At 45.9% G+C, this 72089-nt stretch overlaps 3 protein-coding genes across 4 annotated transcripts in view; 2 read left to right on the top strand and 1 right to left on the bottom strand.

Annotated features, from left to right (window-relative positions):
• Window positions 1-12171, top strand: part of LOC110502529 (potassium/sodium hyperpolarization-activated cyclic nucleotide-gated channel 3-like) — a 46147-nt gene extending 33976 nt beyond the window's left edge. Inside the window, exons 5-8 of the mRNA XM_021580609.2 lie at window positions 3652-3798; window positions 4684-4924; window positions 8478-8642; window positions 10448-12171. Coding sequence (XP_021436284.2) covers window positions 3652-3798; window positions 4684-4924; window positions 8478-8642; window positions 10448-12171 — 2277 coding nt within the window. The remainder of the gene's footprint in view (window positions 1-3651; window positions 3799-4683; window positions 4925-8477; window positions 8643-10447) is intronic.
• Window positions 12172-22052: 9881 nt separating this feature from the next.
• On the bottom strand, window positions 22053-41411 carry LOC110500756 (pyruvate kinase PKM). Of its 2 annotated transcripts, none has more exons than XM_036960431.1 (11): window positions 41296-41411; window positions 39064-39238; window positions 38410-38501; window positions 34383-34514; window positions 33721-33907; window positions 33063-33333; window positions 32444-32594; window positions 30599-30751; window positions 28276-28442; window positions 23072-23253; window positions 22053-22831 (listed from the first exon to the last, which is right to left on the bottom strand). In XM_036960431.1, exons 2-11 carry the CDS (start codon window positions 39212-39214, stop codon window positions 22725-22727), a joined length of 1593 nt encoding a protein of 530 aa, XP_036816326.1. In that variant the 5' UTR covers window positions 39215-39238; window positions 41296-41411; the 3' UTR covers window positions 22053-22724. The 2 variants fall into 2 exon arrangements, with proteins under 2 accessions (XP_036816326.1, XP_036816329.1); XM_036960434.1 differs by having other exon boundaries at window positions 41300-41354.
• Window positions 41412-53910: 12499 nt separating this feature from the next.
• Window positions 53911-67245, top strand: LOC110500748. Its single transcript, XM_036960425.1, has 3 exons — window positions 53911-55495; window positions 64029-64146; window positions 67120-67245. Exon 1 carries the CDS (start codon window positions 53930-53932, stop codon window positions 54836-54838), a length of 909 nt encoding a protein of 302 aa, XP_036816320.1. The 5' UTR covers window positions 53911-53929; the 3' UTR covers window positions 54839-55495; window positions 64029-64146; window positions 67120-67245.
• The last annotated feature ends 4844 nt before the right edge of the window (window positions 67246-72089 follow it).

Here is a 72089-nt window from a genome sequence, read left to right as displayed (position 1 = left end):
ACTGGTACCCTGCACATTGACTCAGTACTGGTACCCTGCACATTGACTCAGTACTGGTACCCTGCACATTGACTCAGTACTGGTACCCTGCACATTGACTCAGTACTGGTACCCTGCACATTGACTCAGTACTGGTACCCTGCACATTGACTCAGTACTGGTACCCTGCACATTGACTCAGTACAGATACCCTGCACATTGACTCAGTACTGGTACCCTTCACATTGACTCAGTACTGATACCCTGCACATTGATTCAATACAGGTACCCTGCACATTGACTCAGTACTGGTACCCCTGCACATTGACTCAGTACTGGTACCCTGCACATTGACTCAATAATGGTACCCTGCACATTGACTCAGTACTGGTACCCTGCACATTGACTCAGTACTGGTACCCTGCACATTGACTCAGTACTGGTACCCTGCACATTGACTCAGTACTGGTACCCTGCACATTGACTCAGTACTGGTACCCTGCACATTGACTCAGTACTGGTACCCTGCACATTGACTCAGTACAGATACCCTGCACATTGACTCAGTACTGGTACCCTTCACATTGACTCAGTACTGATACCCTGCACATTGACTCAATACAGGTACCCTGCACATTGACTCAGTACTGGTACCCTGCACATTGACTCAATGCAGGTACCCTGCACATTGACTCAATACAGGTACCCTGCACATTGACTCAATACAGGTACCCTGCACATTGATTCAATACAGGTACCCTGCACATTGACTCAGTACTGGTACCCCTGCACATTGACTCAGTACTGGTACCCTGCACATTGACTCAATAATGGTACCCTGCACATTGACTCAGTACTGGTACCCTGCACATTGACTCAGTACTGGTACCCTGCACATTGACTCAGTACTGGTACCCTGCACATTGACTCAGTACTGGTACCCTGCACATTGACTCAGTACTGGTACCCTGCACATTGACTCAGTACTGGTACCCTGCACATTGACTCAGTACAGATACCCTGCACATTGACTCAGTACTGGTACCCTTCACATTGACTCAGTACTGATACCCTGCACATTGATTCAATACAGGTACCCTGCACATTGACTCAGTACTGGTACCCCTGCACATTGACTCAGTACTGGTACCCTGCACATTGACTCAATAATGGTACCCTGCACATTGACTCAGTACTGGTACCCTGCACATTGACTCAGTACTGGTACCCTGCACATTGACTCAGTACTGGTACCCTGCACATTGACTCAGTACTGGTACCCTGCACATTGACTCAGTACTGGTACCCTGCACATTGACTCAGTACTGGTACCCTGCACATTGACTCAGTACAGATACCCTGCACATTGACTCAGTACTGGTACCCTTCACATTGACTCAGTACTGATACCCTGCACATTGACTCAATACAGGTACCCTGCACATTGACTCAGTACTGGTACCCTGCACATTGACTCAATGCAGGTACCCTGCACATTGACTCAATACAGGTACCCTGCACATTGACTCAATACAGGTACCCTGCACATTGACTCAGTACTGGTACCCTGCACATTGACTCAGTACTGGTACCCTGCACATTGACTCAGTACTGGTACCCTGCACATTGACTCAGTACTGGTACCCCGTGTATAAAGCCGAGTTATCGTTTCTCATTGTGTATTTATTCCCTGTGCTATTATTTTTCTATATTTTTCTCTCTGCATTGTTTGGAAGGGCCCGTCAGTCAGCATTTCACTGTTAGTCTACCTGTTAGTCTACACCTGTTTACGAATCATGTGACGAATACCATTTGATTTGATTCATTTGATTTGAGTATTGTCGTGTCTTTGTCTATGCCGGATTAAGTGATATGACATGCTATTCTATAAAATCCTTTCTCCGTAATTAATATTACCTGATTGAGCTAATCATGTCATTGTAATTAACTAGAAAGTTGGGGCACCACGAAATAATATTTATAGAACTGTTATCTTCCGAATAAACTCTTAAAGATCTAGTTATATTTTACATCAATAGCAGTCAATATTAATCGTCACCTTATTTCAGTCTCATCTGAAAGTTGTAAATTCTTGGTTATCTTCACGAACCCTGGCTAACAAGTTGAATCAGCAATACAAAATTGGGATTAATTATTTATTCACTAAATACCTAACTAATCACACAGAATTACATATGCACAGAATAAATCATACATTGATTACAAACGATGTCATAAAGGGAAATGTCCCTAGTGGACGGAACAGATATGACAGCTGGTTACACAAAAGAAAAGGGTCTGGGTTTGAGTGAAAGAGGGGGAAGACTGAGGAACAAAGGGAAGAAGCTGTGCTATCGTAAATACAGTATCTTATGCATTCTAAATTACCGCCCATTTGGAAAAGGAAAATGCAATAAATATTTACTCTGAGCTGCGCATCGGTAGGTTGGTGGTAGATGGAAGGCCGTGTTGCCCAACCGAGTCCTTTGAAGAATGTCTCTGGCGGTAAATTGGATACGTTGTAGTAATGTCATTGTGTGGTAGAAGGGATACTCTGTCTGTTCTTTCCTAGCCCACGTTTGCAGCTGCTGTTGCTAACTCAACGGCTAGGAGGTATCACTTCTGTAGTAACTAAGAGTTCAAGGTTCATACCATTCGCAACAAAAGCTCACGCTGATGTTGGCTTCGTTCTGTAGTTATTATCTGAACCATTCTGACATCGGACCGTCGTCCTCACATCCTCGGAACAGCAAGTTATTTGCCCTTTTAACGCAGAGGCTGCAGCCCTCACGTACTTGGAACAGGAGGTTACATTTTCGTCAAGGCTTTATATAGTGGAGCGAGAAGGGTGTGTCTGAAAAGTTTTATAACCCATGTCTCTTTCACAGGGGCGGGCCACTGATTGAGCAGAGCCCTAAACTTATGAAAACCCAAATCTCTCATTTGGAAGCTAAAATTACATTTCATCTCTTCACCAATAATTTTATATTCAAACATTTACATTGAAAAAAAATTCCATGTGACTCCGATAACTACAATGTGCAGACTTTCCACTGTAGAGTTTATGTTATCTTATCATTGATGAGAATGTCTCAGATGACAACCGAACTGACATCATATTCATTAAGTACCACTGCATATGTTCAATTGTTCGGATTACCAGAATATAGTTCATTTCCCCCCACCTACTGATGTTCCCAGAATCTCTAGGGTAGAGAGAGGATAAAGGGGGGGAGAGGTATTTATGACTGTCATAAACCTACCCCCAGGCCAACGTCATGACAGTATAAACAGGTGGAGCAGTACATGCCTTTTTAATTAATCAATCAATTAATCAACTAATCAATTATCTTTGTCTACAGTATAAACAGGTGGAGCAGTACATGCCTTTTTAATTAATCAATCAATGAATCAACTAATCAATTATCTTTGTGTCTACAGTATAAACAGGTGGAGCAGTACATGCCTTTTTAATGAATAAATCAATGAATCAACTAATCAATTATCTTTGTGTCTACAGTATAAACAGGTGGAGCAGTACATGCCTTTTTAATGAATCACTGAATCAACTAATCAATTATCTTTGTCTTGTACAGTATAAAAAGGTGGAGCAGTACATGCCTTTTTAATGAATCACTGAATCAACTAATCAATTATCTTTGTCTTGTACAGTATAAACAGGTGGAGCAGTACATGTCCTTCCACAAGCTTCCTGCCGGCATGCGGCAGCGGGTCCATGACTACTACGAACATCGCTTCCAGGGCAAGATGTTTGACGAGGAGAGCATTCTGGGGGAGCTGAACGAACCGCTCAGAGAGGTCAGTGTTTGTGTGTGTGTGTGTGTGTGTGGGTGTGTGTGTGTGTGCGCGTGTGCGTGACGTCAGACACAATATCATGATAATAATAACCTTCGCTGAGTCCCAAATGTCACACTATTCCCTTTCTAGCCCACAGGGCTCTGGCATGTAGTGCACTACAGTATGTAGAGGATAGGGTTCCATTTGGAACTCAACCCCTATGACTGCAGTTATTTATCACCCTAATGATGGCAGGGCGTGATGCCTTCATCTCATTGGCTAGTAGATAGGACACATTCGGACTTTGTTGAGGCACGTATCCGTTCAATATTCTGTGTAGCACCCTATTCCCTATTTAGTGCCCTACTTTTGATCAGGGACCATTAGGCTCTGGTCAAAAAGTAGTGCACTACGTAGGGAGTCATTTTGGACAGGGTTTATGTTTGCTGCAAATAAGGGACATAGTGTATTTTACCTTTATTTAACTAGGCAAGTCAGTTAAGAACACATTCTTATTTACAATGACGGCCTAGGAACGGTGGGTTAACTGCCTTGTTCAGGGGGCAGAACGACAGATTTGTACTTTGTCAGCTCGGGGGATTCGATCTAGCAACCTTTACGGTTACTGGCCCAACGCTCTAATCACTAGGCTACCTGCCTACAAAATGTTTATCATGATACCACTTGTGTAAACAACGATCGAATTGTATAATGTAGATCTGACAACCTATACATATGATATATACCAATAGATCTCTTGTTCATACGTCTCTTAGAAGTGTCCAAATGTTTATCACGATACCACCTTGCTAGTGTCCTGAATCTTATTCTCTTTACGGAACACTTTTTTTTTTTTGTGTACTTAAAATATAGTTTTCTTCTATTTCATGATTTCTGTCTTTGCAGGAGATCGTCAACTTCAACTGTCGTAAGCTGGTGGCTTCGATGCCTCTGTTCGCCAACGCCGACCCCAACTTTGTGACGTCAATGTTGACCAAGCTGCGTTTCGAGGTGTTCCAGCCCATGGATAGCGTTGTTATGGAAGGGACCGTCGGCAGAAAGATGTACTTCATCCAACACGGGGTGGTCTGCGTCATCGCCAAGGGCAACAAAGAGACCAAGCTGTCTGACGGGTCCTACTTTGGAGGTAGGAAAGATGTCACAGAGCCTCTGTTACAATATCCACACACACCGGCCAAACCCGGACGACGCTAGGCCAATTGTGCGCCGCCCTATGGGACTCCCAATCACGGCCGGGTTGTGATACAGCCTGGAATCGAACCAGGGTCTGAAAACACAATAAAACATGATAAAAACACAAGAAAACACAAGAAAAACACAAGAAAACGCAATAAAACACAATTAAAACACAATAAAACAGCAAAAAATATATTAAAGTTTGAATGTGGACGGTGTCAATACCTGCCCCTGGGGGACCCCACATCGTGTCAATACCTGCCCCTGGGGGACCCCACATCGTGTTAATACCTGCCCCTGGGGGACCCCACATCGTGTCAATACCTGCCCCTGGGGGACCCCACATCGTGTCAATACCTGCCCCTGGGGGACCCCACATCGTGTCAATACCTGCCCTTGGGGGACCCCACATCGTGTCAATACCTGCCCCTGGGGGACCCCACATCGTGTCAATACCTGCCCCTGGGGGACCCCACATCGTGTCAATACCCGCCCCTGGGGGACCCCACATCGTGTCAATACCCGCCCCTGGGGGACCCCACATCGTGTCAATACCTGCCCCTGGGGGACCCCACATCGTGTCAATACCCGCCCCTGGGGGACCCCACATCGTGTCAATACCCGCCCCTGGGGGACCCCACATCGTGTCAATACCCGCCCCTGGGGGACCCCACATCGTGTCAATACCTGCCCCTGGGGGACCCCACATCGTGTCAATACCTGCCCCTGGGGGACCCCACATCGTGTCAATACCTGCCCCTGGGGGACCCCACATCGTGTCAATACCCGCCCCTGGGGGACCCCACATCGTGTCAATACCCGTCCCTGGGGGACCCCACATCGTGTCAATACCCGCCCCTGGGGGACCCCGCATCGTGTCAATACCTGCCCTTGGGGGACCCCACATCGTGTCAATACCTGCCCCTGGGGGACCCCACATCGTGTCAATACCTGCCCCTGGGGGACCCCACATCGTGTCAATACCTGCCCCTGGGGGACCCCACATCGTGTCAAAACCCGCCCCTGGGGGACCCCACATCGTGTCAATACCCGCCCCTGGGGGGCCCCACATCGTGTCAATACCTGCCCCTGGGGGACCCCGCATCGTGTCAATACCTGCCCTTGGGGGACCCCACATCGTGTCAATACCCGCCCCTGGGGGACCCCACATCGTGTCAATACCTGCCCCTGGGGGACCCCACATCGTGTCAATACCTGCCCTTGGGGGACCCCACATCGTGTCAATACCTGCCCTTGGGGGACCCCACATCGTGTCAATACCCGCCCCTGGGGGACCCCACATCGTGTCAATACCCGCCCTTGGGGGACCCCACATCGTGTCAATACCTGCCCCTGGGGGACCCCACATCGTGTCAATACCCGCCCCTGGGGGACCCCACATCGTTCCGGGATATTCGTTTGATTTATTTATGGAATTTATTTGACAGAGACATTTGCCATTAATCAATATTTCAGTGTTCACCTAATATCAATGTTAATGTACCAGCGTTATCCAAGTAGGCAGATTTAGCTACATTTGGATCATAGTCCCTGGAGATAGAATGTTGTCGAAACGTAATCCCCGGGTGACCTCACATGGGTGCTGGAGGTTCCGGGGGAGATTCCCAGGGATGTTCTTCTCCGGACATAATCCATTGATTCATTAGATGAATTGATATGACTCTGTGTTACAGACAAGACAATCATTTATACCAATCATCTCACAAGGGCTTTTGGATTTAGTTAAGGTTGAGCTTTGTGACGGAGTTGTTTCCACTGTGTCTATTAAACTGTAACATGAGAATATGATCCATTCAACGTGAAGATTAAACCTGAAATGTGTGTTATGTGTCTGTGCACTGTGTTGAACAGGAATTCATGATAAGCAAAAGATTTGAGAAATCGAATAAATAAATAGATTAAAAAAACGAAATAGAACTAAAGGAGGCCAGAAAGAGAGAGAGAGACACAGACAGGCAGGAAGGCAGGCAGGCAGGCAGGCAGACAGACAGGGTCACGTACAGACAGACAGACAGACAGACAGACAGACAGACAGACAGGGTCACGTACAGACAGACAGACAGACAGACAGACAGACAGACAGACAGACAGGGTCACGTACAGACAGACAGACAGACAGACAGGCAGGAAGGCAGGCAGGCAGGCAGGCAGACAGACAGGGTCACGTACAGACAGACAGACAGACAGACAGACAGACAGACAGGGTCACGTACAGACAGACAGACAGACAGGGAGGGAGGGAGGGAGACAGGGAGGGAGGGAGACAGCTTCCCTTGATAATACTCCCACATTGTTTTTATTTTGCTGATCTGACGATAGAAGGACCAGACGAGGTCACGTGCAGACAGACAGGGAGGGAGACAGACAGACAGACAGACAGCTTCCCTTGATAATACTCCTACATTGATTTTTACTAGAACGGAGCTTGGGTTGTTTTTATTGTGCTGATCTGACGATAGAAGGACCAGACGAGGTCACGTACAGACAGACAGGGAGACAGACAGACAGGGAGACAGACAGACAGACAGACAGACGGAGCTTGGGTTGTTTTTATTGTGCTGATCTGACGATAGAAGGACCAGACGAGGTCACGTACAGACAGACAGGGAGACAGACAGACAGACAGACAGACGGAGCTTGGGTTGTTTTTATTGTGCTGATCTGACGATAGAAGGACCAGACGAGGTCACGTACAGACAGACAGGGAGACAGACAGACAGACAGACAGACGGAGCTTGGGTTGTTTTTATTGTGCTGATCTGACGATAGAAGGACCAGACGAGGTCACGTACAGACAGACAGGGAGACAGACAGACAGACAGACAGACGGAGCTTGGGTTGTTTTTATTGTGCTGATCTGACGATAGAAGGACCAGACGAGGTCACGTACAGACAGACAGGGAGACAGACAGACAGACAGACAGACAGCTTCCCTTGATAATACTCCTACATTGATTTTTACTAGAACGGAGCTTGGGTTGTTTTTATTGTGCTGATCTGACGATAGAAGGACCAGACGAGGTCACGTGCAGACAGACAGGGAGGGAGACAGACAGACAGACAGACAGACGGAGCTTGGGTTGTTTTTATTGTGCTGATCTGACGATAGAAGGACCAGACGAGGTCAGAACATTAAGTCCTCCATCGGCTGAATTAGTCCAGAAAACACTGCTCTTGTTTTGTGTGTTTGATCATCATATGATCATTTATTCTGACTCCCTGTCCTCTGGTGCGTAACAGTACAGTACATGGAGCCCAACACAAACAGCTCTGTTTCCTAATGAGAATATCAGACGTTTTGTAAACGTTTATTTTGGAAATCAAATACTCATATTGTATAATGTGTTTTACATAGAAATAGGACATGACAGTGCTCCTCTCCTCAATATCAAAAAATATATTTCATGCTACATGTGCGGACAAAACAAAAGCCAAGTGGTCGGTTGACGTCTAGGACTGAATCATTCTTCTTTTCCCTGCAGAGATCTGCCTGCTGACTCGAGGCAGAAGAACGGCCAGTGTTCGCGCTGAGACCTACTGCCGGCTGTACTCTCTGTCTGTGGACAACTTTAACCAGGTCCTGGAGGAGTACCCCATGATGAGACGGGCCTTCGAGACCGTGGCTCTGGACCGGCTGGACCGCATAGGTGACAACTTTACAGAGGGCCATCAACCTAGGATTGGTTTCCCAAAGCCTTCGTAGCTACAGTAGTATGATATTCCTCTCAAGAACCTCTCAAGAACCTCTCAACAACCTAACACAATTTGTAAAAATTAGGCATATTGCTGTTCTCCCAAAGTGTGACTGTTCCGGTCACTGTGCCACTCACTGTGCCCGTCACTGTGCCAGTCACTGTGCCTGTCACTGTGCCTGTCACTGTGCCCGTCACTGTGCCAGTCACTGTGCCTGTCACTGTGCCAGTCACTGTGCCAGTCACTGTGCCAGTCCCTGTGCCAGTCACTGTGCCAGTCACTGTGCCAGTCCCTGTGCCAGTCACTGTGCCAGTCCCTGTGCCAGTCACTGTGCCAGTCCCTGTGCCCGTCACTGTGCCCGTCACTGTGCCAGTCACTGTGCCAGTCCCTGTGCCACTCACTGTGCCAGTCACTGTGCCCGTCACTGTGCCAGTCACTGTGCCAGTCACTGTGCCAGTCACTGTGCCAGTCCCTGTGCCAGTCCCTGTGCCAGTCACTGTGCCCGTCACTGTGCCAGTCCCTGTGCCAGTCACTGTGCCAGTCCCTGTGCCAGTCACTGTGCCAGTCCCTGTGCCAGTCACTGTGCCCGTCACTGTGCCAGTCCCTGTGCCAGTCACTGTGCCAGTCACTGTGCCCGTCACTGTGCCAGTCCCTGTGCCAGTCACTGTGCCCGTCACTGTGCCAGTCCCTGTGCCAGTCACTGTGCCAGTCACTGTGCCAGTCACTGTGCCTGTCACTGTGCCACTCACTGTGCCAGTCACTGTGCCTGTCACTGTGCCAGTCACTGTGCCTGTCACTGTGCCACTCACTGTGCCAGTCCCTGTGCCAGTCACTGTGCCAGTCACTGTGCCAGTCACTGTGCCAGTCACTGTGCCACTCACTGTGCCACTCACTGTGCCAGTCACTGTGCCTGTCACTGTGCCACTCACTGTGCCAGTCACTGTGCCCGTCACTGTGCCAGTCCCTGTGCCAGTCACTGTGCCAGTCACTGTGCCAGTCCCTGTGCCAGTCCTAGAGCAGCTCTACTGCACTATAGGTTATCTCTGTACTGTTCTTAATGCATTTTAATTATAACCTGGAAGGATTTTAACTGGCTGAATATGTGAAAAGAAAGTGTGAGAATTAAATTCAGGCAAGCCGATGGGGATCTCTTATGTCAGCACATTTGACTGTTTTAATTTCAGAAGGGGAGAGATATCTCGTTGCCCTGAGGTGAAAGCATTGTGTAAAAAAGGCCCTCATTTAGCTGTGGTTTAATGGATGACAGGCAGGGTTTGATAAGCCCTACTATGGTGTGCAGAACCAAGGCCTCTCTCTAATTCTCGTTCTCTCTAATTCTCATTCTCTCTAATTCTGGTTCTCTCTAATTCTGTTTCTCTCTAATTCCCGTTCTCTCTAATTCTCGTTCTCTCTAATTCTCGTTCTCTCTCATTCTGTTTCTCTCCAATTCTGTTTCGCTACAATTCTGTTTCTCTCTATTTCTGGTTCTCTCTAATTCTGGTTCCCTCTAATTCTGTTTCTCTACAATTCTGTTTCTCTACAATAATTTTTCTCTCCAATTCTAGTTCTCTCTCATTCTGTTTCTCTCCAATTCTGTTTCTCTCCAATTCTGTTTCTCTCTAATTCTGGTTCTCTCTCATTCTGGTTCACTCTAATTCTGGTTCTCGCTAATGATGAATCAAATATGACAGCCACACCCAAAGATGACTGCAACAGATACACATACTAATCTTTCTCTCTTTGACTTTCTTCTCTACAGGAAAGAGGAACTCTGTGCTCCAACACAAAGTCACCCAGAACTCAGGAGCTGTGAACCTCCTAGAGAACGCGATCATCCAGAGGATTGTACAACAAGACCGGGACATGGCCATCCAGAGCAACATCTCTCTCCTGTCCCTGGATGCCGACGCCCCATCTCCCACCTCAACCCCGGGGGTCATCTGGGCTCCCTTGGTCCAGGGCCCCCTCCAGACCGCTGCAGCCACAACCTCTCTGGCTCTGGCCTTCTCCCACTCCCATCTCCACGCCCAGCTCCCTCCGATCCTCTTTCACCGTCCGCTCTCTGTCTCCGAGTCATTCAAGGATCCTAGAGGCCACCGTCTGCAGAGGGGCATGTTTGTGGGCGTGTCCAGTGGCTCCGGGGCTGCGCCTCCGGACAGTTCTGTGATGTTTCGTTCTGGAGTGGACACTCCAATATTAGCCTCGCTCCGGGCGCAGCATTTAGTCTCCACAGCCTCCTCCATGTATCCTCTGTCACCTCTGACCTCCATGTACCATCCCACCTCCTCCATCACCTCCACCGACATCCAGGCTCAGCCCAGCAGAGCCTCTCCCTTCCCCCTGGGCCAGGCCTCCATCCGGGAGTATCCACCCTCCTCCTCCACCTCCACCTGCATGGCGCAGCTCCAGCACCACCACCCATACGGCCCACCAGGGACCCACCAGCAGGAGGCATCAGGGAGGCCCACCATGGGCACGCCGAGATACCCAGCCCACTCAGCCCCCTCTGGTTCCACCCTAAGCCCTCTCATCTGTAGCCCTGTCAGCCCCATCCTGAGCCAGCTACAGAACTCTCACACTACCAGCGCTCAGCAGCAGCAGCAGCACGTCAAGATGGGACCTGGTCATCAGGAGAGAGCAGGCCACCTCCTCCTCCCCCACTGTCCCTACACGACCACAAGCCCTAGCAACCCCACCCAGCACCACAGCTCCAGTGGGTTTCTATCTATATCTATCCCAGAACAGGCCAGCGTTGGGGGTGTTGGAGGTGTTGGAGGCGTTGGAGGTGTTGGAGTCCCATCCTCCCTGGTGCATCACAGTCTGGCAGGCCTCCACCCCGGCCTCCACCCCGGCCTCCACCCCAGTCTCCTCCCACAGGTTCTCCCAGAGCACTCTGCTCATTCTTCCCACTTTGCCCTGGCCTCGCTGGCCCAGTACGGGTCAGGGGATGGCTCCCCGGCCTGTACCCCACCGGTAACACACAGCCCCACCATCCAGAGCCCGCTGACAGGCAGGACGGTGCTTCAGCTCCACAGCCAGCTCCACAGCCAACCCTCCAGCGCCAATGGCTCTCACAGCTCCCTCACCCCACAGACATCATGCCCTCCCCAGGTCGATGGGAGAGGGCAGAGAGCAGAGTCTCTGGTGGATCTCTTCACGCAGGATGTCAGGACTATTTCCACTGTTTCCACCTCGGGCTCACACACCTATCTACCCCAGGAAGGGGCTCTCTCCATACCGCCTCTCTCCATATCTTCAGGGGGGGGGCTTGGTTCCTCCCTCCCCATGGTGGATGGCAGCAGTAATAAATGGTACAGCCCCACCCCAGGGCACGCCACTCCTCTGAGTCACTACACTCCCATGGGATCGGAACCTCCAACTGCCGTGAGCCAAGAAGCACCGAACTCTTCGCATCCCAACCGCAGTCGTCCTGTTACATCCGGGGCAGATTACACAGTCTCCAATCTCCCTTCCAACTTGTGAGGTTTAAAAACACCCTCCTGCGATGCTTGAACTATGGGGAAATTGTCTTCCTTATTGGCATTGTGTTTTTTTTAATTGCTAGTGTAGGTTTTGTATTATTTAAGGATGGTGTGAGGGATATATATATATATATATATACGTATCTATATTGCAGGAAAAAGACTTAATATGAAATATGTATTTTTTATGCAGAGTGAAAGAACAGAGTGAGTTCCCAGCGGGCGAAACCAGTTCTGGTTGTAAACAATTGGTAATGATGTCATTTCAGCCATCTTTGCCCACTGGGTTAAGTATTTTTCTACAGTACAATGCTACTACTGCTACTGTACTATGTTGAATGTGGAGGTACTGTACCAATATGGATTGCTGGATAATATTAAACCGCAAGAAAATATATTGACCAATTTCCGATCACATAAAATATATATTCTAGCCTATATCCTCACGTTGTAATGTTTTTGTGTTAAAGTATTTGTTAAACATGCATATTTATCTAACCTTTGACCCTTATAGAGATTATAACAACAAAAAATATTGACCTTTTTGAATAATATGATATTTTCTCAGTGTACTGTGGTTCCCCTTTTCACTTCCTGTTGTGGAAGTGTGGAGAACGTGAGGCCACCCAAAGTAAAGGACTATGACTGAACTGCACTTTGGTAAATTTCAGAGATTAACTGAAAAAAATGTAGATGGTATGTCTATCAATATCTTGTTTCAGCCATATTGGATGGATCCTTGTGTATGTGTTCCAAGAATATATGTCTACATTCTGTATACATTTTTAACTAGATATCTAAACATAATAATATCTCATCAAAAGACATGAATATATGTTTTTGACAAGTGACTGTGGATTTTAAAGTAAACCGTTTGGAAATTAATCATTGGGGTTTGGATGAAAGAAATACAGTAAGCATTGTGAGAATACAGTAATCATTGTCAGAATACACTAAGCCTAGTGAGAATACAGTAATACTTGAGAATACAGTGAGGAAAAAAGTTGCATTTAGAAAATAAGTAATTCAGCTTTGGCCATTGTCTGTCTGTCATATTTCCTGCAAGGTAACTCCTCTGCCAACACTTCACTACACTACACTATACTACACACACACACACACACACACACACACACACACACACACACACACACACACACACACACACACACACACACACACACACGCACACACACACACACACACACACACACACACACACACACACACACACACACACACACACACACACACACACACGCACACACACGCACGCACACACACGCACACACACGCACACAATTGAACAACTTCTGCCATTGTAGTCTGAACATCAGCCACTGAATGGTGACCTTGTTTCCTACTGAATGATGACCTTGTTTCCTACTGAATGATGACCTTGTTTTCTACTGAATGGTGACCTTGTTTCCTACTGAATGATGACCTTGTTTCCTACTGAATGATGACCTTGTTTTCTACTGAATGGTGACCTTGTTTCCTACTGAATGATGACCTTGTTTTCTACTGAATGGTGACCTTGTTTCCTACTGAATGATGACCTTGTTTCCTACTGAATGGTGACCTTGTTTCCTACTGAATGATGACCTTGTTTCTTACTGAATGATGACCTTGTTTCCTACTGAATGCGGACCTTGTTTCCTACTGAATGGTGACCTTGTTTCCTACTGAATGATGACCTTGTTTCCCACTGAATGATGACCTTGTTTCCTACTGAATGATGACCTTGTTTCCTACTGAATGATGACCTTGTTTCCTACTGAATGATGACCTTGTTTTCTACTGAATGATGACCTTGTTTCCTACTGAATGAGGACCTTGTTTCCTACTGAATGGTGACCTTGTTTCCTACTGAATGATGACCTTGTTTCCCACTGAATGATGACCTTGTTTCCTACTGAATGGTGACCTTGTTTCCCACTGAATGATGACCTTGTTTCCTACTGAATGATGACCTTGTTTCCTACTGAATGGTGACCTTGTTTCCTACTGAATGATGACCTTGTTTACCCTATGGGACGATAAAGATACAGAGGTTTTACAGAGGTACATGTGAGGTCTGTGTGTGGACTGGTTGGAGTGACTCGACACAGTAATCTTTGTGTTTGTGTGGCTATACAGACAGTACAGTCAGAGGAACAGTCTCTTTGTCCATAACAACAGTGGACAGATGGGCAACAGAGACGTTCGCTCGACTTAAACACGAGATAAACAGGAGACAGAGGTGTGTTCATCAGGCACCAAACAGAAGAGAACAGACTGAAACGGGGAGGGACTATCTGGACTTGTCCAATAAGAAAGACTCATTTTTGTTTTCTGTTGCAAAAATGTTTTTTTTTATTTTTTAAATGTTCCATTGTGTGGCCTAATGAACAAGACTCAGGTTTGGATACACAAGGGGCTCTATTGAGTCTGTTTCGCTGGTAGAAATGCAATGTTCATTTTCAGATTGCGCCGATGTATGCAGCGTTTACCTTGAATGCGGTCTCAGCTAACGCGGGAACATGGCCTCTAAAATTCAATCACAGCTGTAACGCTGAATTTAAAATGAATTTAAAAAATAACGGATTGAATAGAGCCCAAGGTCTGTGAATGGTGTCACCACTGAACAGTTTAATGTCTGAGAGACAACGATGATGTTTATATTGCACCAAATCAAAAGGGTCAGAAGTTGTTACTTTGAGAACAAAGATAATAAATTCCTGGGTGTCATTTTTCTGTATATTTTCCTTTTGTTTTTCGTTGTTTTATGATTTAAGATTATCTAGTCATTATTATTATCTTATACAAGGTTTACTATCCCCTTGTCCAGTTATAGAAATGATTGTTCTGGTCGCCTTGACGACGTTCTCTAAATCACGTTGTCCACAGACATAGGAATTGAATTGATCATGATTGATCAATGACTAACTCTTATTTTGAAAAGGTTACTTTTATTCTGAAAAGGTCAACAAACCAAAGGCCTCTAGATTTCACCCAGTATCTCCATATCTATATATCCTGCTATTTGTGTATATAATAACGTGTTTATGTTTGACTATTTTATTTATCTGACCTCTGACCTGTTATCTGATCTCTGACTTGGGCGAATATTAAACTGATCGCAAGGTCATGCCCTTGAGAATCCAATCCAAACGCCTCAGTTGCCTGGTTACTGGGGGTCCCTGGGGGTCCCTGGGAGCCTGAGCTGGCAGGTGAGGGCAGGTGTACACTCACAGTCCTGTAGTGACTCTCTGACTGACCCTATAGGCAGGGATATAAATCACATCAGTCACTCCTCAGTCACTGGGCCTGCTACTGGTGGTGGATCAACCTTCCATTACTACCCCTCTCCACTCCTCTCCTCCGTCCTACCCCTCTCCACTCCTCTCCTCCGTCTTACCCCTCTCCACTCCTCTCTTCCTCCTACCCCTCTCCACTCCACTCCTCCGTCCTAACCCTCTCATTCCTCTCCTCTGTCCTACCCCTCTCCAGGCCTCTCCTCCGTCCTACCCCTCTCCACTCCTCTCCTCTGTCCTACCCCTCTCCTCTCCTCTCCTCCGTCCTACCCCTCTCCACTCCTCTCCTCTGTCCTACCCCTCTCCACTTACCCCTCTCCACTCCTCTCCTCCATCCTACCCCTCTCCACTCCTCTCCTCTGTCCTACCCCTCTCCACTTACCCCTCTCCACTCCTCTCCTCCATCCTACCCCTCTCAAATCAAATCAAATCAAATCAAATGTATTTGTCACATACACATGGTTAGCAGATGTTAGTGCAAGTGTAGCGAAATGCTTGTGCTTCTAGTTCCGACAATGCAGTAATAACAAGTAATCTCTCCCCCCGTCCTACCCCACTCCACTCCTCTCCTCTATCCTACCCCTCTCCACTCCTCTCCTCCGTCCTAACACTCTCCACTCCTCTCCCCCCGTCCTACCCCTCTCCACTCCTCTCCTCCATCCTACCCCTCTCCACTCCTCTCCTCTATCCTACCCCTCTCCACTCCTCTCCCCCTGTCCTACCCCTCTCCACTCCTCTCCTCTATCCTACCCCTCTCCACTCCTCTCCCCCTGTCCTACCCCTCTCCACTCCTCTCCTCTATCCTACCCCTCTCCACTCCTCTCCCCCCGTCCTACCCCTCTCCACTCCTCTCCTCTATCCTACCCCTCTCCACTCCTCTCCCCCTGTCCTACCCCTCTCCACTCCTCTCCTCTATCCTACCCGTCTCCACTCCTCTCCCTCCGTTCTACCCCTCTCCACTCCTCTCCTCTATCCTACCCCTCTCCACTCCTCTCCTCCATCCTAACACTCTCCACTCCTCTCCCCCTGTCCTACCCCTCTCCACTCCTCTCCTCTATCCTACCCCTCTCCACTCCTCTCCCCCCGTCCTACCCCTCTCCACTCCTCTCCTCTATCCTACCCCTCTCCACTCCTCTCCCCCCGTCCTACCCCTCTCCTCTCCAACAGAGGCGCCGCGTAGATTTGGAATGAATATCAGATCAGCTCTCAGCCTAGTTAGTAAAGCTACAATCTGGAATTCATTATATTATATTCCAACGTAGACGATTCCCTTCCTGATCCCAGATTGTACCTTTAAGATGGACGTGTTAATGTGTTACTGTGTGTTTTATTTCGTAAATATTTATTTTATTTTGTTCCTTTTGACTTCCCCGTCCCCGTATGTTTCCATGACGACCAATGATAAACAAAATAATATATATATATTTTTTTTGAATAATGTTGAATTGGATGCAATAATAAAATCCAATTTCTGGTGAACGACTGGCATCTGTCTATGATGTTGTGATTCCCGGTATAAATATGAGCAGTGGGTAGGTACGGCGTGAGATTTGAACATCTGTTGAAATTCCATTAGAAAAGTCACAGAGCTTTAATCCGGATTATAATTCTGTTTTTAACTGCCCCGCGACATCTAGTGTTGACATGTCAAATGGACAGGATTATATTCTTTCGTTTTTATTTCAGGACATTCTTTCTGTCATCGAATATACAGAAAAGGATCTGACATTGTGTATGATAAGAAATATTTTTTTTTTAAATTGATTTCATACTGTAGTTATTCACACCTGTCCAACGAAGCCACTGCTTTGGTAATTGTCTGATTACTGCTACCATTTTGCCTGTAATGCAGCTGTCAGACCAGTTTAGTACATACCATATGACTATCAAGGTCATGTATCCGTGTCACGCTAATATACACACTTGCTAATGGTATTTTTCTCTGTGGCTTTGATGGATAAACTAAATGCCTTCAGTTAGATGGTTTTTAACGCCGCTCTGGGATTTTTTTTTTTTTTACAAAGAACCACTAGATGGTGTGAGACTTCTCTGAAAGACGTTAGATTGTTGTTATTGCATATGAAAGACAGGAAGTGAAAGATTGGACATTTATTCAGGCAATATTGAGTAGAATATACAGTGCCTTGCGAAAGTATTCGGCCACCTTGAACTTTGCGACCTTTTGCCACATTTTAGGCTTCAAACATAAAGATATAAAACTGTATGTTTTTGTGAAGAATCAACAACAAGTGGGACACAATCATGAAGTGGAACGACATTTATTGGATATTTCAAACTTTTTTAACAAATCAAAAACTGAAAAATTGGGCTTGCAAAATTATTCAGCCCCCTTAAGTTAATACTTTGTAGCGCCACCTTTTTCTGCGATTACAGCTGTAAGTCACTTGGGGTATGTCTCTATCAGTTTTGCACATCGAGAGACTGACATTTTTTCCCATTCCTCCTTGCAAAACAGCTCGAGCTCAGTGAGGTTGGATGGAGAGCATTTGTGAACAGCAGTTTTCAGTTCTTTCCACAGATTCTCGATTGGATTCAGGTCTGGACTTTGACTTGGCCATTCTAACACCTGGATATGTTTATTTTTGAACCATTCCATTGTAGATTTTGCTTTATGTTTTGGATCATTGTCTTGTTGGAAGACAAATCTCCGTCCCAGTCTCAGGTCTTTTGCAGACTCCATCAGGAGCTGGCATTCTTCCAGAATGGTCCTGTATTTGGCTCCATCCATCTTCCCATCAATTTTAACCATCTTCCCTGTCCCTGCTGAAGAAAAGCAGGCCCAAACCATGATGCTGCCACCACCATGTTTGACAGTGGGGATGGGGTGTTCAGGGTGATGAGCTGTGTTGCTTTTACGCCAAACATAACGTTTTGCATTGTTGCCAAATGTGCAAAACTGATAGAGACATACCCCAAGCGACTTACAGCTGTAATCGCAGCAAAAGGTGGCGCTACAAAGTATTAACTTAACAGGGGGCTGAATAATTTTGCACGCCCAATTTTTCAGTTTTTGATTTGTTAAAAAAGTTTGAAATATTCAATAAATGTCGTTCCACTTCATGATTGTGTCCCACTTGTTGTTGATTCTTCACAAAAAAATATAGTTTTATATCTTTATGTTTGAAGCCTGAAATGTGGCAAAAGGTCGCAAAGTTCAAGGGGGCCGAATACTTTCGCAAGGCACTGTATACTTATGCTTGCGCTACATTTTGTACCACGTGACTTCGCTCTGGTCCAGGGCGTGACCATGACTACACATGGCTGAAATTACCTGGTATACTTGTCCCAGTGGGTATATGCAGTTATATGCCATATATTCCTGTTATTTTAGTGGCCTATACTCACTTCTTAATCCCCAGGATGCGTATCAAAGTAGTGGAGGTGTACGCTGTATCATTTCATAAGGCTTTCAAGCCTCTCAAGGAGGTCGACCATTTTCTCGAAGTTGGACCTTTAGGAACGCCTATCATCTGGTTCAGATACGGGAAGGAGACGAACGGTTGACAGCCTTTAACCCGACTAGCCGGCACTATGAGTACCTGGTTATGCCATTCGGACTGATCAACGCTCCCGCAGTGTTCCAGACCCTGGTCAACGATGTGGTCCGTACCTGCTGTTTTTAACTCTCTAGAGACAACAGGAGATGTAGAGATACTCTGAATGATTGGCTATGAAAAGACAACTGACATTTACTCCTGAGGTGCTGACCTGTTGCACCCTCGACAACCACTGTGATTATTATTATTTGACCCTGCTGGTCATCTATGAACATTTGAACATCTTGGCCATGTTCTGTTATAATCTCCACCCGGCACAGCCAGAAGAGGACTGGCGGAGAGCCTGGTTCCTTCCTAGGTTTTGGCCTTTCTAGTTTTTCCTAGCCACCGTGCTTCTACACCTGCATTGCTTGCTGTTTGGGGTTTTAGGCTGGGTTTCTGTACAGCACTTTGTGACATCAGCTGATGTAAGAAGGGCTTTATAACTAAAATTTTATTTTATTTTCCCGTTCGGTTCATGAACACGTCCGACTAGTCCTTCAGCGTCTCCCGGAGACGTAGTTGTTTGTTAAAGCTGTGAAATGTTAGTTCTATTGCTCCACTATCTATATTATGGGTTACGTCATTGCTGCAGGGCACATTCAGATGGATCCTAACAGGGTGAGAGCGGTGGAGGATTGTCCCGAACCCACATCCAGAGTGCAGCTTCAACGTTTCCTGGGATTTGCTCATTTCTATTGCCGCTTCCTCCGGGGCTACAGCACCCTGGCTTCCCCCTCTCTGCACTCACCTCACTCAAGGTTCTGGTCCCCAGCTGCTGACCGTGCATTTTCAAATCTCAAGCATTCGATTCACTACAGCCGCCACCTGAATCTATCCAGACCCGTCCCATCAGTTCGCGGTAGAGATCGGCGTCTCAGACACTGGACAGGGTTGCCGTCCTGTCCCAGCGTTCTGCCCGGGACTAAAAGCTGCATCCCTGCGCTTTCCTACCCATCGTCTTAATCCCGCTGAGAGGAACTACGACGTGAGAAATCGGGAACTTCTTGCTGTCAAGATGGCGTTGGAAGATTGGAGACACTAGCTAGAAGGGGCAGAACATCCATTCTTAGGGTGGACCGACCATAAGAACCTGTAATATCTCCGCACCGCCAAGCACCTTAACTCAAGGCAGGCTTTTTGGGCTCTTGTTATATTCTCATTTTTTTATTTGACCACTTCCCACCACCCTGGGTCCAATAATGTGAAGCCTGATGCCCTCTCTCGCTTGTATAGCTCCGCAGCTACACCGTCTGATCCAGAGACCATCCTCCCTATCTCCTGTCTGGCAGCTACACCGTCTGATCCAGAGACCATCCTCCCTACCTCCTGTCAGGCAGCTACACTCGTCTGGGGTACCGAGAGCCTGGTCCGCAAGGCGCAGCGTTCCCAGCCAGACCCAGCTAACCGTTTGTTTGTCCCAGATTCTGCCCGGTCCCTGGTCCTGGAATGGGCTCATTCCTCTAACCTTACCTGCCATCCCGGCTCCTGACGGACCCTGACTTTCCTCAGACAACGGTTTTGGTGTCCCAACATGGTTCCTGATGTCTCCACGTTCATCGCCGTTCTGCACTGTGTGTGTGCAGAATAAGACTCCGCGGCAAGCTGGGGCAGGCCTCCTCACCGGCCCTGGTCCCATATATCCCTGGACTTTGTCACTGGCTTCCCTCCATCAGGTGGTGGATAGGTTCTCCAAAGCCTCCCATTTCATTCCCCTTTCCAAGTTACCCTCAGCCAAGGAGACGGACCAGCTCATGGTGCAGCACGTCTTTCCGGATCCATGGACTTCCGGTCGACATGGTCTCCGATCGTGGTCCTCAGTTCTCGTCCCGATTCTGGAAGGCGTTCTGCACCCTCATTGGGTCATCGGCCAGCCTGTCCTCCGGGTTTCCGCCCCAATCTAAACGGCCAGTCGGAGCTAGCCAATCAGGACCTGGAGACAACTCATTGGCTCACCTTGTCTGTGTATGAATGGCACCACCCAGAAGTCCTTTGAAGAAGTGGCCTGGTGTTGCTGTTTGGTTCCGTTTGCCTTTTATCTTGTTGTCTTGGTTAAAGGTGGAATACGTCCGCAACACCCTGCCCTGCTTGGCAGAACACCCTTCCCTGCTTGGCAGAACACCCTTCCCTGCTTGGCAGAACACCCTTCCCTGCTCGGCCACTGGTCTCTCGCCCTTTGAGTGTTCCTTGGGTTACCAGCGCCTCCGCTCTTCCCTGAGCAAGAGGAAGAAGTCAGCATACCCTCGGTCCAGATGTTCATCCCCAGCTGTCATCGTACCTGGAAGAAGAAGAAGCCCGGTACGCTCCTCTTAAGACCACCTCTAGGTATCGACGACAAGCGGCTTGTCTCCACGCGGCTTGTCTCCCTCCACTAGGTGTCTCCTATTGTTAGGAGACAAGCGGCTTGTCTCCCTCCACTAGGTGTCTCCTATTATTCCCCCATTATCCCCTGTGTATTTATACCTGCGTGTTCTGTTTGTCTGTTGCCAGTTCGTTGTGTTTTTTGTCAGGTCTTACCAGCGTGTTTCCCGTTTCTCCTGTTCTCAAGTTTTTGTTGTTTTCTGGGGGAAACGTGTGTTGTTCAATACAAACCGTCACGGAATGTAGCAAACGTTGAATGGAACTGAACGCACCCCAGACGTGTTTCCAATGAGCAAGCTCAGACACACTTTGTAGTTTTACTCCAGAATCAGGAACCCTTTCAACCCAAGACCACTAAGTAAGCGTATGTGTCATCTCTTATGTTAGGATCGTGTCTGCTGAAATGACCGTGATAGCACCAGACAATGGGTTCTAAGAAGTGACTTCATAATGCTTCAGAAATCGCATCATTACTTTTCATTGCCAATCTTTAGTGTCGCAAAAAAATGATAAATGTTGGGTGGTTTCGACACCGGCATAAGAAATGTTATTATATTACATGTTAATGAACCACACTGTCGCCACGCCAACATCTGAGGTCAACAAAAGTATACCTAATAAACTTAATAGAGGGGTGGAAACAACAACAAGAACAACAACGGAGAGAATCAGGTGTTCATCTTTTTAATGGAAACCCAGTCATGCCCAGATCCCCCATAACCCTCAGCAACAACATGATGTTACCGTTGCCTTCAACATGTCAGTGGAGTCTTACCTGTCTACCAGGTGAGGAGAAGACCCACATAGAGCAGGATCCTCGTTATATATTCATAATCCACGTCAACGTACTGGACCACAAAGCCACTGACAACGAGTGACTCTGACATGCAGAGGTGTGATTACGGTACAATGTACATATAGAAGGGAAAAAAAACATATACTATTGTTCACTGTGAAAACTCAGGTGTGTGTTTTCAGTAGGGTGTGTAACCTGTTGAAGGATGACTTGGACACAGGAGGTGAAACACCTATGTAATAGTAACATAGGAATTAAAAGAGTGTTGGAAAGTGACTGTCTGTGTATGAATGGCACCACCCAAACGTCCTTTGAAGAAGTGGCCTGGTGTTGCTGTTCGGTTGTCTTGGTTACAAAGGTGGAGTCTAGAGAATTGTAGAGGACAAATAGATGTCTTCCGGTGGGGGGGGGGGGGGGGGGGTTATAGGAACAGGAGATGGGTAAAGGGGGAGGGGTTATAGGAACAGGAGATGGGTAAAGGGGGAGGGGTTATAGGAACAGGAGATGGGTAAAGGGGGGAGGAGTAATGTCCTTTGGAGTTTGTTCAAGGAACAAGCACAACACGCATGGTGTTTGTGTAACCAGGGCCTGGACGCCATCCGGTCACGACAATGATGACATCTCCAGACTTGAAGAAGTGACGGTGTTTGCCTGGAGGGAAGAGGGGAGACACGGGGGTGTTAATTTCTGGTCTTTTGGTGGGGCTCCAGAGCCACCAAGGTTCTCTCCAACCATAGAAATACAGCCATATTTGATAATCATACGGTCACAGAGAGAGAAATCTTCAAATCTTATACTTCAATTTCGGTCTTTCTGTATGAAATGTGCTCTACAAATAAAGTTCAGTATTACGTATTACACATTGGAATTTAACGCCATGTCATTACTCACCCATCTCCAAGGCGAAGTTGACGCGGAGGTCGACATCCTCGGCCCAGACATCGTTGGCAGGCTTGGTGTACAGCACTGGGTAGATACCGCGGTACAGATGGGCCTGACGGGCGGTCTGGCCGCAGCGGGTCACAGCGATGATGGGGGCACGGGGCCTGTACCTGGACAGCAGATGGGCGGACCTAGAACCAGACACAGGAAGGAATTGCAGGTTAGGGTGTGGAACCAGACACAGGAAGGAACAGCAGGTTAGGGTGTGGAACCAGACACGGGAAGGAACAGCAGGTTAGGGTGTGGAACCAGACACAGGAAGGAACAGCAGGTTAGGGTGTGGAACCAGACACAGGACGGAACAGCAGGTTAGGGTGTGGAACCAGACACAGGAAGGAACAGCAGGTTAGGGTGTGGAACCAGACACAGGAAGGAACAGCAGGTTAGGGTGTGGAACCAGACACAGGAAGGAACAGCAGGTTAGGGTGTGGAACCAGACACAGGAAGGAACAGCAGGTTAGGGTGTGGAACCAGACACAGGAAGGAACAGCAGGTTAGGGTGTGGAACCAGACACAGGAAGGAACAGCAGGTTAGGGTGTGGAACCAGACACAGGACGGAACAGCAGGTTAGGGTGTGGAACCAGACACAGGAAGGAACAGCAGGTTAGGGTGTGGAACCAGACACAGGACGGAACAGCAGGTTAGGGTGTGGAACCAGACACAGGAAGGAACAGCAGGTTAGGGTGTGGAATGAAAACATATTGCTATGTGAAACTGTCACGCCCTGACCATAGAGAGCTGTTTATTCTCTATGTTGGTTGGGGCGTGATAGTTACTAGGGTGGGTCATCTAGGTGATTAATGGTTTATGTTGGCCTGGTATGGTTCCCAATCAGAGACAGCTGTTTATCATTGTCTCTGATTGGGGGATCATATTTAGGTAGCCATTTTCCCCATTGTGATTTGTGGGATCTTGTCTACAGATAGTTGCCTGTGTGCACACCAGTAGCTTCACGTTTCATTTGTGCTTTATTGTTTTGTTTGGTGAGTTTTGATTTATTAAAATATGTGGAACTCTACGCACGCTGCGCCTTGGTCCAATCATTATGACCATCGTGACAAAAAACTGCTCATGGTAAACTTAAAACCGTAATTATTATGTAGCACATTAGAGAAAGACACTGTAGATTATAATAATTATACTATATCTAATGTAACAATTATACTATATCTAATGTACCATTATACTATATCTAATGTAACAACTATACTATATCTAATATAATATTATACTATATCTAATATAACAACTATACTATATATAATGTACCATTATACTATATCTAATGTACCATTATACTATATCTAATGTAACAACTATACTATATCTAATGTAACAACTATACTATATCTAATGTAACTATTATACTATATCTAATGTAATACTATACTATATCTAATGTAACATTATACTATATCTAATGTAACATTATACTATATCTAATGTAACATTATACTATATCTAATGTAACAACTATACTATATCTAATGTAACATTATACTATATCTAATGTAACAATTATACTATATCTAATGTAATATTATACTATATCTAATGTAACATTATACTATATCTAATATAACAACTATACTATATCTAATGTAACAATTATACTATATCTAATGTAACAACTATACTATATCTAATGTAACAACTATACAATATCTAATGTAACAACTATACTATATCTAATGTAACAACTATACAATATCTAATGTAACAACTATACAATATCTAATGTAACAACTATACAATATCTAATGTAACAACTATACAATATCTAATGTAACAACTATACAATATCTAATGTAACAACTATACTATATCTAATGTAACAACTATACTATATCTAATGTAACAACTATACTATATCTAATGTAACAACTATACAATATCTAATGTAACAACTATACAATATCTAATGTAACAACTATACTATATCTAATGTAACAACTATACTATATCTAATGTAACAACTATACTATATCTAATGTAACAACTATACAATATCTAATGTAACAACTATACTATATCTAATGTAACAACTATACTATATCTAATGTAACATACTATATCTAATGTAACAATTATACTATATCTAATGTAACAATTATACTATATCTAATGTAACTATACTATACCTAATATATTATACTATATCTAATGTAACAACTATACTATATCTAATGTAACAACTATACTATATCTAATGTACAATTATACTATATCTAATGTACCATTATACTATATCTAATGTACCATTATACTATATCTAATGTAACATTGTATCAATCCAAGATCCAAACTCCGGACAGCAGTACTGTAGGTTGACAGTATTCTATCAAAATGTTGTCACATTTAGTACACAGCTGACTACTGTACAGTGTCCGTACCAGAGGAGGCTGGTGGGAACCGCTATAAAATGGCTGGGATGGAATAAAATGGAACACACATCAGCCATTACAAAGAACCCATCCTCCTATAGATCCCACCACCAGCCTCCTCTGGCCAATACTGTATAGTGGTGCAGGTTGACTCTGATTGGAGAAGGAGCGGAGAGGGGAGAGGAGTGGAGTGAGGGACTGGAGAGGAGTGGAGTGAGGGACAGGAGAAGGAGCGGAGAGGGGAGAGGAGAGGAGTGAGGGACAGGAGAGGAGTGGAGTGAGGGACAGGAGAGGAGTGGAGTGAGGGACAGGAGAGGAGTGGAGTGAGGGACAGGAGAATGAGCAGAGAGGGGAGAGGAGAGGAGTGAGGGACAGGAGAGGTGATGAGTGAGGGACAGGAGAGGAGTGGAGTGAGGGACAGGAGAAGGAGCGGAGAGGGGAGAGGAGAGGAGTGAGGGACAGGAGAGGAGTGGAGTGAGGGAAAGGATAAGGAGTGGAGTGAGGGACAGGAGAAGGAGCGGAGAGGGGAGAGGAGAGGAGTGAGGGACAGGAGAGGAGTGGAGTGAGGGACAGGAGAAGGAGCGGAGAGGGGAGAGGAGAGGAGTGAGGGACAGGAGAGGAGTGGAGTGAGGGCCAGGAGAGGAGATGATTGAGGGACAGGAGAAGGAGATGATTGAGGGACAGGAGAAGGAGTTGATTGAGGGACAGGAGAAGGAGTGGAGTGAGGGACAGGAGAGGAGTGGAGTGAGGGACAGGAGAGGAGTGGAATGAGGGACAGGAGAGGAGTGGAGAAGGAGGGGAGAGGAGTGGAGTGGAGTAGAAATGGAGTGTAGTGAGTGACAGGAGAGGAGTGAAGAGGACAGTAGTGGAGAGTTATATTTAACTTCCTAAATGTCAGGGTTCAGGACTGTAAAGGTTGGGAACAAGTCATGGGTCTCTGCTATAGACCCATGGGAGAAAGCATGGGAGAAATCTGGAGACACACTAAGGAGAATGTACTCTTAAGGAGTCTACCGTTACACCCTAAGGTCCAACGCACTTCTCTTCTGAGGTAAACTGGCTCTGCCAACCAAAACAGCCAAATATTCCACCTAAACGTGAATCGATTCTCAATTGCGATACGGTTCTAGAAACATAAATCCCTTTACTTTCATATCACATCAAAATAATAATTTAACAAATGCTAAATATACACTTGCTGTTCACAGTTTTAACCAGCTTCATAAGTTGCAGACGACAGTATTTTTCAGTGACAACACGTTTCTGGCGACCTTCTTCCGTTACACACAGGTTTTCGAGGAACATGCTAGAAATATCTGTTGTCCGTCTGGATCCCTATAAAGGTGTGTAGTGATTTAACCTTTTGCCTTCTTGCTGATATGAAAGATACGTTCTTTATGTTTCCCAAGCGATGCGTGTTCGCGTTTAGAGCGAGTGTAGGGGCTCTTAACCAGAGTCCCCCCAGGAAGAAGACACCTTCATCAATAGGTAAGGGCTCTTAACCAGAGTCCCTCCAGGAAGAAGACACCTTCATCAATAGGTAGGGGCTCTTAACCAGAGTCCCTCCAGGAAGAAGACACCTTCATCAATAGGTAGGGGCTCTTAACCAAAGTCCCTCCAGGAAGAAGACACCTTCATCAATAGGTGCTAAAGATGGTTAGCATCTATGAATTGGGTTTAAGTGACACAAAGGACTACACAGACTGGGCCTGAGGTGAGAGAGGGCATGATGGGAGAGTTCTGGGTCTCTGTTACAGAACTGGGGTGAGAGAGGGCATGATGGGAAAGTTATGGGTCTCTGCTACAGAGCTGGGGTGAGAGAGGGCATGATGGGAAAGTTCTGGGTCTCTGCTACAGAGCTGGGGTGAGAGAGGGCATGATGGGAGAGTTCTGGGTCTCTGTTACAGAACTGGGGTGAGAGAGGGCATGATGGGAGAGTTCTGGGTCTCTGCTACAGGGTTGGGAGAGTTCTGGGTCTCTGTTACAGAACTGGGGTGAGAGAGGGCATGATGGGAGAGTTCTGCGTCTCTGCTACAGGGTTGGGAGTGTTATGGGTCTCTGTTACAGAACTGGGGCGAGAGAGGGCATGATGGGAAAGTTCTGGGTCTCTGCTACAGGGTTGGGAGAGTTCTGGGTCTCTGCTACAGAGCTGGGGTGAGAGAGGGCATGATGGGAAAGTTCTGGGTCTCTGCTACAGGGTTGGGAGTGTTCTGGGTCTCTGCTACAGGGTTGGGAGAGTTCTGGGTCTCTGCTACAGAACTGGGGTGAGAGAGGGCATGATGGGAAAGTTCTGGGTCTCTGCTACAGGGTTGGGAGAGTTCTGGGTCTCTGCTACAGAGCTGGGGTGAGAGAGGGCATGATGGGAAAGTTCTGGGTCTCTGCTACAGGGCTGGGAGAGTTCTGGGTATCTGCTACAGGGCTGGGAGAGTTCTGGGTATCTGCTACAGGGCTGAGGTGAGAGGGGAGGATGATGGGAGAGTTATGGTTAAGGACGTGGTTCTTGTGAACAGAAACTGAACAGAAAATGAGTACAGAACAGAACATCTTCCCTCACCTGCGTTCTCAGATTAAATCAACTAAAATCTCCAGCACCTGTGGTGAATGCGTAACCAGACTAGCACGGCTCGGCTCGGTTCAGCTCAGCAGTGTGAACAGGGAATTTGACTGGGCTCAGAGAAGGTGTCAATAACGTCATGTACATGTCTGTCCTTCCCCTCAGAAGCAGGTTGGAGAAGTATAGAGGTTTGCTGTGTGACTCTGGTTCGTACCTGCCAGTCTTCGTGAGCACGATGATGGCACTGGCACAGCACTTGAAGGAAGCCTCGACGGCGCCAATGGCAACGGACTCAGTGGGGTCACGGGTCAGGTGAGAGGTACGACGGATTTCCTCAAACATCTGCCTGTGGTACATGGCGGCCTCTGCCTCACGAGCAATCTGGGAGAGAGCGAGAGCGAGAGAGACAGAGAGAGAGAGGTGTCAGAATCCTGCTATTCAACTACAGTAATGAACAGAAAACATGCAATGAAGGTCGGTACAGATTTAGACCAGAATGACTCATTGTTCGTGGCTCTGCCTTTTTCTAAGCTAGTTGGTTTGGTACACCACTAATGTAAAGTCCAGGGAATGAAAAACTTCAAGATTCAGACAGCAACAGTCGTACAGATTCAGACAGCAACAGTCAGACAGCAACAGTCGTACAGATTCAGACAGCAACAGTCGTACAGATTCAGACAGCAACAGTCGTACAGATTCAGACAGCAACAGTCGTACAGATTCAGACAGCAACAGTCAGACAGCAACAGTCATACAGTTGTACAGACTCATACAGCAACATTCAAAAGCTAGATTCATTCTAGTTTCTCTGAAGGGGCAAGGGGAACATAAAAGAGAGGCAGTCTCCTCTAGTCCACTAGTAAATATAGAATCACTGTGGTCTGCATACCTGAGGTGTTGTGATGCTGATCCTCAGACACATGCTGATTGAGCAATCTGACGACCCCAACGTCCCCATCCAATGCAACATGATGCAGAAAACAGATGCAGTGATAGAGAACAGAGGGATGGATAGAGAACAGACAGAAGGGGGAGGAGAGAGAACAGAGAGATGGAGAGGAGAGAGAACAGAGAGATGGAGAGGAGAGAGAACAGAGGGATGGAGAGGGGAGAGAACAGAGGGATGGAGAGGGGAGAGAACAGAGGGATGGGGCAGAACAGAGGGATGGATAGAGAACAGAGGGATGGAGAGGAGAGAGAAGAGAGGGATGGAGAGGAGAGAGAAGAGAGGGATGGAGAGGAGAGAGAACAGAGGGATGGAGAGGAGAGAGAACAGAGGGATGGAGAGAGAACAGAGGGATGGAGAGAGAACAGAGGGATGGAGAGAGAGAGAACAGAGGGATGGAGGAGAAGTAGTAACACACAGAGCCAGTAGCATGGTGAGTGTGTAGAAGCCGTTAGTACATAGATCACAAACCAAAAACACACAGAAATACATTACTGTTTTATTACAGCTACTTTTTGTTAATTCCCCTGAGGCAGCCCGGCAAACACAACCAACACCACAACGTTGTCTCAACGTTGACCCTGTGTTGCGGTTTGCTGGGACGATTCTGTCTATAACCAGGTGTCCAGCCGCGTGGGAGTAAAGTATATGACAGGCCTGACGGAAACAGAACATTTTCTAAAATGTTTACAAAACAAAATACGCTAGCCAAGGGCGGGATGTTTTATTTGTGTCTGTAAAATTAATTATGCACAAATATTGATATATATTACGACTTGTCGGGAAAAGCAGTTTATTAGGTGATGAAATAAAAACTTCACAGGTTTGGTGAAAGTCCACGGTGACGAGCTGGACGACGCGGACGACGCCATCACAGCCTTTACATCTGCAGCAAGTCAAATGTTGATGGAAACACAGCTCTGGTGGGAAAACCAGCATATTGGGTTTTTTACATGCAGATTTGAGTCATATTCGGATGAAAAACCTGGTCGCCCAATTGGATGGAAACCTGATCACATTGACCACTCATGAACTTTGAATCAGTGGCTCGCAGGGCTGCTACAGGAAACATTGTGGATGTTGTGCTGGTGTTGGGAGGAGCCAAGGCAAGACCTATTGGGGGGGCCGGGGGGCTCTGCTCTCAGTCTCTCACCTTGTGTTGGGAGGAGCCAGGGCAAGACCTATAGAGGGGGGGGCCGCTCTGCTCTCAGTCTCTCACCTTGTGTTGGGAGGAGCCAGGGCAAGACCTATAGAGGGGGGGGCCGCTCTGCTCTCAGTCTCTCACCTTGTGTTGGGAGGAGCCAGGGCAAGACCTATAGAGGGGGCCGCTCTGCTCTGTCTCTCACCTTGTGTAGGAGGAGCCAAGGCAAGACCTATAGAGGGGGGGGGGGGGGGGGGGGGGGGGGGGGCGCTCTGCTCTGCTCTCAGTCTCTCACCTTGTGTTGGGAGGAGCCAAGGCAAGACCTATAGAGGGGGGGGGGGGGGCCGCTCTGCTCTCAGTCTCTCACCTTGTGTTGGGAGGAGCCAAGGCAAGACCTATAGAGAGGGGGGGGGGGGGGGGGGGGGGGGCGCTCTGCTCTCAGTCTCTCACCTTGTGCTGTGTGCGGACAGCCTCAAGTGGGTAGTCTCCCTTGGCGGTCTCACCACTCAGCATGATGCAGTCGTTGCCGTCCAGAACGGCGTTGGCGACATCGGAACCCTCAGCACGAGTAGGGCGGGGCTTCTTGATCATGCTCTCCAGCATCTGGACCAATCAGGAGAGAGAGGAGAGATCATTAGGCACCAATCAACGACAGGATAGATTATTTACATCGATTCATTTATAGAGACTGCCCTTATTAGGCATAAAGCCCTTTCCTCTAAGGTTTCGTCAAAGCAGAGGTCCTCTTAAACCTCAAACACTCCGGACTAGGAACCCTGCTGTTATCTGCCATTGAATTCAGTGTATTTGAGTCTTAACAGGTTATCAGACCCTGCTTTGGGTGTGTTTTGGGTGTGCTTTGGGTGTGCTTTGGGTGTGCTTTGGGTGTGCTTTGGGTGTGCTTTGGGTGTGCTTTGGGTGTGCTTTGGGTGTGTTTTGGGTGTGCTTTGGGTGACAGGGATGGAAAAGAAGCATGTATGAGGGGGTCTAATCAGTTTTTTTGTCACGTGTGCCGAATATAACAGAACACAGTGACATGCTAATGTCTGAGGGGGTCTAGTAGTCATTATGAGGAGGTCTAGTCGTCATGTATAAGGAGGTCTAGTAGTCATGTATAAGGAGGTCTAGTCGTCATGTATGAGGAGGTCTAGTAGTCATTATGAGGAGGTCTAGTAGTCATTATGAGGAGGTCTAGTAGTCATGTATAAGGTCTAGTAGTCATTATGAGGAGGTCTAGTAGTCATTATGAGGAGGTCTAGTAGTCATTATGAGGAGGTCTAGTAGTCATTATGAGGAGGTCTAGTAGTCATTATGAGGAGGTCTAGTAGTCATTATGAGGAGGTCTAGTAGTCATTATGAGGAGGTCTAGTAGTCATTATGAGGAGGTCTAGTAGTCATTATGAGGAGGTCTAGTAGTCATTATGAGGAGGTCTAGTAGTCATTATGAGGAGGTCTAGCAGTCATTATGAGGAGGTCTAGCAGTCATTATGAGGAGGTCTAGTAGTCATTATGAGGAGGTCTAGTAGTCATGTATGAGGAGGTCTAGTAGTCATGTATAAGAAGGTCTGGTAGTCATTATGAGGGGGTCTAGTAGTCATTATGAGGAGGTCTAGTAGTCATTATGAGGAGGTCTAGTAGTCATTATGAGGAGGTCTGGTAGTCATTATGAGGAGGTCTAGTAGTCATTATGAGGAGGTCTAGTAGTCATTATGAGGAGGTCTAGTAGTCATTATGAGGAGGTCTAGTAGTCATTATGAGGAGGTCTAGTAGTCATTATGAGGAGGTCTAGTAGTCATGTATAAGAAGGTCTGGTAGTCATTATGAGGAGGTCTAGTAGTCATTATGAGGAGGTCTAGTAGTCATTATGAGGAGGTCTAGCAGTCATTATGAGGAGGTCTAGTAGTCATTATGAGGAGGTCTAGTAGTCATTATGAGGAGGTCTAGTAGTCATGTATAAGAAGGTCTGGTAGTCATTATGAGGAGGTCTAGTAGTCATTATGAGGAAGTCTAGTAGTCATTATGAGGAGGTTTAGTAGTCATTATGAGGAGGTCGAGTAGTCATTATGAGGAGGTCTAGTAGTCATTATGAGGAGGTCTAGTAGTCATTATGAGGAGGTCTAGTAGTCATTATGAGGAGGTCTAGTAGTCATTATGAGGAGGTCTAGTAGTCATGTATGAGGAGGTCTAGTAGTCATTATGAGGGGGTCTAGTAGTCATTATGAGGAGGTCTAGTAGTCATTATGAGGAGGTCTAGTCATGTATAAGGAGGTCTAGTCTGCGGGCAACGTGTCGAACCTGTGTGGCGCAGGTGATGGGCTTGCCGATCCTGTTGCAGCGTCCGGTCATCATCTTCTGGGCGATGAACACCTTCTCCGTGGGGATCTCAATACCCAGGTCGCCGCGGGCAACCATGATGCCATCGCTAGCCTCCAGGATCTCGTCGAATCTACACAGAGACAGACAGATAGTTATTACAAGTCAGTATTATCCGGCATCGGGTATCTATATTTCCAAGAGGCTAAACTGACGCTCAAGACAGTAGGATCCTTCAAGTGGAGATCTCTTGCTTTTTTTTAGCCTTTGAAAGTACTGTAAATGTACTTAATACATTTTACTACAATACTATCGTGTAGTCAGTGAGGCCTCTCTCAATATCACACACACACCCTACACACACACCCTACACACACCCTACACACACACACTACACACACACACCCTACACACACACACCCTACACACACTACACACACCCTACACACACTACACACACCCTACACACACTACACACACCCTACACACACACACTACACACACACACTCTACACACACACACCCTACACACACACACCCTACACACACCCTACACACACACACCCTACACACACCCTACACACACACCCTACACACACACCTGCGGACGCCCTCGTGGTTCTCCAGTTTGGAGATGATCTTGATGTTTTTGCCCTTCTCTCCCAGCACCTTCCTGACGGCGTGTACATCAGCTGCCTTACGGATAAAGGAGGCGAAGACCATGTCCACTCCCTGTTCCACACCGAACTGCAGATCCTGGATGTCCTTCTCAGAGACAGCGGGCAGGTCCACAGCAGCACCGGGCAAGTTCACACCCTTCTTAGAGCCCAGAGTACCACCATTTTCAATCTCACAGTCCAGGAAGTCAGCGCCTGGGGACAATTTTTTTTATTTTACCTTTATTTAACTAGGCAAGTCAGTTAAGAACTAATTCTTATTTTCAATGACGGTCTAGGAACAGTGGGGTAACTGCCTTGTTCAGGGGGCAGAACGACAGATTTGTACCTTGTCAGCTCGGGGGTTTGAATTTGCAACCTTCCAGGTTACTAGTCCAACGCTCTAACCACTAGGCTACCCTGCCGCCCCAATAATGTGTGTCAATCACAATGCCACAGCCAGAACAACGGTACAGTAACACGTTTCAACAGGCAAAGTAGAAGGACTTAACTTTGGTTTAAGCGTGTAGCTACTTCCTGTCACTTGTCAGGTTGTGAGAGTGTTATTCTGTTGCTACAGTAGGATGTTGCTAGGATACTCACCGACTTCCTTGACCTTCAGGGACATGAGGCCGTCGTCGATGTAGACGTGAGCTCCGACCTTCAGGATCTTGGTGATGTTCTTGTAGTCCAACCACAGGTGCTTCTCGTCACAGTTGTCCTTGTACTTGTCGTCCAAGGTCAGCTTGATGTGACCTCCCTTCTTCAGCTCGACCTCAGCTTCGCCACTCTGTACACGGGAAGAATCATATGGATTACACAACTATTACTATAGTATTATGTACTGTCTATGTCTATGGGGAAGGACATGGATTATAGTATTATGTACTGTATATGTCTACGGAGAAGGATAGGGATTATAGTATCATGTACTGTATATGTCTATGGGGAAGGACCTGGCTCATGATCAATAGATACATTCTGATGCCAGTAGTGTTTTACAGGAGTTGATGTATATCAGCTTTAGGATATCATTGCTTGTTGTTGTATTTCTTGCTCCTAGCTTGGCCAATGCCTTCCTTTTGACCAAATCAAAAGGTAGGCCTACACGATAGGGGTTAGGTCATTTGGTACTACAGTCAAGAAACGTAGCTGCTTGTCTCTGTTTTAATTTGTCTGTAAAGTGCATTTGTGATGATACACTTGGAACTGAAGTTGGATTTTTCATAAAGATTTACACTAGTTCATGGTGAATGACTACTCACGCCCTTGATGAGTCCAGTCCTGATTTCGGGTCCCTTGGTGTCCAGAGCGATGGCCACTGGTCTGTACTCGATGGTGCCGGAACCGAAGCTCTCGGTGGCTTCACGGACATTCTTGATGGTCTCAGCATGATACTGAATAGAACAGAAGATCATATTTTTTCTTCCCATCGACACAGAAATGTATCTGTTTTTTAAATTCCCACCCCCTTAAACACCACACCGATGAGAGTCTGGAAAAGAAGGGGGTGTCATATTTGTATTTAATTTATTTATTTAACCTTTATTTAACCAGGCAAGTCAGTTAAGATCAAATTCTTATTTACAATGACGGCCTACCCAGGGCCAAACCCGGACGACGCTGTGCCAATTGTGTGCCGCCCTATGAGACTACCAATCACGGCCGGATGTGATACAGCCTGGATAGTATCACTTAGAGACATCAGAGGTTTTAGCATGCCATGACACTGCCTATACTGTGGAAAACAAATTATATGGGTCTGAGCGTAGAGACCTGAGGAACGCCAAATGTAACTTTGGAACTTTCAGATGATTTGCCAACTAGCCAGACCAATCGTAGTGCTCAGATAGGTAAGTGTGTTGAGATTTTAAATACACTTTAAATTAAGTTTGATTTGATTTACTGTAGGGAAAGTAAAATCATTCAGAGACGTGTGACGATTTTCAGGCAGACCATATATAGACAGGTGTGTGCCTTTCCAAATCATGTCCAATCAGTTGAATTTAACACAGGTGGACTACAATCAAGTTGTAGAAACATCTCAAGGATGATCAATGTAAACTAAATTTTGAGTCTCATAGCAAACTGTCTGAATACTTATGTAAATAAGGTATATCTTATTTTTATATTTTCTTTTGCAAAAATTTCTAAAAACCTAATTTTACTTAGTAAATTATAGGGGTATTGTGTGTAGATTGATGAGGACATATATTTTTTATATAATCCATTTTAGAATAAGGCTGTAACGTAACAAAATGCGGACAAGTCAAGGGGTCTGAATACTTTCCCAAGGCACTGTACATCCATTAAATGCTCACTGCCTCCTGGTATATCAGTGTTGAAAGCCCAACGACATTCACTCAACAGTACTAAGTAGAAGCTGGCAAAGTGCAATTTAATATGCCACATAGCATAGCCACATAGCATAGCCACATAGCATAGCCACGTAGCATAGCCACGTAGCATAGCCACATAGCATAGCCACATAGCATAGCCACATAGCATAGCCACATAGCATAGCCACATAGCATAGCCACATAGCATAGCCACATAGCATAGCCACATAGCATAGCCACGTAGCATAGCCTCATAGCATAGCCACGTAGCATATAACCACGTAGCATTGCCAAGTAGATTTAACAAAATAGAATAACCAAGTAGTATAGCCACGTTGGTTATAACGATGTAGAATATCCAAGTAGAATAACCATGTAGAATTTAACCAAGTAGAATAGCCAAGTAGAATATAACCATGTAGCATAGCTACATAGCATATAACCATGTAGATTCGCCAAGTAGGAAAACCAAGTAGTGTTAGCCAAGTAGATTAGCCATGTAGGGCGACAGGGTAGCCTAGTGGTTAGAGCGTTGGACTAGTAACCGGAAGGTTGCGAGTTCAAACCCCCGAGCTGACAAGGTACAAATCTGTCGTTCTGCCCCTGAACAGGCAGTTAACCCACTGTTCCCAGGCCGTCATTGAAAATAAGAATTTGTTCTTAACTGACTTGCCTGGTTAAATAAAGGTAAAAATAAAAAATAAAATAAATTTTTTTTAAAAAATGTAGAATGTAAACATAGCCACATAGAATATAAATAACTAAGTAGTGTTAGCTAGCTTCTGGTTCCTAAACAGTTTCTGCCTATAGGAGAGAGACAGACTCAGAGACTCAATGACACTCACTTAACAGTGCTCTATAGTAGACAGACATAGGACAATTAGCCAGGTTGAAATGTAATGATTTTTAAAAATGTTTTATCTTTGGGGTATTTTAGAATAGAGTAGCTTAGCTACTAGAGTAGCTTAGCGTTAGCTCCTGGTCCATCTAAACATGTTCTGCGAGAACCTGAGACGTGGCTATTTTACATCTGCTCCGACCACCTGACCAGAGGCAGAGGTCAAGTTTCCTTTTGCCCTTCTGATAATGTCTCTGACCTCAACACATGACAGATGCCATGTAAAACAAACATAAGTTCAGATGTCCGAAGATGTCTGTCAGAAGTTCCTGCCAATGGGAGTTGCTCTGTCTATCTTAGTTTTCATGCACCAGTAGCATCCCCAAACAGACGCTAAAATGGTGCCACCACACTTGCCCTGTGACATGGCTGCAGGCTCCTACGGCGTCAGATTGCTAACCCTTGACATACCTTCACGTTTTATCTCTAGCCCTAGAACTAGCTCATCTGATTCAACGAGTCAACCAATCATCAATGCAGGCTGAGTACTTGTTCGATGGAATTGCGTGCATTATTTCTGGCCTGAGGCAAAATGTCCAGTCATGGAAGTAATCGCGGAATGGACTGGGAAATCCTGACCTAATTATAACTTTGATACAGATGTACAGGAAACGTCATCTAGTGCCGATACATAGATACAGTACTGAACTTCAGAGTAGAACGTCTTCTTCGGACAAGCAATTAACAGTACTGAACATCAGAGTAGAACGTCTTCTTCGGGCAAGCAATTAACAGTACTGAACTTCAGAGTAGAACGTCTTCTTCGGACAAGCAATTAACAGTACTGAACTTCAGAGTAGAACGTCTTCTTCGGACAAGCAATTAACAGTACTGAACTTCAGAGTAGAACGTCTTCTTCGGACAAGCAATTAACAGTACTGAACTTCAGAGTAGAACGTCTTCTTCGGACAAGCAATTAACAGTACTGAACTTCAGAGTAGAACGTCTTCTTCGGACAAGCAATTAACAGTACTGAACTTCAGAGTAGAACGTCTTCTTCGGACAAGCAATTAACAGTACTGATGACCTTTGAAAAGGGGCAACGAATTCAAATATCAAACGTATCGCTTCGATATCTAATACTGCTGTATGGTTTAGGGGGTGCACTCCCGACCCAGCCAGGGTGAAACAGGTCAAAAAGCCATGACTTTTAAAGGGGAGAGGTCAGTAGTGTGAACCCCAGAACCCTGACTGCCATCTGGCGGCACTAGAAGACAGACTGGAGGAGGAGGAGGAGGTTGGAGGAGGAGGAGGTTGGAGGAGGAGGAGGAGGAGGAGGGAGGAGGTTGGAGGAGGAGGAGGTTGGAGGAGGAGGTTGGAGGAGGAGGTTGGAGGAGGAGGGGGGAGGAGGAGGAGGGAGGAGGAGGAGCCACTAAAGTGCACGTAAGAGCGTTCAGATCAGCTTACAGACTGACATTTAAATGGTACAGTGATAATGTCACAATGAGGATGGCTGGTACTGCAGACTCACTAAAGGTTATAGGATGAGGGTGGCTGGTACTGCAGACTCACTAAAGGTTATAGGATGAGGGTGGCTGGTACTGCAGACTCACTAAAGGTTATAGTATGAGGGTGGCTGGTACTGCAGACTCACTAAAGGTTATAGTATGAGGATGGCTGATGCTGCAGACTCACTAAAGGTTATAGTATGCCAACATCCAAACTGGTCTTTATATTCGGCTGAGTGAATGTCACCATATTGCTTTCACCTATTCTTTCAGACTAACATGAGTTGCCAGGAAGTAAGGGCTATGGGGTCCGTTTGGAATTCGGCACTAGTCTAAATCCTAGAACAGCTGTGGTGGCGTCAGTACTAGTGTCCTTTCCCTTCAGTACTAGTGTCCTTTCCCTTCAGTACTAGTGTCCTTTCCCTTCAGTACTAGTGTCCTTTCCCGTCAGTACTAGTGTCCTTTCCCTTCAGTACTAGTGTCCTTTCCCGTCAGTACTAGTGTCCTTTCCCTTCAGTACTAGTGTCCTTTCCCTTCAGTACTAGTGTCCTTTCCCGTCAGTACTAGTGTCCTTTCCCTTCAGTACTAGTGTAGTCCTACTACTGACCTCATGAGTTCCGTGAGAGAAGTTCATTCTTGCAATGTTCATCCCAGATTTGATCATCTCCTTGGCCATGGATACTGATCGGGAGGCGGGTCCTGCATGTGGACAAGAAGACAACCAAAGCTTATAGAGGAATATTGTGAAGGTTTTGGAGGGATATACCCCTACTGTGAAGTATTTTGGAGGGATATACCCCTACTGTGAAGGTTTTGGAGGGATATACCCCTACTGTGAAGTATTTTGGAGGGATATACCCCTACTGTGAAGGTTTTGGAGGGATATACCCCTACTGTGAAAGTGTTGGAGGGATATACCCCTACTGTGAAGGTTTTGGAGGGATATACCCCTACTGTGAAGTATTTTGGAGGAATATACCCCTACTGTGAAGGTTTTGGAGGGATATACCCCTACTGTGAAGTAGTTTGGAGGGATATACCCCTACTGTGAAAGTTCTGTGGCCTTCTGTAGGCACACATCACACAAAATACATGTGTATACAGGATGTTGGGTAGAGTATTGTAGTGAGGGTGTTCAGTGGTGAGGGAGTGAGGAGCCATGAGGGGTGAGGTAGGGTTGGGCAGTGAGGTGAGGAAGTAGTGAATAGTGAAGGGAGTGAGGGCGGTGTGAGTAATGAGGAAGGGTGTTGTTGAGCTGTACCGATGGTGCAGATGATTCCGGTGTTGCGAGCCACGGCTGGCTCGGAGTCGATGTCCAGAAGACACATGTGCTCCAGGAAAGTGTCGGCCATGGCAGCGTGGAGCTGCTGCGTCTGGATGAAGGCAGAGCCCATATCCTTTCCTTTAGACATGATTGGATCGGTATCTGAGAAATCCTAGAGAGAGAGCGAGAATAGAGGTGTTGAGGAGATCTTTTGACACTGGGTTAATGTTCTACAACCACCTCTGACATATTGAACCAAGCCTCTCTAGATACTCCTGAAAGTTAGAGGTTGGAGAGGCCTTGATATCATTTTTCATGCCAAGTCTATTTATAGTGTGTGTGTGTGTGTGTGTGTGTGTGTGTGTGTGTGTGTGTGTGTGTGTGTGTGTGTGTGTGTGTGTTACTTGGCTTACACAGCTGCTCTGAGTCTATCCCACTGAATCAGGCTTTGACACTAGATCTTTGCACTGCCATGCTACCTACCAACAGACATAGCATATTAATGCTAGAGACATTCTGTAGCAATGGAAAATGTACTAGCTGAAGTTTTCGGGTTCACTTTATACTGTGAAAGAGAATGAAAACCTGGAACATTTCAGAGAGAGGGGTGAGATTATTCATAATAAATTGTCATAAATGTACCTCAACTCCACTTGAGTTACTGATTTATTGATTGTGAATATTGTAATAGAGTTTTTTTTAGAACGTTAGAGGTGCACCAAGTCAACTGACAGTGGCTCTGGAAGTTCAGCCTGACAGTCTGAAGGGGATAGGGACTCAGTTGGCCAGCTGGCCACACACACTGTAGCAGCACCACCAAACTAGGACCGCAACAATGAGAGCATGTGTGACTGCGTGACTGCACACACACACACACACGCGGACAGGCACACCCAGATAACGCCCCCACATTCCAGTCACCCATAATGACCAGGGGCATAGGCTCTTGAAGAGGAACTGGCCAGTGGCCACTTTTTGTAGGAGGTGGTTCTCACAGTTGGTGGGAAACTTGAGTTGTCAAAAAGGATTTAGCAAATATCACATATTAATTCAACGTGGGGGGTTATTCTTTTCAACCTCAAAATGATTAATTAACTAGTCAGAGCAACATTATACACATAGGTTGGCATAAATATCATAGAGAACCAGACATGTACTGTAACACAATCCCATCTATCATAGAGAACCTGACATGTATCATGACACCAGTTCAGCTATCAACTGCTAAAGTGCTACTCCTTTTTCCTTGTAGATAAAAAACCTTAGCAGACTGTTGCCTATAAGAAGAGCTACATTATCTGGGTGACACAGTCACTGGCGTGAGCAGACTTTCAGTGAGACATCGATTCATTCACAAGTTTGGAGAGAAAAAACAACAACATCCAAGTGGGTTCCATTCTATAGGATTTTATTTTTTACTCTACGAGGATATTGAATTATAGAGCTATGATGCAGGAGCTGAATAGTGGCTTAGTAATGCACACCGAGTGGTCGGGCTATGTCACCTACAGCTCTAGTGAAACTGAACAGTGGTTTATTAGCACACCGAGTGGTCGGGCTATGTCACCTACAGCTCTAGTGAAACTGAACAGTGGTTTATTAGCACACCGTATCAAAAGATAAGCTTCTGAATACAATGTCATTAAAATAGTAAAATTGTTCCTGGCTCTTTGACTTACAGGAAGTATAGATGAATGTATTTATTTGTTGTTGCTATAGTAGAGGAGGAACATTGAGGATGACAGGATGGTGTCAGTGCATGTCAAATAGAAATGTATTATTTCATTTGAGTCATTTAGCAGACACTCTTATCCAGAGCGACTTACAATTATATTTATGTCAAAAACCAAATTGTTTTGCTTAATAATGTAGCTCAGTTTCAGTCATGTAGGTATCCCAATGCATGAAACAAACCCTATTATTTCACTGTAAAAATGTGTATCACAGGTATAAGTAGTTGTCATTACTTTTAATTGTGCACAAATAGGCTATTCAGACTGAAATATACAACTAAATACCCCATATCACACCATAACAATTTGATTCAAAACGTTATGGAAGTAAAGTAACAATTAATAGTTAAAAGTCTATTACAACTTGTCTATAACCAAAACTGATAGAACAATGTAATTAACTCAAGGCAGCTATGTCAATATTATTTAGCAATAATTGTCCATCTTATGATAAATGTAAAGTTGACCATTTCCAGATGAGGACGCAGTGACTCACCTACCGGGTGAACGTTGCAGGGACCAATGCGCCCACCAGCCGAGCTCTGGCGAAAGATAACCCCCCCAACTGACCGGGACTACTTCCCCAGCCGAACATAGGGTATCCCTCCGATGTCACGTGGGGTGACTATAGGGCGGAACGGTAATGCCGATATTCCAGTTATAATCCGTTAATTGTACACCACATGTTTAAGTATTGATAAAAATATGTATTTAGTATGATATATGTTAAAGTCTACGAGTATTTTGGGGGATTATAGACATAATTTTCACCAGCAGAGAGGAACGTTACTTAAAAAATAAATACAAGCGTTCTAGGGCCTTCTCGTTGACAAATCAGAAAGCTTCCCTGTGCTACTTAAAATATGAACTGGAGGTATGTTTGCAAAAGACACCATGGATAGTGAGTTCAACTGAAGGTAGTAGTTAGTTCGTGTTGTCGAGACTAGAGCAGAGCAGGGGGTGCGTTTTCCTGGTCTGTTTTATGGATTATGTAGAATAGAAAGTATTGTCTGGACAGTCTAAAATTCCCCCAAATGAGTCTAAGTCGAACACTATTATCGTGAAAATAAACTTTTGTAATCAAAAAGTAGTTTGAATGTGTTTTGACATTGGTCGCTTGCTTTACTTTGACATTTTTATCACAATAAATAATAAATATATAAAAAATAAAAACCAAAAGTGAAAAGTACAGGTGCCCAGTCAATGAATTGCATTCATACCGAACATACAAATAAGCATGGGCTATTCTACTGTATACTGCAGTGGTTCCCAACCAGTGTGCTGTGGCACATTTGTGTGCCTTGAGAAAACGTGACCTGTAGAATGCACATGTAAATTTGAATTGCAAGCACTAGTGCTGGTCAGAGTAAAACATTAAATAGCACTGGGTTACATCTGTATCGTTGATTCAAGTCTGGCGCGCTCAGTCTGTTGTTACATTTGTATGTAGAGAATATGTTCCCTAATGATTGGATGGTAATAGAGTCACCCCACAGAGAATGATAGGGGCCTCTAGCGGCCAAAGGGCCATTTTAGCATGGGCAGTGCCATTGAGGGCTTCCACCACTTTAAAGTAGTTATTAACGTCGTCATCTGGGTGGGGATTCCTATGGGTTGTAGCCTCAATAGCGCTGCCAATGCTGTCACATACGCTATAATGGCACAGATATAAAGATGAGTCCTCTTATCTATCTCTATGCATTTGTCTCATTTGAGGGCACAGGTAGATGAGCTTTACTAGTGCAGATAGAGTGTGGCTCCTATCAACGTAATTGTCTGCATAATTTCCAATCCCCCATATTCTCCGATCCCCCTAGCCCTATCATCGCTCCCCTAATTGGAGTAAACTAATGGACCGGTATACTTTTTAATTCATCACAATTTTCTTTAACCAATTTTGGTCTTTAATGCAGGGCCGACAGACAAGTTCCTCACTTCTCCCCCTTCCACCTTCCACTTCCATTTTTTTGCGGTAATGCTGCAAATGAGTTTGTTATAATTTTTTAATAGAGCAATCATTTGTTAGCAAAGTCATATGTTTCATTTTGATTCGTCTGAAAACCATTAGCACGTTCAAGTCTGATTAGGCTTAGCCTGAAGTCAGTTACAGTATTTCTTAATATGGCTGCCATAGCAACAAACGGAGCATGGCTTTGTATCCGTGGTTACACCTTTACAATGCAGAAACCCCACTTGTCTGTAGCCCAAGCGGTTCGAAATTAAATACCTATTTTACCGGAGCTACAACTGAGGGTTTTTTTCTGGGCAGATTTGCGAGACGCTTTTAAATAGGTACACACAAATTAACCAACCACGAGTAAGGAACTATTAAAACTATAAATAATATTTCAAATAAACCCTATTTAATAACACCGTTTGTCCCCAGAACCTAGATGGTTTGCAGTGTGGATCAGATGGCTTGTAGGTCATTACCACTATATAAATAGTAATAATAAACTATATAAATCAATAGGGACATGTTATATCCCATCAAGGTGTGCCACAGTTCAAAAACAGGTTGGGAACCACTGCATCATTACCATATAGGACTATATAGTAAAGGATGCAATACTGTGTGGGAAGTGGGCATAACTATCAATCTTTCAAATAAGTTGAGCTATTACATAAGCCTGCCTGGAGTGCCAGGTGGGCGTGGTTTGCACTTCTTGGGACTCTTCTATTGGTTCCATTGCGCCAGACAAGCTCAGTCAAGAACAGCTAAAGTATTTAAAATGATTCCAAATAGCATTTGAACCCAGGTCTAGATGGTGGCCAATGGCATACTATAAATCTGAGTAGTTATGTAATAACCCTATACCCCTATGGGCCAACGTCAGTAAAACTGCTGCTGAATGGACATGACATTGTATATTTGATAAGGCGGTACTGTAAATGAATAGCAAGGGTCAGTAGTATGTCGGCGTGTCTTTTCAATACAGAGGCCCTGGTCAATAGTAAAAACTATACTGTCTGTGTGTCCCCACTTGAAATATACACCCCAGGTCATTAACAAAATGACCTACTTGTTTTTTTTGGGGGGGGGGAAGTGGAGTCAGTTACCACAGATGGACCACAGCTTGCTGGAGGAGGGTTCTATGTGGCATGTGGTGTGGCATGATGTGTGGCATGATGTGTGGCATGATGTGTGGCATGACGTGTGGCAACTACAAATATCTACATTTGAAGTCGGAAGTTTGCATACACCTTAGCCAAATACATTTAATAATTCATAATTCCTGACATTTAATCCTAGTAAAAATTCCCTGACTTAGGTCAGTTAGGATCACCACTTTATTTTAAGAATGTGAAATGTCAGAATAATAGTAAAAATAATGATTTATTTCAGCTTTTATTTCTTTCATCACATTCCAGGGTCAGTAGCTATATACAGGGTCAGTTCCAGGGTCAGTAGCTATATACAGGGTCAGTAGTTATGTACAGGGTCAGTAGCTATATACAGGGTCAGTAGCTATATACAGGGTCAGTTCCAGGGTCAGTAGCTATATACAGGGTCAGTAGTTATGTACAGGGTCAGTAGCTATATACAGGGTCAGTAGCTATACACAGGGTCAGTAGCTATATACAGGGTCAGTAGTTATGTACAGGGTCAGTAGCTATATACAGGGTCAGTAGCTATATACAGGGTCAGTAGTTATATACAGGGTCAGTAGCTATATACAGGGCCAGTTCCAGGGTCAGTAGCTATATACAGGGTCAGTTCCAGGGTCAGTAGCTATATACAGGGTCAGTAGTTATATACAGGGTCAGTAGCTATATACAGGGCCAGTTCCAGGGTCAGTAGCTATATACAGGGCCAGTTCCAGGGTCAGTAGCTATATACAGGGTCAGTAGTTATGTACAGGGTCAGTAGTTATGTACAGGGCCAGTTCCAGGGTCAGTAGCTATATACAGGGTCAGTAGTTATGTACAGGGTCAGTAGTTATGTACAGGGCCAGTTCCGGGGTCAGTAGCTATATACAGGGTCAGTAGTTATGTACAGGGTCAGTAGCTATATACAGGGTCAGTAGTTATGTACAGGGTCAGTAGCTATATACAGGGTCAGTAGCTATACACAGGGTCAGTAGCTATATACAGGGTCAGTAGTTATGTACAGGGTCAGTAGCTATATACAGGGTCAGTAGCTATATACAGGGTCAGTAGTTATATACAGGGTCAGTTCCAGGGTCAGTAGCTATATACAGGGCCAGTTCCAGGGTCAGTAGCTATATACAGGGCCAGTTCCAGGGTCAGTAGCTATATACAGGGTCAGTTCCAGGGTCAGTAGCTATATACAGGGTCAGTAGTTATATACAGGGTCAGTAGCTATATACAGGGCCAGTTCCAGGGTCAGTAGCTATATACAGGGCCAGTTCCAGGGTCAGTAGCTATATACAGGGTCAGTAGTTATGTACAGGGTCAGTAGTTATGTACAGGGCCAGTTCCAGGGTCAGTAGCTATATACAGGGTCAGTAGTTATGTACAGGGTCAGTAGTTATGTACAGGGCCAGTTCCGGGGTCAGTAGCTATATACAGGGTCAGTAGTTATGTACAGGGTCAGTAGCTATATACAGGGTCAGTAGCTATATACAGGGCCAGTTCCAGGGTCAGTAGCTATATACAGGGTCAGTTCCGGGGTCAGTAGCTATATACAGGGTCAGTTCCAGGGTCAGTAGCTATATACAGGGTCAGTAGTTATGTACAGGGTCAGTAGTTATGTGCAGGGTCAGTTCCAGGGTCAGTAGCTATATACAGGGTCAGTTCCAGGGTCAGTAGCTATATACAGGGTCAGTTCCAGGGTCAGTAGCTATATACAGGGTCAGTTCCAGGGTCAGTAGCTATATACAGGGTCAGTTCCAGGGTCAGTAGCTATATACAGGGACAGTTCCAGGGTCAGTAGCTATATACAGGGTCAGTTCCAGGGTCAGTAGCTATATACAGGGTCAGTTCCAGGGTCAGTAGCTATATATAGGGAGAGTTCCAGGGTCAGTGCCAATACCATATTTACAATGGGGATACTGGAGTGATAGAGGTAGACATGTACAGCCTATATCCTTTCACTGTTTACAGCTGGTCTCCAGCTACCCAGACCTGTCTGATCAGCCTGATAGGGTATACAGCTGGTCTCCAGCTACCCAGACCTGTCTGATCAGCCTGATAGGGTATACAGATGGTCTCTAGCTACCCAGACCTGTCTGATCAGCCTGATAGGGTATACAGCTTGTCTCCAGCTACCCAGACCTGTCTGATCAGCCTGATAGGGTATACAGCTGTTCTCCAGCTCCCTGTTGTACTCCCTGTTTGTACTCCCTGTTGTACTCCTTGTACTCCTTGTTTGTACTCCTTGTTTGTACTCCCTGTTGTACTCCCTGTTGTACTCCCTGTTGTACTCCCTGTTGTACTCCTTGTTTGTACTCCCTGTTGTACTCCCTGTTGTACTCGTTGTTATTCTTGAAGGTATTCTGTACAGTATAATCTTCTTTTTAACTCCATGTGATGGTTAACTGGTTTCCTGAGGTAAATATATTGTGTGTGGTTGTGTGACAGTGTTTAACTGGTTTCCTGAGGTAAATATATTGTGTGTGGTTGTGTGACAGTGCTGCAGTGTTTAACTGGTTGCGTTATCTCTCTCTCTCTCTCTCTCGATTATTATTGAAGGTGTTGTGTCTAGTACTGTTTAATCCTGGGTTTAAGGTAGTTCACTAACTGGGTTTGTCTCTGTAGGAGGGCTGTGCTACTGACCTCTAAAGACGTCCTCAGCTGGACACCGATATAGATTCAGTAAAGGCCATCTACGCTGACACAGCTGTCTCTGTCAGCTACAACCGGTAACATAGAAGACTAGCCTGGCTGAACTTACTGACGTAGACAGCAGAATTTGGTTTTAGTTAACAGGGTACAATAGGAAGGCATCTCAATTAAATGCTTGTTGTCAATAAATGACTTGTGACTTTCTTTCTTTCTTTCTTTCTTTCTTTCTTTCTTTCTTTCTTTCTTTCTTTCTTTCTTTCTTTCTTTCTTTCTTTCTTTCTTTCTTTCTTCTTCTTCCTCCTCACCAGAGAGTATGGATCCATTGACGACGTGGATGTAGAAATGCAAATCAATGTCATCTTCTTAGATGTAAATTGACTATAGTCCCAGTCGGTTTGAAATAGAACTTTGCAGCCCGGCCGCTTTGGGGGAAAACAGCCCATGGTCAATAAGGGACATAGACGATCTGCTGCCCATTAAATAAGTTATGGCACTTTTAAAAAGACAATATGGACAGATATACATTCTATGGATATGTCACAAATGACACCCTATTTAAAATAAATTCTAGAACCCACTTTTTAAATAAATAAAACATAAAAACAACATTCCACAATCTGATGAGAGGAGTCGCTCTGAAGCGTTTATTTTTTATTATTTTTATTTGATTGTGCATTTTTATAAATCCCATGTTTGAGAAACATACCACATCACGAACCGCAACATTTTTGCTCTGCTCTAGCGACATATTTTCAGGGTTGTGCGTTCTGTGTAATGTGATTTTTTTGCTCTGCATTTTTTGTTGTTGTTGCCCTGCACCTATCCTCAACTACCCACCTACCTTTTATGGCCATGACCTATCCTCACCTATCCTCAACTACCTACCTGCCTTTTATGGCCAGGACCTATCCTCAACTACCTACCTACCTAGTATGGCCAGGACCTATCCTCACCTATCCTCAACTACCTACCTACCTAGTATGGCCAGGATCCTCACCTATCCTCAACTATCCTCAACTACCTACCTACCTTTTATGGCCAGGACCTATCCTCACCTATCCTCACCTATCCTCAACTACCTACCTACCTTTTATGGCCAGGACCTATCCTCACCTATCCTCATCTATCCTCAACTACCTACCTACCTTTTATGGCCAGGACCTATCCTCACCTATCCTCAACTACCTACCTACCTACCTTTTATGGCCATGACCTATCCTCACCTATCCTCAACTACCTACCTACCTACCTTTTATGGCCATGACCTATCCTCACCTATCCTCAACTACCTACCTACCTACCTACCTACCTACCTACCTACCTACCTACCTACCTACCTACCTACCTACCTTTTATGGCCAGGACCTATCCTCACCTATCCTCAACTACCTACCTACCTTTTATGGCCAGGACCTATCCTCAACTACCTACCTACCTTTTATGGCCAGGACCTATCCTCAACTACCTACCTACCTTTTATGGCCAGGACCTATCCTCAACTACCTACCTACCTTTTATGGCCAGGACCTATCCTCAACTACCTACCTACCTTTTATGGCCAGGACCTATCAACCATCCTCAACTACCTACCTACCTAGTATGGCCAGGACCTATCCTCACCTATCCTCAACTACCTACCTACCTTTTATGGCCAGGACCTATCCTCACCTATCCTCAACTACCTACCTACCTTTTATGGCCAGGACCTATCCTCACCTATCCTCAACTGCCCTACCTACCTACCTACCTACCTACCTACCTACCTACCTACCTACCTACCTACCTACCTACCTTTTATGGCCATGACCTATCCTCACCTATCCTCAACTACCTACCTACCTTTTATGGCCAGGACCTATCCTCACCTATCCTCAACTACCTACCTACCTTTTATGGCCAGGACCTATCCTCACCTATCCTCAACTACCTACCTACCTTTTATGGCCAGGACCTATCCTCACCTATCCTCAACTGCCCTACCTACCTACCTGCCTACCTACCTACCTACCTACCTTTTATGGCCATGACCTATCCTCACCTATCCTCAACTACCTACCTACCTTTTATGGCCAGGACCTATCCTCACCTATCCTCAACTGCCCTACCTACCTACCTACCTACCTACCTACCTACCTACCTACCTACCTACCTACCTACCTTTTATGGCCAGGACCTATCAACCATCCTCAACTACCTACCTACCTAGTATGGCCAGGACCTATCCTCACCTATCCTCAACTACCTACCTACCTTTTATGGCCAGGACCTATCCTCACCTATCCTCAACTACCTACCTACCTTTTATGGCCAGGACCTATCCTCACCTATCCTCAACTGCCCTACCTACCTACCTACCTACCTACCTACCTACCTACCTACCTACCTTTTATGGCCATGACCTATCCTCACCTATCCTCAACTACCTACCTACCTTTTATGGCCAGGACCTATCCTCACCTATCCTCAACTACCTACCTACCTTTTATGGCCAGGACCTATCCTCACCTATCCTCAACTACCTACCTACCTTTTATGGCCAGGACCTATCCTCACCTATCCTCAACTGCCCTACCTACCTACCTGCCTACCTACCTACCTACCTACCTTTTATGGCCATGACCTATCCTCACCTATCCTCAACTACCTACCTACCTTTTATGGCCAGGACCTATCCTCACCTATCCTCAACTGCCCTACCTACCTACCTACCTACCTACCTACCTACCTACCTACCTACCTACCTTTTATGGCCAGGACCTATCAACTATCCTCAACTACCTACCTATCTTTTATGGCCAGGACCTATCCTCACCTATCCTCAACTGCCCTACCTACCTTTTATGGCCAGGACCTATCCTCACCTATCCTCAACTGCCCTACCTACCTACCTACCTACCTACCTTTTATGGCCAGGACCTATCAACTATCCTTAACTACCTACCTACCTTTTATGGCCAGGACCTATCCTCAACTACCTACCTACCTTTTATGGCCAGGACCTATCCTCAACTACCTACCTACCTACCTACCTTTTTTGGCCAGGACCTATCAACTATCCTCAACTACCTACCTACCTTTTATGGCCAGGACCTATCCTCACATATCCTCAACTACCTACCTACCTAGTATGGCCAGGACCTATCCTCACCTATCCTCAACTACCTAAACTATCTATCCTCAACTACCTACCGACCTTTTATGGCCAGGACCTATCCTCACCTATCCTCAACTACCTACCTACCTTTTATGGCCAGGACCTATCCTCAACTACCTACCTACCTTTTATGGCCAGGACCTATCCTCACCTATCCTCAACTACCTACCTACCTAGTATGGCCAGGACCTATCCTCACCTATCCTCAACTACCTACCTACCTTTTATGGCCAGGACCTATCAACTATCCTCAACTACCTACTTACCTAGTATGGCCAGGACCTATCCTCAACTACCTACCTAGTATGGCCAGGACCTATCCTCACCTATCTTCAACTACCTACCTACCTAGTATGGCCAGGATCCTCACCTATCCTCAACTACCTACCTAACTTTTATGGCCAGGACCTATCCTCACCTATCCTCAACTACCTACCTAACTTTTATGGCCAGGACCTATCCTCAACTACCTACCTTTTATGGCCAGGACCTATCCTCACCTATCTTCCTAGTATGGCCAGAACCTATCCTCAACTGCCTACCTAGTATGGCCAGGACCTATCCTCAGCTATCCTCAACTACCTACCTAGTATGGCCAGGCCCTATCCTCAGCTATCCTCAACTACCTACCTAGTATGGCCAGAACCTATCCTCAACTGCCTACCTAGTATGGCCAGGACCTATCCTCAGCTATCCTCAACTACCTACCTAGTATGGCCAGGCCCTATCCTCACCTATTCTCAACTATCTACCTAGTATGGCCAGGCCCTATCCTCACCTATTCTCAACTACCTACCTAGTATGGCCAGGCCCTATCCTCACCTATTCTCAACTACCTACCTAGTATGGCCAGGACCTATCCTCAACTACCAACCTAGTATGGCCAGGACCTATCCTCACCTATTCTCAACTATCTACCTAGTATGGCCAGGACCTATCCTCAACTACCAACCTAGTATGGCCAGGACCTATCCTCACCTATTCTCAACTATCTACCTAGTATGGCCAGGACCTATCCTCACCTATTCTCAACTATCTACCTAGTATGGCCAGGACCTATCCTCACCTATTCTCAACTATCTACCTAGTATGGCCAGGACCTATCCTCAACTACCAACCTAGTATGGCCAGGACCTATCCTCACCTATTCTCAACTACCTACCTAGTATGGCCAGGACCTATCCTCAACTACCAACCTAGTATGGCCAGGACCTATCCTCACCTATTCTCAACTATCTACCTAGTATGGCCAGGACCTATCCTCAACTACCAACCTAGTATGGCCAGGACCTATCCTCACCTATTCTTAACTATCTACCTAGTATGGCCAAGACCTATCCTCAACTACCTTCCTAGTATGGCCAGGACCTATCCTCAGCTATCCTCAACTATCTACCTAGTATGGCCAGGACCTATCCTCACCTATTCTCAACTACCAACCTAGTATGGCCAGGACCTATCCTCACCTATTCTCAACTACCTACCTAGTATGGCCAGGACCTATCCTCACCTATTCTCAACTACCTACCTAGTATGGCCAGGACCTATCCTCAACTACCTACCTAGTATGGCCAGGACCTATCCTCACCTACCTACCTAGTATGGCAACTACCTACAGTACCTACTGGAAGCCCCACACAGGTCTAATCAATGTCATGTTAGCCTGGAAGCCCCACACAGGTCTAATCAATGTCATGTTAGCCTGGAAGCCCCACACAGGTCTAATCAATGTCATGTTAGCCTGGAAGCCCCACACAGGTCTAATCAATGTCATGTTAGCCTGGAAGCCCCACACAGGTCTAATCAATGTCATGTTAGCCTGGAAGCCCCACACAGGTCTAATCAATGTCATGTTAGCCTGGAAGCCCCACACAGGTCTAATCAATGCCATGTTAGCCTGGTTTCTATGCAGTCTTGTCAACTCCTATGGTCGTTGTCAAACATGTTGGCAACAAAAAAACTGAACCATTTCAGTATTTTGCCACAAGGTGGGGATGCTCAGCACTGCGGGCTGTTATGCAGAGTGAGAAATGGCAGGTGACATCAGCCGGGTGCTCCAATTTCACAGCACAGCGGAGTGCCGTCAATGTCCACAAGAGGCAGATACAGCCGTGTCGGCAGCTGTGCTGTGTGATTCTGCTTTTGCCCGTTCTCTCCGCGGACTGAATGTTTGTGCTCAGTGTGAGAGACAGTGATTGGCTGTCTGGGGAGATGGGTCTGTGCATTCTGTGAGGCAGAAATTCAGCATTATAACACTTCAATGGTTCCATATGAGCTCTTCAGCAGCTGCCTCATGTCAAGTCACTCTACTACTCTGGGATGAGGGAGCAGGAGAATCAGGGTGGCTATTGTGTAGATAAACACAAGGTGAGGTGAGGTGATGGGCAGGTTCCCGGCCACAACAGAGAAATATGAAAGGGTTGTATGTTCTGACAAAGATCTATCTTAACCTTTTTCTGGGCTCTTACTACTAACCATATTAAAACAATGAACTTGAGTGCAATCATCTTAATAATTGATAAGAAAACTTCCCCGTTTTAATGTGCCAAACTACTTTCCTTTTCTGGGTCATTCAGCAGTGAGGGCTGTGAGGTGTGATGAGGATGGGGACTGCTGAGTTGTTCACCACACTCCCCCCTGTGTTCCCCTCCCCTCAAAAAGAGATCCTCCAGGCAATAATTTCCCCAACACCAGATGGCTGGCTGGCTCTCTCTCTCTCTCTCTCTCTCTCTCTCTCTCTCTCTCTCTCTCTCTCTCTCTCTCTCTCTCTCTCTCTCTCTCTCTCTCTCTCTCTCTCTCTCTCTCTCTCTCTCTCTCTCTCTCTCTCTCTCTCTCTCTCTCTCTCTCTCTCTCTCTCTCTCTCTCTCTCTCTCTCTCTCTCTCTCTCTCTCTCTCTCTCTCTCTCTCTCTCTCTCTCTCTCTCTCTCTCTCTCTCTCTCTCTCTCTCTCTCTCTCTCTCTCTCTCTCTCTCTCTCTCTCTGTGTGTAGGAGACCTACTAACCATAGGCTATGTCAGATGTTCATATTTTAATGACTTCCAAATGATCTTATGTCTCTCATGTTATCATGCTGCCAAAGCGGTAGAAAAGAAATAGACAATACCTCTCTGAACTGTCTTTTACTCATTAACTGCAGGTTCTTCCAGCCAGGTGTCTGCCTTGTTTTTGACAACCCAGTTGAGAGACAGTGTAATACATGACTAGGTACTATCTCTCATTTCATGTTTCCACAGCTTAGTCTTGTTTTAATGCCTCATTGCATCATATTAAAAACGATGTTTAATCAGGCATGTTCAGACACACACACACACACACACACACACACACACACACACACACAGGATAGGACAGCCAATGGAATGTCTCTCTCTCTCTCTCTCCTCCTCCTCTCGTTCTCTCTCTGTGCTACAACTTACCCCAGCATCAGTCGGAACAGGAGGTAAACCTTACAGACAAACCCCAGCATCAGTCGAAGTCGGAGGTAAACTTATTTCCTTCTCGTCCAGTGGTTTGGAGAAGGAGGAAGATTATCATCGTCGTCGTAGCTTCCTGAAAACCAAAAAAAAAAAGGGATTTAATAGAATTCAGCTTTTAAAAACTGACATGCATTTTTCAAAGGATTAGAAAAGGACTGGAATCACAGCAAATGGAAGTTGAGGGACCCTCTAACACAGGGGTAGGCAACTAGATTCAGCTGGGGGACGATTTTTGTTGGAGCGGATGGTTGGGGGGGTCAGAACATAATTATAATAATTTGTACATTACAAATTGACCACAACTAAACACAAATAGAGATTGTATTTGAAAATAACAATAATTTCCTACTTTGATTACATTGATTTTACTGTCTTTTTTAATCCCCCCCAAAAAACAAAAATCCTGAAAAAAATAAGAATACTTAAAAACATGTTATTTTATTTTTACTAAAGACTTGGGGGGGGGGGGGGGGGCAACAACAACAAAAAATCACTTGTGGGACGGTTTTGGCCTGTTGCCGACCCCTGCTCTAACAAAGCAGCAGCATCTCACCCACCATGACTACATGTACTTTTACCAGTATGAAACCAATCCAGTCTGCGTTCCCTAGAACGACCACAGAACTGCCTTCCATTTCTTCATCCTCTTCCTCATTGCCTCAACTGGGTGGCCAGAGCGGCTTCAGGAGAGTCTGCACCACAGATGAACCCACTGCCTGTCCAATCCCTGGACTGGCAGCAGGCGTGCTCGAAATGCGAGTGAAGGAAGGGAGCAAGATCCGAAACCTCTTGGGATTTGTAATGGCTCGTATGCAGAGGGAGGAACAGGAAGTGGATGGGAGTCAGATTCAGACGATGCTGAGTGTGAAAGAGGGAGTGACAGTGGACAGTATTCAGATGGGGAAGAGGCAAGGAGAGGGAGTCATGGACATTGGCCGGAGTCAGACCCGGACCGGGCTGAGAGTGAGACAGGTGGTTTTCACTGGATCAGGAAAAGGGATCACCAAAACCATAACATGTGTTGAGATCCTGAAACGGAAACTGGGAGGACTACACCAGTTATCCAAGCTCCACTACAAGACTGTGAGTGAGGTGTGGGAGAGTCAGGAGACTGACATGACACCCGTGTCCAGGATGACTGTTCATAAGACTGTTCCTGCTATCAGTATCCTGCTCTCCAAACACCCACTGGACCCAAGTGAGCCTGGGTATCAGCCCCCAGAAACCCAGCATGATCCTAGCTACCAACCCCCAGGGTACCAGCCTCCTAGGTATCAGCCCCCAGAAACCCAGCATGATCCTAGCTACCAACCCCCAGGGTACCAGCCTCCTAGGTATCAGCCCCCAGTGACGCTATGTGACAGTGTGAAAATTCCACCTCGACCACAGCTCGAGCTCCGCAAAACACAACTGTTGTCAATACCACTGACCCAGAAAAGCCAAAGCCCTTTTTGGTTCCAGAGTGCCGGTACCTCTAGGTCTCAGGAGGGCAGTAGAGATGCACAGAGCTGTACGCCACACCTGTGTGCCGCCTCTGAGAAAGAGAGGAAAACAGCAGGAGGAGAGATACTCTACAGTCCTTGTTCATACATATTGCCTGGTCCTGAAGCCAAGAGAACCTGTATGAAGAACCACCTGTTCCCCTCGACTCCCTCAACTTGAAAGAAACTTGAGTTCCATCTACTCTGTGCTCCTGTTAGACACAACAGAGAAACAGAGGAAAGTGAGGAGACAACTGGAAGAGATTGCTTTTGAGTAAAAGTTTAGGCTCTAGAATATATTATAAAAAGTGTAGTGGGTTAAGAACAACTAGTAAACCCCTACTTTTTCGAATTATACTTCAGTAGTTTAGGAAAAATGTCTCATAAAATTATGGTAAAATGCTAAATAAATGTAATTTATGTTATGGTAACGTGCAGCCCTCCCCCCCCGTAATTTTAGGACCTTGTGCATGCTCATGGTTAGGTCTTCAGCTGCTAGCTAACGTCCTTGAATTCGTCACTAGTTACCACAGCCACAAAGTCATAAACCTCGCCCATTTCTACAATTTCTCTTCTAAAAATCTGATTTGAAACCTAACCACACTGCTAGTCTTATGTCTTAGATTAAATTAATAAAAATAAAAAAAACATTTTTTTGTTTTTAATATTTTTTACGATATAGCCAATTTCTTTCTTATTGGCTGTCTTAACTAGTGACAACCACGTTGTTGCGCCAAGTCTCCTTTAGCTGGCTGAGCCCTCATCATGTTCAGAGCCGCCGTCCGTCTTTCAGTGTCCGGGGCCCGGAGTCTGACCTGGACACGGCTTGGGTGTACAGGTATTCTTGTGTTTTATTACTTTTATGTCCAAATGTCGTCGTTTAGGACACGGTTCACGTGGTGTTTCGGAAGGAAATCAGGGTCGGTATGAGTTATTGACTAGTTAGCACATTGCTATTGGCACCCAATCAGTGGCAGATGGATTGCGAAATTACAAACGTTTTGGGGGAGTACATAGTTCTAGACGTGGTTAAGAATAAGATATTTACTAAATGTTTGAAAGCGCGGTTAAATATTAAACTGGATTTTCCCCCCCCCCCCAATGTTCTTGCAATGACCGACTGCCTTGGGCTTGCTGCTAACTAGTTAACGTTAGTAGACTAGTTAATGCCATTGCATATATTTGGGTAACGTAGTAAGCCTGAAACGAGAACCTAGTCTTCCCACCACAGTGGGAAGTGGAAAAGCATCCAACAAGTGCTCAGCATATGTGGGAGCTCCTTCAAGACTGTTGAAAACACATTTCAGGTGAAGCGGGTTGAGAGAATGCCAAGAGTGTGCAAAGCTGTCATCGAAGCAAAGGGTGGCTAATTTGAAGAATCTCAATTATAAAATATATTTTGATATAACTTTTTTTGTTTTGTTTACTACATAATTCCCTATTTGTTATTTCATAGTTTTTATGTCTTCACTATTATTCTACAATGTAGAAAATAGTAAAAATATAGAAAAACCCTTGAATGAGTAGGTGTCCAAACTTTTGACTGGTACTGTATATCACTTGTTGGTCTATCCCTCTGCACTGGTACAGATCTACTACTCACACCACTCCTCTCAGGATCCCTCGCGCTTGACCCATCTTCCTCTACTTTCTTCACTGGCTCAGCATACGAAAACTTCTGCACTACTCTAACCCTGGAAACCTCAACCTGCCTCTCACGCACTGGACATTTCTGATCCCCAGCTCACTCACGCCTGTCTGCGTTGCACCAAACGACAAGAATCACAAACACCGGGAATCTTCCCCTTCAGTTCGTTAACTTTCACATTTTACTCAGTAATCACTGCTCTCAATGGCACCCTTTCCTTGAGAGCAAATAATTTTACCTCTTGTCCCCATTCATTTAATGCGGAACGCCTGCTGCCTCTGACCAGCAGAAACATAAACAATTATCACAAGACCACTTCTGATTACCTTCACCGATTCCACAGCACCCAACTCTGTTTTCACCCACCCTGAAACCACAAATGGATCAGCCAAAAGGTAAGGGTCCACTTTTTTTTTCCCCAAAAAACTTCACTCCTGCCGTCAGATCCATCTTTATCCTGACCCTCGGTTTAATCAAGTCAAATTTATTTATATAGCCCTTCGTACATCTCAAAGTGCTGTACAGAAACCCAGCCTAAAACCCCAAACAGCAAGCAATGCAGGTGTAGAAGCACGGGCTGTTCCGAGAACTTCACCACACCTGCCATGTCTGATACTTCACTTCCATTTCTCCTCCTGTCTTCGAACATTTTTTTTATTTTTTTTATTTTACCTTTATTTAACCAGGTAGGCTAGTTGAGAACACCTTTATTTAACCAGGTAGGCCAGTTGAGAACACGTTTAAGAACTTTACTTAACCAGGTAGGCTAGTTGAGAACACCTTTATTTAACCAGGTAGGCTAGTTGAGAACACCTTTATTTAACCAGGTAGGCTAGTTGAGAACACCTTTATTTAACCAGGTAGGCTAGTTGAGAACACCTTTATTTAACCAGGTAGGCCAGTTGAGAACACCTTTATTTAACCAGGTAGGCCAGTTGAGAACACCTTTATTTAACCAGGTAGGCCAGTTGAGAACACCTTTATTTAACCAGGTAGGCTAGTTGAGAACACCTTTATTTAACCAGGTAGGCTAGTTGAGAACACCTTTATTTAACCAGGTAGGCCAGTTGAGAACACGTTTAAGAACTTTACTTAACCAGGTAGGCTAGTTGAGAACACCTTTATTTAACCAGGTAGGCCAGTTCAGAACACCTTTATTTAACCAGGTAGGCTAGTTGAGAACAAGTTCTCATTTGCAACTGCGACTTGGCCAAGAAAGGCATAGCAGTGTGAGCAGACAACACAGAGTTACACATGGAGTAAACAATTAACAAGTCAATAACACAGTAGAAAAAAGGGGAGTCTATGTACATTGTGTGCAAAAGGCATGAGGAGGTAGGCGAATAATTACAATTTTGCAGATTAAAACTGGAGTGATAAATGATCAGATGGTCATGTACAGGTAGAGATATTGGTGTGCAAAAGAGCAGAAAAATAAATAAATAAAAACAGTATGGGGATGAGGTAGGTGAAAATGGGTGGGCTATTTACCGATAGACTATGTACAGCTGCAGCGATCGGTTAGCTGCTCAGATAGCAGATGTTTGAAGTTGGTGAGGGAGATAAAAGTCTCCAACTTCAGCGATTTTTGCAATTCGTTCCAGTCACAGGCAGCAGAGAACTGGAACGAAAGGCGGCCAAATGAGGTGTTGGCTTTAGGGATGATCAGTGAGATACACCTGCTGGAGCGCGTGCTACGGATGGGTGTTGCCATCGTAACCAGTGAACTGAGATAAGGCGGAGCTTTACCTAGCATGGACTTGTAGATGACCTGGAGCCAGTGGGTCTGGCGACGAATATGTAGCGAGGGCCAGCCGACTAGAGCATACAAGTCGCAGTTGTGGGTGGTATAAGGTGCTTTAGTGACAAAACGGATGGCACTGTGATAAACTGCATCCAGTTTGCTGAGTAGAGTGTTGGAAGCAATTTTGTAGATGACATCCCCAAAGTCGAGGATCGGTAGGATAGTCAGTTTTACTAGGGTAAGTTTGGCGGCGTGAGTGAAGGAGGCTTTGTTGCGGAATAGAAAGCCAACTCTTGATTTGATTTTCGATTGGAGATGTTTGATATGGGTCTGGAAGGAGAGTTTAGAGTCTAGCCAGACACCTAGGTACTTATAGATGCGTACAGCTCACGCTGCTCACACTTTGTACCATTTGTTGTTCTTGCCCTGTCAAGGGACGCCATTTACTATCTCCGTATAATCAGCACAAACCCCTGGGGATGTAGCGCTCAACAGTGCATCCCAGTACATCTCCTGGCTTCGAACAAGCCAAGTCCTAATAATAAATCTATGTAATATAGCCTACATCTTCACAATAAATCCATAATTGCACTCAGGAGAGGGTAACACTTGAAAGCAGCTTGTAGGTCTGGTAAGGGAGGTCTTTATTAGTTTCTATGTGTACCGGTAAACCACCAGAATTGTGTGATAACTTTTTCACAGATTTTTGTGGAATTTTCTCTACTGGTCTTTTTTGGGGTACGTCAGATCATGACAAATGTCTGTAGTGACCTTTGAACCCTCTGTGTGGCCTTATCACGTGTAAAATATATAAAATAATCCAAAATAAGATGACTATGAGAAATGTTCAAATAGACTGACATAGCTGTAAAACATTCTCAGGGATGCAAACTCGTCGATCCGTGAATATAAAAAGTGTACAGATGTAGTGTATAACCATTGAGCTATAAAAGAAAACATCTTGTCCCTGTGTGATGTGATCATCACCACCTTCTCTTATGAAACTAAATGAATGCATCCTACATATAGAACACCATCGTTCAGAGTGCTTCATCCAATACCGTGTTCGACAGCTGTGAGCAGCCAGCTGCATCCCCTAACCAGACACAAGTCTACTCCGCTGCTTCTCTCCGTTTTTTTGAGGTTCTTTCCCGCTCAACTCCATCCGTTTTTAAAATGCCATTTTGCCGTTATGGTGAGCTGGGATGTGGAGGCAGTGATGGGGTTTCTGTTGTTACGTTGGTTTAATTATTGGAGCAAAGTGGATCCGTATTTTAAAAAAAAATACATATCCTGTAAGAACAAGCCGGCCAATCTGACTAGGCTTCGCTGTCAAGCAGCCTTCCGGTGCCACTGCCAATCTGACTAGGCTTCGCTGTCAAGCAGCCTTCCGGTGCCACTGCCAATCTGACTAGGCTTCGCTGTCAAGCAGCCTTCCGGTGCCACTGCCAATCTGACTAGGCTTCGCTGTCAAGCAGCCTTCCGGTGCCACTGCCAATCTGACTAGGCTTCGCTGTCAAGCAGCCTTCCGGTGCCACTGCCAATCTGACTAGGCTTCGCTGTCAAGCAGCCTTCCGGTGCCACTGCCAATCTGACTAGGCTTCGCTGTCAAGCAGCCTTCCGGTGCCACTGCCAATCTGACTAGGCTTCGATGTCAAGCAGCCTTCCGGTGCCACTGCCAATCTGACTAGGCTTCGCTGTCAAGCAGCCTTCCGGTGCCACTGCCAATCTGACTAGGCTTCGATGTCAAGCAGCCTTCCGGTGCCACTGCCAATCTGACTAGGCTTCGATGTCAAGCAGCCTTCCGGTGCCACTGCCAATCTGACTAGGCTTCGCTGTCAAGCAGCCTTCCGGTGCCACTGCCAATCTGACTAGGCTTCGATGTCAAGCAGCCTTCCGGTGCCACTGCCAATCTGACTAGGCTTCGCTGTCAAGCAGCCTTCCGGTGCCACTGCCAATCTGACTAGGCTTCGCTGTCAAGCAGCCTTCCGGTGCCACTGCCAATCTGACTAGGCTTCGCTGTCAAGCAGCCTTCCGGTGCCACTGCCAATCTGACTAGGCTTCGCTGTCAAGCAGCCTTCCGGTGCCACTGCCAATCTGACTAGGCTTCGCTGTCAAGCAGCCTTCCGGTGCCACTGCCAATCTGACTAGGCTTCGCTGTCAAGCAGCCTTCCGGTGCCACTGCCAATCTGACTAGGCTTCGCTGTCAAGCAGCCTTCCGGTGCCACTGCCAATCTGACTAGGCTTCGATGTCAAGCAGCCTTCCGGTGCCACTGCCAATCTGACTAGGCTTCGCTGTCAAGCAGCCTTCCGGTGCCACTGCCAATCTGACTAGGCTTCGCTGTCAAGCAGCCTTCCGGTGCCACTGCCAATCTGACTAGGCTTCGCTGTCAAGCAGCCTTCCGGTGCCACTGCCAATCTGACTAGGCTTCGCTGTCAAGCAGCCTTCCGGTGCCACTGCCAATCTGACTAGGCTTCGATGTCAAGCAGCCTTCCGGTGCCACTGCCAATCTGACTAGGCTTCGCTGTCAAGCAGCCTTCCGGTGCCACTGCCAATCTGACTAGGCTTCGATGTCAAGCAGCCTTCCGGTGCCACTGCCAATCTGACTAGGCTTCGATGTCAAGCAGCCTTCCGGTGCCACTGCCAATCTGACTAGGCTTCGCTGTCAAGCAGCCTTCCGGTGCCACTGCCAATCTGACTAGGCTTCGATGTCAAGCAGCCTTCCGGTGCCACTGCCAATCTGACTAGGCTTCGCTGTCAAGCAGCCTTCCGGTGCCACTGCCAATCTGACTAGGCTTCGCTGTCAAGCAGCCTTCCGGTGCCACTGCCAATCTGACTAGGCTTCGCTGTCAAGCAGCCTTCCGGTGCCACTGCCAATCTGACTAGGCTTCGATGTCAAGCAGCCTTCCGGTGCCACTGCCAATCTGACTAGGCTTCGCTGTCAAGCAGCCTTCCGGTGCCACTGCCAATCTGACTAGGCTTCGCTGTCAAGCAGCCTTCCGGTGCCACTGCCAATCTGACTAGGCTTCGCTGTCAAGCAGCCTTCCGGTGCCACTGCCAATCTGACTAGGCTTCGCTGTCAAGCAGCCTTCCGGTGCCACTGCCAATCTGACTAGGCTTCGCTGTCAAGCAGCCTTCCGGTGCCACTGCCAATCTGACTAGGCTTCGCTGTCAAGCAGCCTTCCGGTGCCACTGCCAATCTGACTAGGCTTCGCTGTCAAGCAGCCTTCCGGTGCCACTGCCAATCTGACTAGGCTTCGCTGTCAAGCAGCCTTCCGGTGCCACTGCCAATCTGACTAGGCTTCGCTGTCAAGCAGCCTTCCGGTGCCACTGCCAATCTGACTAGGCTTCGCTGTCAAGCAGCCTTCCGGTGCCACTGCCAATCTGACTAGGCTTCGCTGTCAAGCAGCCTTCCGGTGCCACTGCCAATCTGACTAGGCTTCGCTGTCAAGCAGCCTTCCGGTGCCACTGCCAATCTGACTAGGCTTCGCTGTCAAGCAGCCTTCCGGTGCCACTGCCAATCTGACTAGGCTTCGCTGTCAAGCAGCCTTCCGGTGCCACTGCCAATCTGACTAGGCTTCGCTGTCAAGCAGCCTTCCGGTGCCACTGCCAATCTGACTAGGCTTCGATGTCAAGCAGCCTTCCGGTGCCACTGCCAATCTGACTAGGCTTCGATGTCAAGCAGCCTTCCGGTGCCACTGCCAATCTGACTAGGCTTCGATGTCAAGCAGCCTTCCGGTGCCACTGCCAATCTGACTAGGCTTCGCTGTCAAGCAGCCTTCCGGTGCCACTGCCAATCTGACTAGGCTTCGATGTCAAGCAGCCTTCCGGTGCCACTGCCAATCTGACTAGGCTTCGATGTCAAGCAGCCTTCCGGTGCCACTGCCAATCTGACTAGGCTTCGATGTCAAGCAGCCTTCCGGTGCCACTGCCAATCTGACTAGGCTTCGCTGTCAAGCAGCCTTCCGGTGCCACTGCCAATCTGACTAGGCTTCGCTGTCAAGCAGCCTTCCGGTGCCACTGCCAATCTGACTAGGCTTCGCTGTCAAGCAGCCTTCCGGTGCCACTGCCAATCTGACTAGGCTTCGCTGTCAAGCAGCCTTCCGGTGCCACTGCCAATCTGACTAGGCTTCGCTGTCAAGCAGCCTTCCGGTGCCACTGCCAATCTGACTAGGCTTCGATGTCAAGCAGCCTTCCGGTGCCACTGCCAATCTGACTAGGCTTCGATGTCAAGCAGCCTTCCGGTGCCACTGCCAATCTGACTAGGCTTCGATGTCAAGCAGCCTTCCGGTGCCACTGCCAATCTGACTAGGCTTCGCTGTCAAGCAGCCTTCCGGTGCCACTGCCAATCTGACTAGGCTTCGCTGTCAAGCAGCCTTCCGGTGCCACTGCCAATCTGACTAGGCTTCGCTGTCAAGCAGCCTTCCGGTGCCACTGCCAATCTGACTAGGCTTCGCTGTCAAGCAGCCTTCCGGTGCCACTGCCAATCTGACTAGGCTTCGCTGTCAAGCAGCCTTCCGGTGCCACTGCCAATCTGACTAGGCTTCGCTGTCAAGCAGCCTTCCGGTGCCACTGCCAATCTGACTAGGCTTCGCTGTCAAGCAGCCTTCCGGTGCCACTGCCAATCTGACTAGGCTTCGCTGTCAAGCAGCCTTCCGGTGCCACTGCCAATCTGACTAGGCTTCGCTGTCAAGCAGCCTTCCGGTGCCACTGCCAATCTGACTAGGCTTCGCTGTCAAGCAGCCTTCCGGTGCCACTGCCAATCTGACTAGGCTTCGCTGTCAAGCAGCCTTCCGGTGCCACTGCCAATCTGACTAGGCTTCGATGTCAAGCAGCCTTCCGGTGCCACTGCCAATCTGACTAGGCTTCGCTGTCAAGCAGCCTTCCGGTGCCACTGCCAATCTGACTAGTCTTCGCTGTCAAGCAGCCTTCCGGTCGGTGCCACTGCCAATCTGACTAGGCTTCGCTGTTAAGCAGCCTTCCGGTCGGGGCCACTGCCAATCTGACTAGTCTTCGCTGTCAAGCAGCCTTCCGGTCGGTGCCACTGCCAATCTGACTAGTCTTCGCTGTCAAGCAGCCTTCCGGTCGGTGCCACTGCCAATCTGACTAGTCTTCGCTGTCAAGCAGCCTTCCGGTCGGTGCCACTGCCAATCTGACTAGTCTTTGCTGTCAAGCAGCCTTCCGGTCGGTGCCAATCTGACTAGGCTTCGCTGTCAAGCAGCCTTCCGGTCGGTGCCAATCTGACTAGGCTTCGCTGTCAAGCAGCCTTCCGGTCGGTGCCACTGCCATAGACGGTCAAAACGACCTTCTCCCCTTTCTACCACGAATTGGTGGACATTTTGTTTTGGTATGTTTTTGGTTTGATAACAAATGATCTTGTTTAGTAATGTTACCTGGCTGGTTAACTAACAATAATTTTGTCTATGCAAAAATGTGGATAGCACAGAAAAAGGGATAGATAGCCTACTCAAAGAGGTACTTACTTCAATGGTAGGATTAATATGCCTTAATCAATCTAAATCAGATTCAAAGTTTAAAAAATATATATATTTTTAGAGCGATATTTCCTCCTACTTCCACAATGAAAATACAGATCATTATGCATTTAAATTCCGTACTTCATTCCTCCTGCCAATCACAGGTAGGCCTTTGGTTATGAGCAAATCGGCTATTTTCTGCAGTAGCCTTTCCTATTATACTGTAAGACGTTTAATTCAATGTGTTGTATTGAGTAGAGGTGTGAATCTCCAAAAGTCAATGGTTGGGAGAATTGCAGAGTTAATTTAAAATCATGCCATTGATGATTGTTTTTTTTTCCATATGAATACATTGTTTTAAGTTATTGAAGTATAAATTACCATAGATTGCCATAGATTACCTGTAAATTACCAGTAGTTTTCCAACACCAGCTATTTCTTATATCTTTAGCCGTCACCCCATTGGTCAAAGCAATCTGTGTTTATTTATTGTCTCCCCAGGATAAATCTGGCCCCCACAAAGACATCTACCCATACCTAATTCAGGAGCTGCGGCCAACACTAGATGAGCTTGGTATCTCCACACCTGAAGAGCTTGGCATGGACAAATTATAAATGGGTAGGTATGGAATGGACATGCACTGACTGGCAACCGAATTCCAGATTAACCCCGAGGTAGAGGTCTTCTCGGGTCTAAAAAGTTAGACGAGGACATCCAGACCTCGACCCGATTTTTGACCAGAGTGACAAAAAATAGTTTCAGTTGCTCATCTGGTTAACAAATAGGTCTTCGTATTTTGGCTAGGCCTTCTACAAGTCAATAAATGCACCGTATTAGCATAAAATAAATATGCTATGCAGAGCTGAGTCTACTCTGCTCTATCAACTGTAGTTACATAGACCTGATGACAATCGAACAAGGCCTGGATCTGAGAGGAAAGGGTAGAATTGTGGACCCGTGAAGACCTTTAACCCCCCCAGCACCTACAGACCTACACCTTAGGCAGTCTGTAGACCTGAGATGATTGGATAGGTAGGTGTAAGCAATGTGGTGCTAAGCTCCATCTTCAATTGTCCTGGAGGAAATGCCCAGTGGGTTAGTGCTATTGTTATAGGTGAGGGAGCACACATCCCCCCCCCCATTTTTTTTAACCAACGCCATCATTTCCTCAAAGCCTATCAATATTGAAATGCATCCTCCAACGTCTGCCTTTGCCCACACACATTGTCTCAATAACATTTTGTTTTTTTAAATACCCTCAAACACTAAGTTCGGCATAGGCTACCTAATTTCAAAATAGGCCATAAAATCAATGCCAGTTTTGAATGTTGGGACATTTTTTTACCGGTGAAACGTCCAAACTACATCTCTATGCCAATCAGTTTCGTGAGCGAATTCGACCACACGGTGTTAACAAACTATTAGCCCTTTTGTATTTTGTTTCAATCAAAGCATATATCCTCCCTAGTGGCTCTAGTGAGTTTTGGCGCCTAAGAAGAAGAATGCCGCCTCAGCTAAACCATCCTAAAATAAAATCTCATTAGAAATGAATGTTTGTTGTCTGACAGTAACGTTATACTATACTATGCTATCATATTCGGTTCTGTAAAATACCAATTTTAATAAATATGTGATCTTGTAAGACATTGATTGAGCTTTTGATCTAACTTTACTAAACAATCCCCATTGTGAGAAGTGACGACCTTCCATTTGTAATAATAATAGTAAGCCAGGATCACGCTATGAAGTTAAAGAAGTTGAACCAACTTGTTGTGCTGAAGGACAGCGCCAGGATCACGCTATGAAGTTAAAGAAGTTGAACCAACTTGTTGTGCTGAAGGACAGCTGAACCATTTAGACAGTTCAGGAACAAACAATCATTTTGCAGTAGGCCTATAGCCTAATTGGCCTATGACTACGTGGTATAGCTATTTGTAGGCCTATAGCCTCATTTTTAAATGAAAATACATACAGTGGGGCCTCCCGGGTGGCGCAGTGGTTAAGGGCGCTGTACTGCAGCGCCAGCTGTGCCATCAGAGACTCCTGCAGCGCCCAGGCTCTGTCGTAACCGGCCGTGACCGGGAGGTCCGTGGGGCGACGCACAATTGGCCTAGCGTCGTCCGGGTTAGGGAGGGATGGTAGGGATGTCCTTGTCTCATCGCGCACCAGCGACTCCTGTGGCGGGCCGGGCGCAGTGCGCGCTAACCAAGGTTGCCAGGTGCACGGTGTTTCCTCCGACACATTGGTGCGGCTGGCTTCCGGGTTGGATGCGCGCTGTGTTAAGAAGCAGTGTGGGTTGTGAGGACGCATGACTTTCAACCTTCGTCTCTCCCGAGCCCGTACGGGAGTTGTAGCGATTGTTGTAGTAACTACTACAACAATTGGATACCACGAAATTGGGGAGAAAAAGGGGTAAAAAAAATGTTTTACCCCTTTTTCTCCCCAATTTCGTGGTATCCAATTGACCTTGTGGCGGGTGAACAGTGTTCTCTCCGAGACATTGGTGCGGCTGGCTTCCGGGTTAAGCAGGCGGGTGTAAAGAAGTGCGGTTTGGCGTGGCATGTTTCGGGGGACGCATGACTCGACCTTCACCTCCCGAGCCCGTTGGGGAGTTGTAGCGATGAGATAAAAAAAACGGAATATATATATATATATATACACACACACCTTATTTACATAAGTATTCGGACTCTTTGCTATGAGACTCGACATTGAGCTCAGGTGCATCCTGTTTCCATTGGTCATCCTTGAGATGTTTCTACAACTTGATTGGAGTCCACCTGTGGTAAAATCAATTGATTGGACATGATTTGGAAAAACACACGCCTGTCTATATAAGGTCCCACAGTTGACAGTGCATGTCAGAGCAAAAACCAAGCCATGAGGTCAAAGGAATTATGCGTAGAGCTCCGAGACAGGATTGTGTCGAGGCACAGATCTGGGAAAGGGTACCAAAACATTTCTGCAGCGTTGAAGGTCCCAAAGAACACAGTGGCCTCCATCATTCTTAAATGGAAGAAGTTTGGAACCACCAAGACCACCAATTTCATCAATTTTACAATAAGGCTGTAACGTAACAAAATGTGGAAAAGGTGAGTGTCTGAATGCTTTCGGAAGGCACCTTATTATCATTGGACAATGCGAATAGTCTGGGTAGCCATTTGATTAGACGTTCTTATGGCTTAGGGGGGTAGAAGTTGTTTAGAAGCCTCTTGGACCTAGACATGGCGCTCCGGTACCAACTACCAATTGGATATCATGAAATTGTGTAGAAAAAGGGTGAAAGTAAAAAAATAAACTGTTAACCACCGACAAAGGGGCGTAGACTATGGGTCCGAACTTGTGTCTCCGAACAGCCGGAAAAACCCTTACCAAAAATGTCACACGATGTCGTCATAGTATATGCAGGAACACTACCAACTTGTTTAGGCTAGGGAGCATGCATATGCCTTTAGACCTATCCAATCCTTTCAGATCTAAAGAAGGGGCAAGGGATCGACTTGAGATTCAGGGTTAGTCTTTTGAAATAAAACTAGGCCTTTTATCTAACTGAAATTCTTCTGTCTGTTTCTCGCTCCCTGGTTTTCTCAGGACTGCTGTTGATGTCTCTGGGAACCTTGTACTTAGTCTTTGCCTCCTTGTATAAATATGTGTGTGATATTTAATTTGGGCCTTTTGTTTGTAAAATATTGATGAACCTAATAAAGAAATATATATCGAATGTGTCACCGGCTGCGTTTTCACTAATTGATATTTTTAACAATCAGATCTGATGTGAATGTAATTGGTCAAAAGTCAAATTTATTGGAAAAAATATCAGTATTTATCAGCCATACGTGTTTCTTAGTGTCATTTATACGATATGATACAATAACTTTGTCAATTTTTAAATGAAAAATAATGTTGTCTGGTCAGAGACGGAAGAAGAAGCGATACATCCCACTCGCTGTTTCTTTCTTTTTCCCTGGTTCAATGAAAGTCAATAAACGAAGTCGACCAGACCCACCTGGTATTGCATTGGTGCTAGTGCATTTTCTTGCCACCAGGGAGCAGAATAGTCAGGAATTTGATAAGTATTGTACGGATTTGTATATGCGCGTATTGCGCTGAAGCGCATTGATGGGGAGACGACATCAACAAGGGCAAAGAAGATACGTCTTTGTGGATATGTAGTTTTTTTTCTCACAATTATTAAAAGCATTATTGCATAAACATGGTATGTTTATAGTTAATACATGTGGAATACAAAAAGAAATCGATAACTTTACGAAATACATTATATCAATATTGCTGATGGTGTTGGTTAGTAAGTTAAAAAGCTCTGCTATGAAAAACAGCCCACATAGCAAGCTACAGTAGACATAATTGATTCTAGAAACACTGTTCATAGTGTATAGCATGCTATTTCACCTTGCTGTCAGACAAGCGCTGTGGTAAGAATTGACCAATACGAATGTTGCAAAAACCTTAAAACGGTGAAAGAGGCACAGCTTTTCAAGTAGGCTGGGCTTTGTCTTATTACAAGGAAGGGTATAGCTATCAAGCCTATGATGCCCCCCCATGCGCAGGCAGCGGTCATTTACCAACTACACTGCTCTTCCAATCGTATCATAGGTTACAACATATACAGGCGTTATATTCATTTCTACCGAAGGTTTATCATAGTAAACTAAATGCTCACGTACAATTGGATTGCGTCGGAGAGAAAACGAGTGTGGGGAAAAAGCACGGTAACTTTGGAAAGGACTGGAGGGAAGGATGAACAACTCAAAAGCGCAAATGGTGAGTTTTGATCGAGGCTGGCTGACTTTAATTTGGCACCGTGCCCGGTGTTAGTTATATACTGTACTAAACTATTGGGCAGCAACGGACGTGGAAGTGATCTGTTGTTGTTTTAACACTTTTAAACTATATTTTATAAACTATGACGGGACAACACTGTAACCTATTCGGTGAATTGCTTACCTCGGAAGTATTTTATTTTAACCTTGTTGAGGGACACAACTTTGGAACATTTTTAAACGACTGTGTTGTACACGTCATGCGTTTGTTTTTACCATCTGCCTCCGGGCAGAAGAGACGAAAATGTATCACATTTAGAAATAGTTTCAGATTAATACATTGTAGTCGATAGTATCTCGTAAAATAAACATTCCATAACGTTTCCTATCCCACCTTGTAACAGTAAAGTAATCATATGTATATCAGTCTGTTGGCATTGTTTTACTGTAATTGGACCAGGCTTGAGATGTCTTCTCAATACCTTTGAGCCACTTCACTTGCCAGTGAATCCCCCCCTAAAAAATAAATTAAGGACTACCAATGGTAATTAAAATAATGGCCTATTTTATGTGCAGCATTTGGTTTAATAAATCATATTTAAAAAATATTTTCCATATTGACGATATTTTAGGTCAAATACATAGTGCTAGGTAAAGACCCTGCTTTTCAAGACAAATGCACCCTCTTGGACGCGTTTAAAGTCAATTTAACATGCAGAAAAATTAAACAAAAGCCAATTATAGGAATGTTGTTGACTCTTTCACTGACGCCATTTTCTTTCAGGTTAACTATGTTCACAGCTGAGCTAGCATTGTGTAGGATACATTCGGCTTCAGGGCTGTCCTTTAATCAAGAGGCAACGCGTAGTGCCTGGATACAGCCCTCAGCCGAGGTACTGTATATTGGCCATATATCACAAACCCACTAGGTGCATTTTATTGCTATTATAAACGGGTTACCAACGTAATTAGAGCAGTAAAAGTACATGTTTTGTCATACCAGTGGTATGTGGTCAAATATACAAAGACCTTCAGCCAATCAGCATTCAGTGGTCAAACCACCCAGTTTATAAATATCATGCAGTCCCGTTACACCCATGCACTGACTACATACTGTATAAGTAAGATATTCTATCTTTGGACAAAAATCTGAATATATCTGTGTTCGTTGTTTTTCTCTAAGCCAGGGGTATTTAACTCTTACCCTACGAGGTCCGGGGTCTGCTGGCGTTCTGTTCTACCTGATAATTGCACCCACCTGGTGTCCCAGGGCTAAACCAGTCCCTGATTAGAGGGGAACAAGGAAAACATGTAGTGGAACTGTCTTCACGGTCCAGAGTTGAGATTGAAGGCTCTCTAGGTTATAAATTACTCAAAATAACAAATAAAAATCTCCGGGTGGAAAATGTATGTTTTTGTACAATATTTTAACATTATACATTTCTCTGTGGTAAAAATAAGATCATATCCTTGTACAATGTATTTACTCTGTACATTCCGTTCCTCTCCCTACAGCCCAACTTATCCCAGGAGGCTGGGGGTGGTCTGGGTAGCCCTGCCGGTGTCAGACTAGAGGCTGTGATGGAGCAGCTCCAGAGACAACAGGAGGCCAAGCTGGAGATGGACCGGCAGGAGAAACACCTCCGCTAGGCCCAGACCATGTTTGCTAAACACGTAGCCGTTGCCCGGGTCACTGGAGCCCCCCTGGACTCTGCCTTCCTGGGCAAACGGGTGGAAGGAACTGGGACAGGAAGGACTCCTCAGATGGGTCAGCAACAGACAGGCTGGTGGCAGTAACGGCAACACAGAGTTGTGTGGATAGGGGGGACAATAACAGAGAAGAGGGACTGGGAGGTGAGGAGGATGAAGAAGAAAGGATGGAAGGTGAAGAAGAGGTTGATGATGTTGGAATGGGGCATGGCCACATGACAAAGATGTCTCCCCTCCTGCAGGAGCGTTCCTTATCATATTTTCGTCCGTCTTCAACCTCTCCATCAGAGGCTGCCAAACACAGAGACGCTTCCCCTCCTATGAATCTAAAGCGAAGGTCTGGGGAGAAGGACCTGTCTACCACAGAACAACACTCCTTCACATCATCCAATTGGATTCGGAGATTGGAGGTTTGATGATGGAACATTTAAGCAAGTAAGTTGTATTTCACTGCTCAATCCCTTATTTATTTAGGCAAGTCAGTTACCCTTGTGAAGTTATGTGGGACGCTAGCGCCCCACCTCGTCAACAGCCAGTGAAAGTGCAGGGCGCCAAATTCAAAACAACAGAAATCCCATAATTAAAATTCCTCAAACATACAAGTATTTTACACCATTTTAAAGATACACTTGTTGTAAATCCAGCCACAGTGTCCGATATCAAAAAGGCTTTACGACGAAAGCACAAACATTCAATAATGTTCCAACCGGAGAATTCCTTTGTCTGTAGAAATGCGATGGAACGCAAGCTAACTCTCACGTGAACGTGCGTGACCAGCTCATGCCAATCTGGCAGACCTCTGACTCATTCAGCTCCCATTCCCCCCTCCTTCACAGTAGAAGCATCAAACAATGTTCTAAAGACTGTGGACATCTAGTGGAAGCCTTAGGAAGTGCAATATGACCCCATAGACACTGTGTATTTGATAGGCAATGACTTGAAAAATTACAAACCTCAGATTTCCCACTTCCTGGTTGGATTTTTTTCTCAGGTTTTTGCCTGCCATATGAGTTATGTTATACTCACAGACATCATTCAAACAGTTTTAGAAACTTCAGAGTGTTTTCTATCCAAATCTACTAATATATGCATATTCTAGCTTTTATGGCTGAGTAGCGGGCAGTTTAATTTGGGCACGCTTTTGGGCACACATCCAAAATTCCCAATGCTGCCCCCTACCCTAGAGAAGTTAAGAACAAATTCTTATTTTACAATGGCGGCCTAGGAACAGTGGGTTAACTGCCTTGGTCAGGGGCAGATCGACAGATTTTTACCTTGTCAGCTCGGGGGATTCGATCTAGCAACCTTTCGGTTACTGGCCCAACGCTCTAACCACTAGGTTACCTGCCGTCCCTACCCTCTAACCACTAGGTTACCTGCTTTCCCTACCCTCTAACCACTAGGTTACCTGCCTCCCCCCTCAAACCACTAGGTTACCTGCCGCCCCATCTATAAGATGTTATTAGAGATGTTGTTTTATTGCAGAAAGCCTGCAGTATGTTCTTTCACTTTAAGAGAAAGAGGTTTCTTCAGGGAAGGGGAACCTTGTATGAGGAAACTTGTGGTGTATTTGAATTAGAATGTGCAGCAGGTAGAATGTGCAGCAGGTAGAATGTGCAGCAGGTAGAATGTGCAGCAGGTAGAATGTGGAGCAGGCAGACTGTGCTTCAGGTGTCCCGTGTGCAGCAGGTAGAATGTGGAGCAGGCAGACTGTGCAGCAAGTAGAATGTGCAGCAGATGTCCCATGTGCAGCATGTAGAATGTGTAGCAGGTGTCCCGTACAGCATGTGTCCCGTACAGCAGGTGTCCCGTACAGCAGGTGTCCCATGTGCTTCAGGTGTCCCATGTGCTTCAGGTGTCCCATGTGCAGCAGGTAGAATGATCAGCAGGTAGAATGATCAGCAGGTAGAATGTGCAGCAGGTGTCCCATGTACAGCACTGGACTGGGCTGACGGACTGGACTGACTGACTGTCTGCTGGACTGACTGACTGTCTGCTGGACTGACTAACTGTCTGCTGGACTGACTGTCTGCTGGACTGACTGTCTGTCTGTCTGTCTGCTGCACTGGA

The sequence above is a fragment of the Oncorhynchus mykiss genome, chromosome 2 (genome assembly GCF_013265735.2).
Source record: "Oncorhynchus mykiss isolate Arlee chromosome 2, USDA_OmykA_1.1, whole genome shotgun sequence".
NCBI lineage: Eukaryota > Metazoa > Chordata > Actinopteri > Salmoniformes > Salmonidae > Oncorhynchus > Oncorhynchus mykiss.
Note: the sequence above shows the minus strand (reverse complement) of the source record. Positions and strands in the feature narration are given on the sequence as shown.

What these genes read in the sequence shown, in the direction of transcription:
- LOC110500748 (XM_036960425.1), top strand. Translation starts at nt 53,930, where the DNA reads ATGCGAGTGAAGGAAGGGAGCAAGATCCGAAACCTCTTGGGATTTGTA.
- LOC110500756 (XM_036960431.1), bottom strand. Translation starts at nt 39,214, where the DNA reads ATGTCTAAAGGAAAGGATATGGGCTCTGCCTTCATCCAGACGCAGCAG. An exon ending in GGACTGGACTCATCAAGGGC is followed by an intron (nt 33,908 to 34,382) that starts GTGAGTAGTCAT and finishes TCCCGTGTACAG; the next exon opens with AGTGGCGAAGCTGAGGTCGA. An exon ending in CCTGAAGGTCAAGGAAGTCG is followed by an intron (nt 33,334 to 33,720) that starts GTGAGTATCCTA and finishes AATTGTCCCCAG; the next exon opens with GCGCTGACTTCCTGGACTGT.